At 35.5% G+C, this 72089-nt stretch overlaps 3 protein-coding genes across 3 annotated transcripts in view; all 3 read left to right on the forward strand.

Moving 5' to 3' along the window:
- The window catches only part of mmp30 (matrix metallopeptidase 30), a 25894-nt gene extending 22956 nt beyond the window's left edge, over positions 1-2938 (forward strand). Inside the window, exons 8-11 of the mRNA XM_056466470.1 lie at positions 296-423; positions 507-666; positions 1183-1286; positions 2835-2938. Of these exons, the coding sequence (XP_056322445.1) occupies positions 296-423; positions 507-666; positions 1183-1286; positions 2835-2938 (496 nt within the window). The remainder of the gene's footprint in view (positions 1-295; positions 424-506; positions 667-1182; positions 1287-2834) is intronic.
- Positions 2939-22692: 19754 nt separating this feature from the next.
- On the forward strand, positions 22693-40963 carry acat1 (acetyl-CoA acetyltransferase 1). Its single transcript, XM_056467242.1, has 12 exons — positions 22693-22835; positions 23036-23083; positions 23485-23602; positions 27083-27178; positions 30531-30631; positions 30709-30852; positions 33704-33854; positions 34233-34328; positions 34863-34976; positions 39973-40037; positions 40109-40266; positions 40368-40963. The coding sequence occupies exons 1-12, from the start codon at positions 22785-22787 to the stop codon at positions 40486-40488; spliced, it is 1263 nt and encodes a 420-aa protein (XP_056323217.1). The 5' UTR covers positions 22693-22784; the 3' UTR covers positions 40489-40963.
- Positions 40964-50607: 9644 nt separating this feature from the next.
- tmprss2 (transmembrane serine protease 2) lies at positions 50608-63230 on the forward strand. Its single transcript, XM_056467045.1, has 7 exons — positions 50608-51022; positions 51120-51196; positions 56801-57077; positions 58751-58843; positions 61101-61217; positions 61309-61435; positions 63092-63230. The coding sequence occupies exons 2-7, from the start codon at positions 51179-51181 to the stop codon at positions 63204-63206; spliced, it is 747 nt and encodes a 248-aa protein (XP_056323020.1). The 5' UTR covers positions 50608-51022; positions 51120-51178; the 3' UTR covers positions 63207-63230.
- Positions 63231-72089: the final 8859 nt, after the last annotated feature.

Below are 72089 nucleotides of genomic sequence, written 5' to 3' on the forward strand. Positions count from 1 at the left end.
TATATATATATATATATATATATATATATATATATATATTTGGGTCGGGTGTAATGATGGTTTGTTCTGTAGACTATTGAAATAAAAAATTGCTTAAGGGGGCTAATAATATTAACCTTAAAATGGTTTTGAAAAATTCTAGTGGAAATAAAACAAATAAGACTTTCTCCAGAAGAAAAAAACATTATAGGACAGAATGTGAAAATGACCTTGCTTTCTCTCTGTCTCTCTGCAGAAACATGTCCATTTGTTTACTATGTTCATATAATTAAAATTTGAATTTAACATGAATCAGGTATTACTGGAAGAAGGGCTACTACGGCAGACTTACACTACTTGAAATAAAAACCACCTGGCCATCCATTGACTCTGTTGATGCTGCCTATGAGTTACAGGACAAAGACACAAGTTTTCTCTTCAAAGGTAAAGTCGGGTTTCCTCAAGAGTCTTTAAATTCAGTTCAGCAAAGCCTCAGTAAATAGAACTGTGTGCGTTTTTACATGCAGGTAAGCAGTTCTGGGCAGTAAAAGGCACCACTATACTGTCTGGATACCCCAAACCCATATCCACATATGGGTTTCCATCAAGTGTGAATAAGATTGATGCAGCCGTACATGTGAAATCAACTGGTCGCACTTTGTTTTTTGTTGGAAGCAAATACTGGAGGTGAGAAAAATAATTAGAATAACCATTATACAATTGAAGTCAGAATTATTAGCCCTCCTGTATATTTTCCCGACATTTCAATGCATTTCTAATCATAATTGTTCTAATAACTAATTTCAAAACTTCTTTTCCAAATTTTCTAAATTTTTAAAGTGACATTTAAAGGCTTAAATAGGTTAGTTAGGCAAGTTAGGGTAATTAGGTTTGTCATTGTATAATAATGGTTTGTTCTGTAGACTATTGAAAAATATTGCTTAAGGGGATTAATAATTTTGACCTGAAAATGTTTTTAAAAAAATGAAAAACTGCTTTTATTCTAGCCGAAATAAAACAAATCAGACTTTCTCCGGAAGCAAAAATATTATAGGAAATACTGTGAAAAATTCCTTGCTCTGTTAAACATCATTTGGGAAATATTTTGAAAAAGTAAAAACAGGAAGGCAAATAATTCTGACTTTAACTGTAGATCAAAACTAAAATAGCATCAAAACTAACTTGATATCATCTGTGGTGTAGCTTCAATGACAGAACGGGTAAGATGGACCGAGAATTTCCTAAATCCATCATTGGTGATTTTCTTGGCATCGGCTCAAAGGTGGACGCGGCTTTTGAAAACTATGGTAAGATTCAACACTATAAATACAAAACACTAACCATTGTGTCATTTAAACAGATCTTATTGTGCTCTTTTACAAAAGTCTTGTTTTGTGTGTGTATGTGTGTGTGTGTGTGTGTGTATGTAGACCCCTCTCAAAAAATTATGTTTGCTGTTTGTTCATACTCATTTCAAATGAGCTCAACACAATTCTTAGATTTTTTTGGTTGAACTTAATTGTTTTATGTTCAATCCAAATTTCTAAAAACAATTAAGTTAACTTAATTAATTTTTGTTGAGACAACATGAATGAATTGTGTGGAACTCAGCATTTTTTTACAGTGCATGCTCGGTGGTTCGAAAAAAACATTGATTTTGACATAATTTACATTATTACACTGTGAAAAATGGTGGTTCATTCCACTGTGGCGACCCCAGATTAATAAAGGAACTAAGCTGAAAATGAATTTGTGAATTTGAATGTGAAAATGAATGTGAAAAGTTATTGCTGACTTAAATTTTAGTTGAATCAAATTTTTTAGTCATCTCAATTTATGCTGAGTAAAGTAATCGTGTCTCAGATGTTTTCACACTGCATGACTATCTGGGGTAGCATTCCGTTGCTGCTCTGTTTATACTAAGATGGATTGGCGTGAATTTACAATAGGAGAATCGCCGACAACTTTGTCACTGTCCACAAACTACATCTCACAACCAAACACACGCAAAAAGTGACATGGAAACAACATGAGGTCACGTAGTATATCTGGTGTTATTAACTACATAATGAGGAAGAAGCCTTTAGTGGGGTAGAAAATTGACTTATTTGCTCACCTGGGTTTTAGCAGTTTCTCCTTAACTTGTTTCCTTTTTCGACATGGTTGTGATAGTGCTCAGATAACACGTCAACAGGCATGGGTGCTACTGCTAAATTTACACTAGTTTCTCCTCCATTTCTTGGGTCCAAATAAACTGAAAATGAGCGCTTTTAACTTCTCCCCAGCCTCCCGCTGGCCTGCAGATACTCATTAGAGTAGATGCTGCTCTCTGATTGGCTGTAGGTGATCACAGATGTTATTTCAATCAGAACACATTTTCACAGAGCATGGTTTGAATCGCCGACAGCTCCAGATATTTAGCATGCCAAATATCTCACGGGTGACGACGACTCATCTGCAATTCTCTCAGATCACGTCTGTGATAGTTCTGATTGTTACTCACATGAACGAGCATCGATTTGCCGATGATTTCAGGCATTTGTCTGGGATTTCTCAAAACCACAGACTGTCTGTGAGCCAAAATCTGGGCTAAAATCATGCAGTCTGAACTCGGCATAACAACTATAAAACTGACTAAAAATATTAAGTTCAACCTTTGAGTTTATGTTTAAAAACATTTTGTTGGAACCTGTTAAGTTAATAAAATAAGTTAAAGTAACATAAAAACATTTGTTGTAATGACCTTTAATCATATCACCTTTTACAATATTGTTTCTAGTTTGGGTGAACTATTTAATTTAATGTTGTTCCATTATTAAACTGTATTTATTTTTTTATTTCTGTATTTCTTTTAGGTTATCTGTATTTCTCAGACGGTGCAAGGCAAACAGAGTATATCTTTGCCTCAAGACGAGTGAATCGTGTTTTATTGAACTACGGATGGCTGAATTGCTACTAAAATATAAAACAAAATGTTGACCTCTTGTCATGTTTTAGTATTCCTGAGTATTTTTAATACTACTTCATACCTTTTATAGACAGAGCCAAAATGTGATACTAATTATAATAGGAAAAATTGAATGCATATCTTTTTGGCAAATGGAATAATCCTTTTATACAATAGTATGTACACAAAGTGTTGTTATCAATATACCCTTTTTATACCCTGTTAATAAAACTTTTAAAATACTGTTTCATTTCAAATTTGTTTTCAGTTTTTGAGAAACACTGTGGGCTGTATATATGACAAAAGTGATCCCAGTTGTAAGAGCAACAAATAATAACTTGATTTTTAGTTGATCATTTGGAAAAGTGGCAGAAGGTCGATGTTTCCGATAAATCATCTGTTGAACTGCATCTCAATCATCACAAATACTGCAGAAGAAGCCTATTGGCACTTGCATGGTCCGAAGATTCTCACAGAAATCAGTCATGTTTGGTGAAGGAAAAATCATGGTTTGGGGTTACAGTCAGTATGGGGGTGTGCGAGAGATCTGCAGAGTGGATGGCAACATCAACAGTCTAAGATACAGTATCAAGACATTTTTGCTGCCCATTACATTACAAACCACAGGAGAAGGCCAATTCTTCAGCAAGCTAGCGCTCCTTCTCATACTTCAGCCTCCACATCAAAGTTACTGATTCAATTCAATTCAATTCAATTCACCTCTATTTGTATAGCGCTTATACAATGTAGATTGTGTCAAAGCAGCTTCACATAAAGGGTCATAGTAAATAGGAACAGTGTAGTTCAGTTTGTAGTGTTTAAGTTCAGTTGAGTTTAGCCCAGTTCAGTGTGGTTTAATAATCACTACTGAGAGTCCAAATACTGAAGAGCAAATCCAACGATGCGCAGCTCTACAGATCCCGAACCATGCAAGCCAGTAGCGACAGCGGAGAGGGGAAATAACTTCACTAATTGGCGAAAGTGAAGAAAAAAAACCTTGAGAGAAACCAGGCTCAGTTGGGCACGACCATTTTAATTTCTCCGCTGGCCAAACGTCAGTGGCGGAGGCTGGAAGCTGGCCTCAGCGAAGACTCGTCTGTCTCTGGAGCGTCACAGGAATCAGTCTCATGTTCTCCACTCCTCCATGACCACCACAGTAGCTGCTCGGGATACGGCCCGGTCCAGGATATGGAAACCTTGGGATCATCTCGTCGTTGGTCTTGGATCGAATCTGTGACTCTGCATAGTCTGAGGGCCTCGGGAAGAGTATCCCCAGGTGGAAATGGAGAATAAAGAAAATAATTAGCGTAGCTGCTGTTCACAGTGTATATCAACAAGATGCATAACCTGTGTGGAAGCCCCCTAAGTGGTGCACTAAGTGTATGCTTTACTGAACAGATAGGTCTTTAATCTAGTTTTGAATAGGGAGAGTGTGTCTGAGCCTCAGACATTATCAGGAAGGCTATTCCAGAGTTTAGGAGCTATAAATGAGAAGGCTCGACCTCCTTTACTCGACTTTGCTATTCTAGGTACTACCAGAAGCCCTAAGTTTTGAGATCTTAAAGAGCGAGTTGGATTGTAGCAAGACAGAAGGTTGGTTAGATAAACAGGAGCTAGATTATTTAAAGCTTTATATGTAAGAAGCAATATTTTAAATTCAATACGAAACTTAACAGGCAGCCAGTGTAAGGAGGATAAAATTGGGGTGATGTGATCAAATTTTCTAGACCTGGTAAGAACTCTGGCAGCTGCATTTTGTACTAATTGAAGTTTGTTAATAGAGGATGCTGGGCAGCCAGCAAACAGTGCATTACAGTAGTCCAGCCTAGAAGTCATAAAAGCATGGATTAGCTTTTCTGCATCTGAGATGGATAGCATACTTCGTAACTTAGCGATATTTCTCAGGTGAAAGAAAGCAGTTTTTGTGACATGGGATATATGATTTTTAAAAGTTAAATTACTGTCTAATATGACACCCAGATCTTTTATAGTAGAGCTAACGCTAACTTTGTATCCCTCTAATTGTAGGTCGAGTTGTGAGATCAGCTGTGTACAGGATTTAGGCCCAATAAGTAATGATTCTGTTTTGTCTGAGTTTAAGAGAAGATAATTGTGGGTCATCCAGTCTTTAACATCTTTAATACACTGAGTTAGCTTGGACAGTTTAGACATCTCGTCAGGTTTAGTTGAAATACATAATTGAGGATCATCTGCATAGCAGTGAAAGCTGACCCCATGTCTTCTAATAATGTCTCCCAGGGGTAGCATGTATATTGTAAACAGCAAAGGGCCTAAAAGTGATCCTTGAGGCACCCTGTATTTTACTGGGCTGATTTGTGAAGGCTGTCCATTAATATTCACAAACTGGTAACGGTCAGCTAAGTATGACCTAAACGATTGTAGAGCCTGTCCCTGGACACCTGTAGACTTTAAGCGATTTATGAGGATACCGTGGTCAATGGTGTCAAATGCCGCACTAAGATCGAGTAAAACTAATAGCGAGATGCACCCTTGGTCATCAGCTAAGAGTAAATCATTGGTTATTTTCACTAATGCAGTTTCTGTACTGTGATGAGCTCTGAAACCTGACTGAAACACTTCAAAAACATTGTTCGTCTGTAGAAAGGAGCATAATTGAGCAGAAACAACTTTTTCTAGTATTTTAGACATAAATGGAAGATTTGAAATAGGCCTATAATTAGCTAAGTTGCTGGGTTCCAGTTGTGGTTTCTTAATAATAGGCTTAATAACAGCTAACTTGTAAGGATTTGGAACAAGACCTAAAGATAAAGAAGAGTTGATAACGTTAAGAAGAGGTTCTCCTATAACAGGTAGCAATTCTTTCAGTAACTTTGTTGGAATTGGGTCCAATGTACACGTAGCTGGTTTAGAACTATTTATAATTTTATCTAGCTCTTCCTGTTCTATGATTTTGAAGCACTGTAGGTTATTTTGATTCGGTGGAATGACTGGATCTGAAGTATAAGGCGGTGCAGAAAGTTTAATATCTCCTATTTTCTGTCTAAAGCCTTCTATTTTATCACTGAAAAAATTCATGAAGTCATCACTACTAATTTGCGGTGGAACATTTTGTTCCAAAGATGACCGATTATTTGTTAATTTAGCAATGGTGTTAAATAAGAATCTAGGATTGTTATGATTATTTTCTATCAGTTTGCGGAGGTGCTCAGGCCTGGCAGATTTTAAAGCCCTACTATAGCTGGACATACTGTCTTTGTACACAATTCTAAAAACTTCTAAATTAGTTTTTTTCCATTTACGTTCCAGGGCACGGGTTGCTGTTTTGAGAGCGCGGGTATGACTATTATACCATGGTGTAGTTTTATTCTCTCTAGCCTTTTTTAGTTTGATGGGTGCCACAGTATTTAGAGTGCTAGTAAAGATGGCATCCATACTGCTGGTTACTACATCAAGGTCATTTGCGTTTGCTGGTGCATTTCGAAGTAGAGAAAGATCAGGTAAGTTATTTATAAATTCATCTTTGGTGGATGGAACAATAGTTCTACTAGGGCGATATATCGGAGCGGATCTGCTAATTTCAGGTAAACACAGCTTATATAGTAAGAGATAGTGGTCTGTAAAATCATCACTTTGTGGTATAATGTCTACATCAATGACCACAATTCCATAAGACAGAATTAGATCTAGTGTATGCTTTAGGCGATGGGTTGGACCAATAACGTTTTGCTTTATCCCTGGTGAATGTAGTTAATCCATAAACGTGAGCCCTAATGTGTCGTTAGCGTCATCTATGTGGATGTTAAAGTCTCCTACAATTAGTATTTTATCAGTTTTAACTAGTAAGTCAGAGATAAAATCAGAAAACTCTTTTAGAAAATTGACATAGGGTCCGGGGGGTCTATATATGGTGATTAGAGCGAGAGATAACATAGGTTTTTGCATAGTGTTTGGAAGGATAACATTAAGCGCTAATACTTCAAAGGAGCTAAACATAAGTCAGTTTCTCTGATTAACATTAAGAATATCACTAAAGATTGATGCAACTCCACCACCACGACCAGTTTGACGAGCCTCATGCTTATATAAGAATCCTGGAGGAGTTGCTTCATTTAAACTAATATAGTCATTTTATTTCAGCCAGGTTTCAGTGAGACAGAGTGCATTAAGATTGTTATCTGTTATTATTTCATTTATGATAAGTGCTTTAGATGCTAGTGACCTGATGTTTAGGAGACCAAGCTTTATGAAATTTGTATTTTCACATGATTTGATGGATGTGTTCTATTCTGTTATCTTTGACTAATGTTGAAATTTGTTTGATTACCTGAAAATTAAAAATAAAAAACACTTCAGTAATGGGCAAAACACTTTTAACACTTTTTCACACAAGAGTTCATTTTAAACAGATACTGAAAACAGATCAACAAAACAGACAGGGACAAAAGAATTTGAATGCATCTTTTATTGTTTTTCTCCACCTCCTCCATCATCCTCTCATCCTCCTCCTCTTATTCCTCCTTCTCATCATTCTCCGGCTCATCCTGCTGCTGATTTTTCTCTTTCCGTTTCTCTTCTTCACCTCCTCCTCCTTTATCTCCACTTTCAAATCCACCATCTCAATGTCCTCCTCCTCATTCTCCTCCCTTTCCTTCTCCTCCTTCATCCTGCTCATCTCCTTCTCCTCTTTCCTCCTGCACCTTCGCTCCTTTTTCTCCTCTTTCATCCTTCTCCTTCTCTTTTTCCTTCCTTCCTTCTTCTTCTCCTCCTTAATCTTGTCCACCTCCTCCTCCATCATTGTCTCATTTATTTTCTCCTCTTTTATCTGTCTCTCTTTCCCTCCGTGCTCCTCTTTAATCTTTTCCTCCTCCTCCTTCTCCATCACTGGCTCCTTCATCTTCTCCTCTTTCTTCCTTCTCTTTCTCTTTTTCTTGTCTTTCACCTCCTCCTCCATAATCCTGTCCTCCTTCTCCTCCTCATGACCGCAGCAGGATAAATCAGTGTGTGTCAGTATGATTTCTCCTTTACTGACAAGCATCTCGTCCTCCACAGAGCGTATTTCATGAATGATGACAGAATTCACATCCAGACATTTCTCATGCTTGGAGCAGCACAGAGAGTCATCTGTTAGAGTAGAAATGAAGTGGACACACATTTTACAGTCATTTTCAAGATGTCTGTGTGAAGAATACAATTGATTAATACCATTATAGACTGATATGTTTATTTACCATCAGTGCCTTTGTCTGGTGAGTTAGGGAGCTCTTTCTGCTCTTCCTCCTCTTCATCCTCCATTTTCTCTTTGTTGGATGTGAGGCAAGAGATCTTCATGTGTTTTCTGCACGCTCTGAAGAACGATGCCAGCCGGCTCTTTTTCTTCCTCTTCTCTTTCACCTCATCTGTTAAAAGAGAAACGATTGTAGCAGAAACACTTTCCCACAGTCATTTGAGAGGAAATACACTGAGAAAAATTATTCAAAGATGATTCTGTAGATTTACTACATCTTTTTAAAGTGAAGTGTTTGTAAACAATTTATTTGGGCTGAATTTAAACAAACAAATTAGGTTGAGTATTACTAAATTTGATTTGTTTGCTTAAATTCAACACACATAAATTGTTTGCAACAATTCTGCAGACATCTTTTTTTTTATGTACTACTTTATCAAGGTACTGGAGGCTAAATTCGTATCAGGAAAGCTGAAAATTATTTTAATGGTTTGTTTTATTAAGATGCATATTCCTCTATGTAGTAGTAATATAATAATGTGTAATAGTAATAGAATAATCTGTTAAGTGAATGTTCACCCTCTTCATAACAAATAATAATGTTTAACATTCAATATTTCATTATATACTGTTTATGCTGAGTTAAGCACGAGGCGGAGTGAGGCACACTGCTCCCCGCTGAACAGCAGCCTTTCACTGGCTCAGCATTCAGAGACGCACCGGTCTGAGAACCAGCACTGTTTCAGCGATATATGGATAACACAATGGATGAACACGCAAATGAAATTATAACCTTTAAATATTATCCTTATATGTGTGTATATATATATATATATATATATAGAGAGAGAGAGAGAGAGAGAGAGAGAGAGAGAGAGAGATTCAAATTAATTATGTTTTTTTTCTCCTGCTATAGTTTAAGTCAATACTATGTCAGATAGACATAAATTTGTGCCCTTTATGTTGCACAAGGCTTAATTTCTCGATTTAAAAAAATTAACCATATAAATATGAACTTTATTTATTAAATATATTTTTGAAAAATGAATTTAATGGAAAAAATAGTAATAATCATTTAAACTCTGACATCATTTGAGATAAAGAAATCAAATCAACTGTAATTATTTCTAAATGTAATTTTTATTTAAAAATGCAGAAAATTTTACAGATGACTTTATTTCTTTATCTAAAATGGTTATGTCAAATGCTAATTCCAAAAGTCTTGTGCAATAACTTTTTTTCTGAACATGGTACTGGTTTTGTTGTTTAATTTTTTATGGTTGAACTGTGTAATTCATCATCCAAAGCAAAGTATTTTACATTTTTCATGCACAATCGTGTTCTTTGAGCTTGATATGATTACAGTTGAACGACTGAAGACACATGAAACATTTTGGACAGTTTTTGGTTCTTTCTCTGGACTTTGAACCTCTCGTGACTGTCTATATGGTGATTGAGGAATTTCTCGAATTTAATCTAAGATGTATTCATTAGTGTCCAAAAGATTAAGGAAGGTCTCAGGGGGTTGGAACTACATGAGGGTGAGTAGTTAATAACAGAATTGTAATTTTTGGGTGAATTAATCCTCAAACTGGACAGAATGTGGTTTAAATAATCTCAAATCAGGGAAACCCCTTTACAATGTAGGCGTAAAAACCACTCACCATTGGAGCTGTCAGGTGTTTGACTGAACTGCACATTTTTCGGGTCAGCTCTAAGGAAAGAGGGCAGTTTGAAGAACCTCTTTTTCCTCGGCTTCTCCACCACTGGTTCCTCCATCCTTGATTTGCCGTCCTCCAGTTGGACACACGGTGTTGACGGTGTGTTACTGGGATATTTCTGGTCCGCAATCATAGTGGTGGCAATCTCGGTCTTGCACCGTGGATTGCCAAAAGACTTCGGGGTATGTAGCTTGGACATCCACAAACCACTAATAGCTTCGCTAGTTTGAAAAGCCGTGAATAGCTGGAGAATCTTCACTAGGAAAGCTGTTTAGTCAATGTCAGTACCAAACACAAACACTGCTACAACCACTACAAGCCACTACTGCAAACCCACTGAGGTTTCACAGTGCTGCACGATTCACATACAGCTCGGAACGCGTTCTAAATTGTGATTCTAAACGATCTACTGTAACTATGGTAACAGGACACTTCTCTGAAATGTTGTCTGTTGAAGAGAAATGACTGAGGATGAATTAAAAGTACATTAAAACACATCTCAGCTGGATAAACTCCTTTATAAGCAACCAAAGCTGTTTTAATTGTGAGTTTTCAAGAATAATTAATTAGAAATTGATACATTTGATGACAAAGGACTAAAAAAAAAGGTTTTGTGAAACTCAAACAACAAAACTCCCTTCCTAAATACATTTTAAATAACGTATTACAAAAAATACATCATTGCAATACTATTGTAGGCTACTACACTCTCAGAAATAAAGGTAGAAGAGCTGTCACTGGGTTGGTACCTTTATAAAGCTACACATTTGTACCTAAAGTGTCCTTATTAATACGTCATGGGTACATATTAGTACGTAAAAAGTACAAAAGTGTACCTCTTAAAATGTTTAGGTACAAATAAAAGCTTTCGAGGTATCATTATGGACCCTTTTAGTGCAAATGTGTATCTTTTGAAAAGGTACCACCCAAGTGACGGTTCCTGTACCTTTATTTCCGAGAGTGTACTACTGCATACTGCATATTATCAGGGGCGGTCTTAACCGATAAGCGAGATAAGCAGCCGCTTGGGTCCCCAGGAAATAGGAGGCCCCGGTCAAAGCCAAGGAGCCTATATCAATAATCCTAAAGCTATTTTATACATTTTCTATCATATGTTGTAAAATCTGTCTATAACCATTAAGATTTTAACATTATTACTTCTTTTCTAAACCGGTAAATATTGGAACGTTCCTTCTGTACTGGACATGCAAATAGTAAAATCTATAATCACTAATCACAAGTATTCAGCATTATATAATAGAATAGAAATTGTTGGAGAGAAATAATTGCCATAATTGTATAATATTTAATTGCAATATTATGTATATTAGTTAAACTACATCAGACAACTCTTCACTTTTTGTTAAAAGGCAACAAAAACAGCTATCTCGAAGAAACGGTTTGCTTTGGAAGCGTGTTCACTCATTAACAGCATATAAGTAAAACAACATCTAATTAATAATTATTATTAATAATATTAATAATAATTATTGTTATGAAATTTGATATCTCAAGTTTGGAAGTTGACTGTTGCGTGGACTCCACTGTGCTGACTATCTTTCTCCCATTAGGACACATCACATCTGGAGCGCCTTGCAGAACTGCTCCTGGATTTTGCTTTTCCTAAAGAATAAAAATCTGCATATAAAGACTGCATTCAATTTAATTCAATTCACCTTTATTTGTATAGCGCTTTTACAATGTAGATTGTGTCAAAGTAGCTTCACATAAAAGATCATAGAAAATAGGAACAGTGTAGTTCAGTTTTTAGTGTTTAAGTTCAGTTCAGTTTAGCTCAGTTCAGTGTGGTTTACTACTGAGAGTCCAAACACTGAAGAGCAAATCTAACGATGCACAGCTCTACAGATCCCGAACCATGCAAGCTAGTAGCGACAGCGGAGAGGGGAAATAACTTCACTAATTGGCGAAAGTGAAGAAAAAAAACCTTAAGAGAAACCAGACTCAGTTGGGCACGACCATTTTAATTTCTCCGCTGGCCAAACGTCTTGTGTAGAGCTGCAGTCTCAGTGGCAGAGGCTGGAAGCTGGCCTCAGCAAAGACACGTCTGTCCCTGGAGCGTCACAGGAATCAGTCTCATGTTCTCCACTCCTCCATGACCACCACAGTAGCTGCTCAGGATACGGCCCGGTCCAGGATATAGAAACCTTGGGATCATTTCGTCGTTGGTCTTGGATCGAATCAGTGACTCTGCATAGTCTGAGGGCCTCGGGTAGAGTATCCCCAGGTGGAAATGGAGAATCAAGAGAATAATTAGCGTAACTGCTCTTCATAGTGTACATAAACATGGTGCAGAAACCTGTGTGGAAGCCTGCTAAGTGGTGCACTGAGTGTATACTTTACTGAACAGATATGTCTTTAATCTAGTTTTGAATAGGGAGAGTGTGTCTGAGCCTCGGACGTTATCAGGAAGGCTATTCCAGAGTTTAGGAGCTATAAATGAGAAGGCTCGACCTCCTTTACTCGACTTTGCTATTCTAGGTACTACCAGAAGCCCTGAGTTTTGAGATCTTAAAGAGCGAGTTGGATTGTAGGATTGTAGAAGGTTGGTTAGATAAACAGGAGCTAGATTATTTAAAGCTTTATATGTAAGAAGCAATATTTTAAATTCGATACGAAACTGAACAGGCAGCCAGTGTAAGGAGGATAAAATTGGGGTGATGACCTGGTAAGAACTCTGGCAGCTGCATTTTGTACTAATTGAAGTTTGTTAACAGAGGATGCTGGGCAGCCAGCAAACAGTGCATTACAGTAGTCCAGCCTAGAAGTCATAAAAGCATGGACTAGCTTTTCTGCATCTGAGATGGATAGCATACTTCGTAACTTAGCAATATTTCTCAGATGAAAGAAAGCAGTTTTTGTGACATGGGATTTATGATTTTTAAAAGTTAAATTGCTGTCTAATATGACACCCAGATCTTTTATAGTAGAGCTAACGCTAACTCTGTATCCCTCTAATTGTAGGTCGAGTTGTGAGATCAGCTGTGTACAGGATTTAGGCCCAATAAGTAATAATTCTGTTTTGTCTGAGTTTAAGAGAAGATAATTGTTGGTCATCCAGTCTTTAACATCTTTAATACACTCAGTTAGCTTAGACAGTTTAGACATCTAGTCATGTTTAGTTGAAATACATAATTGAGTATCATCTGCATAGCAGTGAAAGCTGATCCCATGTCTTCTAATAATGTCTCCCAGGGGTAGCATGTATATTGTAAACAGCAAAGGGCTTAAAACTGATCCTTGAGGCACCCTGTACTTAACTGGCCTGACTTGTAAAGGTTGTCCATTAATATTCACAAACTGGTAATGGTCAGCTAAGTATGACCTAAACCATTGTAGAGCCTGTCCCTGGACACCTGTAGACTTTAAGCGTTTTATGAGGATAACGTGGTCAATGGTGTCAAATGCCGCACTAAGATTGAGTAAATATCGACTATCAACTAATAGCGAGATGCACCCTTGGTCAGCAGCTAAGAGTAAATCGTTGGTTATTTTCACTAATGCAGTTTCTGTACTGTGATGAGCCCTGAAACCTGACTGAAACACTTCAAAAACATTGTTCGTCTGCAGAAAGGAGCATAATTGAGCAGAAACAACTTTTTCTAGTATTTTAGACATAAATGGAAGGTTTGAAATAGGCCTATAATTAGCTAAGTTGCTGGGGTCCAGTTGTGGTTTCTTAAAAATAGGTTTAATAACAGCTAACTTGTAAGGATTTGGAACATGGCCTAAAGATAAAGAAGAGTTGATAACGTTAAGAAGAGGTTCTCCTATAACAGGTAGCAATTCTTTCAGTAACATTGTTGGAATTGGGTCCAATACACACGTAGCTGGTTTAGAGCTATTTATAATTTTGTCTAGCTCTTCCTGTTCTATGATATTAAAGCACTGTAGGTTATTTAGATTCAGTGGAATGTTTACTGGATCTGTAGTATAAGGCGGTGCAGAAAGTTTAATATCTCCTATTTTCTGTCTAAAGCCTTCTATTTTATCACTGAAAAAATTCATGAAGTCATCACTACTAATTTGCGGTGGAACATTTTGTTCCAAAGATGACCGATTATTTGTTAATTTAGCAATGGTGTTAAATAAGAATCTAGGATTGTTATGATTATTTTCTATCGGTTTGCGGAGGTGCTCAGCCCTGGCAGATTTTAAAGCCCTCCTATAGCTGGACATACTGTCTTTGTATGCAATTCTAAAAACTTCTAAATTAGTTTTTTTCCATTTACGTTCCAGGGCACGGGTTGCTGTTTTGAGAGCGCGGGTATGACTATTATACCATGGTGTAGTTTTATTCTCTCTAGCCTTTTTTAGTTTGATGGGTGCCACAGTATTTAGAGTGCTAGTAAAGATGGCATCCATACTGCTGGTTACTACATCAAGGTCATTTGCGTTTGCTGGTGCATTTCGAAGTAGAGAAAGATCAGGTAAGTTATTTATAAATTCATCTTTGGTGGATGGAACAATAGTTCTACTAGGGCGATATATCGGAGCGGATCTGCTAATTTCAGGTAAACACAGCTTATATAGTAAGAGATAGTGGTCTGTAATATCATCACTTTGTGGTATAATGTCTACATCAATGACCTCAATTCCATAAGACAGAATTAGATCTAGTGTATGCTTTAAGCGATGGGTTGGACCAATAACATTTTGCTTTATCCCTAGTGAATGTAGTAAGTCCATAAACGCAAGCCCTAATGTGTCGTTAGCGTCATCTATGTGAATGTTAAAGTCTCCTACAATTAGTATTTTATCAGTTTTAACTAGTCAGAGATAAAATCAGAAAACTCTTTTAGAAAATTGACATAAGGTTTGGAAGGATAACATTAAGCGCTAATACTTTAAAGGAGCTAAACATAAGACCGTTTCTCTGATTAACATTAAGAATATCACTAAAGATTGACGCAACTCCACCACCACGACCAGTTTGACGAGCCTCATGTTTATATAAGAATCCTGGAGGAGTCGCTTCATTTAAACTAATATAGTCATTTTGTTTCAGCCAGGTTTCAGTGAGACAGAGTGCATTAAGATTGTTATCTGTTATTGTTTCATTTATGATAAGTGCTTTAGGTGCTAGTGACCTGATGTTTAGGAGACCAAGCTTTATGAAATTTGTATTTTCTATTCTGTTATCTTTGACTAATGTTTAAATTTGTTTGATTACCTGAAAATTATTTGAAAAAAAAACTATTCAGTAATGGGCAAAACACTTTTAACACTTTTTCACACAAGAGTTCATTTTAAACCGATATTGAAAACAGATCAACAAAACAGACAGGGACAAAAGAATTTGAATGCATCTTTTATTGTTTTTCTCCACCTCCTCCATCATCCTCTCATCCTCCTCCTCTTATTCCTCCTTCTCATCATTCTCCGGCTCATCCTGCTGCTGATTTTTCTCTTTCCGTTTCTCTTCTTCACCTCCTCCTCCTTTATCTCCACTTTCAAATCCACCATCTCAATGTCCTCCTCTTCATTCTCCTCCCTTTCCTTCTCCTCCTTCATCCTGCTCATCTCCTTCTCCTCTTTCCTCCTGCACCTTCGCTCCTTTTTCTCCTCTTTCATCCTTCTCCTTCTCTTTTTCCTTCCTTCCTTCTTCTTCTCCTCCTTAATCTTGTCCACCACCTCCTCCATCATTGTCTCATTTATTTTCTCCTCTTTTCTCTGTCTCTCTTTCCCTCCGTCCTCCTCTTTAATCTTTTCCTTCTCCTCCTTCTCCATCACTGGCTCCTTCATCTTCTCCTCTTTCTTCCTTCTCTTTCTCTTTTTCTTGTCTTTCACCTCCTCCTCCATAATCCTGTCCTCCTTCTCCTCCTCATGACCGCAGCAGGATAAATCAATGTGTGTCAGTATGATTTCTCCTTTACTGACAAGCATCTCGTCCTCCACAGAGCGTATTTCATGAATGATGACAGAATTCACATCCAGACATTTCTCATGCTTGGAGCAGCACAGAGAGTCATCTGTTAGGTGAGAAATGAAGTGGACACACATTTTACAGTCATTTTCAAGATGTCTGTGTGAAGAATACAATTGATTAATTCCATTATAGACTGATATGTTTATTTACCATCAGTGCCTTTGTCTGGTGAGTTAGGGAGCTCTTTCTGCTCTTCCTCCTCTTCCTCCTCCATTTTCTCTTTGTTGGATGTGAGGCAAGAGATCTTCATGTGTTTTCTGCACGCTCTGAAGAACGATGCCAGCCGGCTCTTTTTCGTCCTCTTCTCTTTCACCTCATCTGTTACAAGAGAAACGATTGTAGCAGACACACTTTCCCACAGTCATTTGAGAGGAAATAGACTGAGAAAAATTATTCAAAGATGATTCCTTGGATTTACTACATCTTTTTAAAGTTAAGTGTTTGTAAACAATTTATTTGGGCTGAATTTAAACAAACAAATTAGGTTGAGTATTACTAAATTTGATTTGTTTGCTTAAATTCAACACACATAAATTGTTTGCAACAATTCTGCAGACATCTTTTTTTTTAATGTACTACTTTATCAAGGTACTGGAGGCTAAATCCATATCAGGAAAGCTGAAAATTATTTTAATGGTTTGTTTTATTAAGATGCATATTCCTCTATGTAGTAGTAATATAATAATGTGTAATAGTAATAGAATAATCTGTTAAGTGAATGTTCACCCTCTTCATAACAAATAATAATGTTTAACATTCAATATTTCATTATATACTGTTTATGCTGAGTTAAGCGCGAGGCGGAGTGAGGCACACAGCTCCCCGCTGAAAAGCAGCCTTTCACTGGCTCAGCATTCAGAGACGCACCGGTCTGAGAACCAGCACTGTTTCAGCGATATATGGATAACACAATGGATGAACACGCAAATAAAATTATAACTTTTAAATATTATCCTTATATGTGTGTATATATATATATATATATATATATAGAGAGAGAGAGAGAGAGAGAGAGAGAGAGAGAGAGAGAGAGAGAGAGATTCAAATTAATTAAGTTTTTTTTCTCCTGCTATAGTTTAAGTCAATACTATGTCAGATAGACATAAATTTGTGCCCTTTATGTTGCACAAGGCTTAATTTCTTGATTTAAAAAAAATTAACCATATAAATATGAACTTTATTTATTTTAGATATTTTTGAAAAATGAATTTAATGGAAAAAATAGTAATAATCATTTAAACTCTGACATCATTTGAGATAAAGAAATCAAATCAACTGTAATTATTTCTAAATTAAATTTTTATTTAAAAATGTAGAAAATGTTACAGATGACTTTATTTCTTTATCTAAAATGGTTATGTCAAATGCTAATTCCAAAAACAATAACTTGTGCAATAACTTTTTTTCTGAACATGGTACTGGTTTTGTTGTTTAATTTCATATGGTTGAACTGTGTAATTCGTTCATATTGTTATTATTTTAAATCAAGAAATTAAGCCTTGTGCAACATTAAGGGCACATATTTGACATCTGACATAACAGGAGCAGAGAATTTCATTGGTTTGAAACCAAGTGTCTAATGAATGTCAAACTAACTTTACTGCGATGTATGACCTTTATTCATCCAAAGCAAAGTATTTTACATTTTTCATGCACAATCGTGTTCTTTGAGCTTGATATGATTACAGTTGAACGACTGAAGACACATGAAACATTTTGGACAGTTTTTGGTTCTTTCTCTGGACTTTGAACCTCTCGTGACTGTCTATATGGTGAATGAGGAATTTCTCGAATTTAATCTAAGATGTATTCATTAGTGTCCAGAAGATTAAGGAAGGTCTCAGGGGGTTGGAACTACGTGAGGGTGAGTAATTAATTAGAGAATTGTAATTTTTGGGTGAATTAATTCTCAAACTGGACAGAATGTGGTTTAAATAATCTCAAATCAGGGAAACCCCTTTACAATGTAGGCCTAAAAACCACTCACCATTGGAGCTGTCAGGTGTTTGACTGAACTGCACATTTTTCGGGTCAGCTCTAAGAAAAGAGGGCAGTTTGAAGAACCTCTTTTTCCTCGGCTTCTCCACCACTGGTTCCTCCATCCTCGATTTGCCGTCCTCCAGTTGGACACACGGTGTTGACGGTGTGTTACTCGGATATTTCTGGTCTGCAATCATAGTGGTGGCAATCTCGGTCTTGCACCGTGGATTGCCAAAAGACTTCGGGGTATGTAGCTCGGACATCCACAAACCACTAACAGCTTCGCTAGTTTGAAAAGCCGTGAATAGCTGGAGAATCTTCACTAGGAAAGCTGTTTAGTCGATGTCAGTACCAAACACAAACACTGCTACAACCACTACAAGCCACTACTGCAAACCCACTGAGGTTTCACAGTGCTGCACGGATTCACATACAGCTCGGAACGCGTTCTAAATTGTGATTCTAAACGATCTACTGTAACTATGGTAACAGGACACTTCTCTGAAATGTTTTCTGTTGAAGAGAAATGACTGAGGATGAATTAAAAGTACATTAAAACACATCTCAGCTGGATAAACTCCTTTATAAGCAACCAAAGCTGTTTTAATTGTGAGTTTTCAATAATAATTAATTAGAAATTGATACATTTGATGACAAAGGACTAAAAAAAGGCTTTGTGAAACTCAAACAACAAAACTCCCTTCATAAATACATTTTAAATAACGTATTACAAAAAATACATCATTGCAATACTATTGTAGGCTACTACACTCTCAGAAATAAAGGTAGGAGAGCTGTCACTGGGGTGGTACCTTTATAAAGCTACACATTTGTACCTAAAGTGTCCTTATTAATACGTCATGGGTACATATTAGTACAAAAGTGTACCTCCTAAAATGTTTAGGTACAAATAAAAGCTTTCGAGGTATCATTATGGACCCTTTTAGTGCAAATGTATATCTTTTGAAAACGTACCACCCCAGTGACGGTTCCTGTACCTTTATTTCCGAGAGTGTACTACTGCATACTGCATATTATCAGGGGCGGACTTAACCAATAAGCGAGGTAAGCAGCCGCTTGGGTCCCCAGGAAATAGGAGGCCCCGGTCAAAGCCAAGGAGCCTATATTAATAATCCTAAAGCTATTTTATAAATTTTCTATTATATGTTGTAAAATCTGTCTATAACCATTAAGATTTTAACATTATTACTTCTTTTCTAAACCGGGGGCACCCATAAATAGTGGAACGTTCCTTCTGTACTGGACATGCAAATATTAAAATCTAATCACAAATCACAAGTATTCAGCATTATATAATAGAATAGAAATTGTTGGAGAGAAATAATTGCCATAATTGTATAATATTTAATTGCAATATGTATATTAGTTAAACTACATCAGACAACTCTTCACTTTTTGTTCAAAGGCAACAAAAACAGCTGTCTTTGTACGCAATTCTAAAAACTTCTAAATTAGTTTTTTTCCATTTACGTTCCAGGGCACGGGTTGCTGTTTGAGAGCGCGGGTACGACTATTATACCATGGTGTAGTTTTATTCTCTCTAGCCTTTTTAGTTTGATGGGTGCCACAGTATTTAGAGTGCTAGTAAAGATGGCATCCATACTGCTGGTTACTACATCAAGGTCATTTGCATTTGCGGGTGCATTTCGAAGTAGAGAAAGATCAGGTAGGTTATTTATAAATTCATTTTTGGTGGATGGAACAATAGTTCTACTAGGGCAATATATCGGAGCGGATATGCTAATTTCAGGTAAACACAGCTTATATAGTAAGAGATAGTGGTCTGTAATATCATCACTTTGTGGTATAATGTCTACATCAATGACCTCAATTCCATAAGACAGAATTAGATCTAGTGTATGCTTTAAGCGATGGGTTGGACCAATAACATTTTGCTTTATCCCTAGTGAATGTAATAAGTCCATAAACGCGAGCCCTAATGTGTCGTTAGCGTCATCTATGTGGATGTTAAAGTCTCCTACAATTAGTATTTTATCCGTTTTAACTAAGCAGTCAGAGATAAAATCAGAAAACTCTTTTAGAAAATTGACATAGGGTCCTGGGGGTCTATATATGGTGATTAGAGCGAGAGATAACATAGGTTTTTGCATAGTGTTTGGAAGGATAACATTAAGCGCTAATACTTTAAAGGAGCTAAACATAAGTCCGTTTCTCTGATTAACATTAAGAATATCACTAAAGATTGATGCAACTCCACCACCACGGCCAGTTTGACGAGCCTCATGTTTATATAAGAATCCTGGAGGAGTCGCTTCATTTAAACTAATATAGTCATTTTGTTTCAGCCAGGTTTCAGTGAGACAGACTGCATTAAGATTGTTATCTGTTATTATTTCATTTATGATAAGTGCTTTAGGTGCTAGTGACCTGATGTTTAGGAGACCAAGCTTTATGAAATTTGTATTTGACTTTTTAGTGTTTTTTCTGGTTTAATTCTTAATAGATTATTTCTGGAGCACACAGTACGTTTGTTTCTTGATCTAATAATGCGAGAAACAGACACAGTCTCTATGGGGTTAGCTAGGTATGCATTACTGTTATTTATGTGGGACGAATAGGAGTCTGTATGGCTAAATTATGAATTATGTGAATTTTTACTTACTAGTCAGATAGAGCGAAGTATTCTGGAGATGTTGTCCGACAGGAGTTCAGCTCCAGCTCGACTGGGGTGCAGCCCATCAGCGCGGAAAAGCCTAGGACGCTCCCAGAAAAGATTCCAGTCTTGGCAAAGAGCAATTTCTGTTCTTCACACCATGTTAATAGCCATTCATTCAGAGCAAAAAGTCTACTGAACCTTTCATTTCCTCGGCGGTAGGTAGGAAGCGGTCCAGAAACGATGATCTGCGTGGCGGGCGAGGTGCGTCGATCCGTCTCGATCAGGTTCCTGAAGTCCTTCTTCAGGATCTCCGTCTGCCGGAGCCCGATGTCGTTCGTCCCCACGTGGAGGCTCCACGTGGAGGCTCTCGGCAGCGCTCAGGATAGTAGGTTTCTGTGCAGAAATATTCTTAACTCGGGCACCAGGGAAGCAGAAAGTGCGTACTTTGTTACCTTTGGAGGAAGCAGAGCGGACGTGGCGCACGATTGAGTCGCCAATGATGGCCACATCGCGACCCGTCTCGCGGAGAGGGGCGAAGTGGTTCTCCGTGGGGATCTCGAACACTGGAGGAGGAGACGTTCTGCCCCGGGACCCGGTAAGCACCTTACGCGGCTGCACCCAGGGGCCGTGGTAGCCGGGTGTCGGCGTGAGCGATGCCTGGGCGAACCGCGTCCTCGGTGCGCTGGGCCTGGACACAGAAGCACACGGGGTTGAGGAAGAAGGAGAATTGTCGTTGTATTGAACATTTACCTCAGACAAGCGAGTACAGGTTAAGAGCTTAGCCCTGAGCCCCGCTCGCTTCGTCTCGAGGGAGCGAATCTGGGACTCCACTGCTTCCAGCTCCAGCTCCAGCGCCTCCATCGATGCTTCTCCTGCACTCAAGGACAGACACGCAAGCGACATTGTACAAGGTGAAGAGCAAAGCCAGTAAGTCAGAAAATAGACTAGCTTTAGCTGACCAGCGGTGCTAGCAGGCTAAAGCTACAAACACCAGGCGGATACTCGAGAGACAGAACGTTTAAAAGTAGATTTGTTTGTATGAGTGTGTTAAGGGATTATTCACCCTAAGTAGGAGAGATAAATATTTAGTGAATGAGGAGGTATTTTGTGATAAAAATGTAAATTGCGAATCTAAACTCCAAACACACGCAGCGAAGCTACCGTCCGGTGACAGCGACAGTGACGTCACTCGAGCATTACTGAAAGAAGGTCAAGTTGCTCCAGATTGGCTAGCCCAGTCACCAGACATGAACATCATTGAGCATGTCAAGGGTAAGATGGAGGAGGCATTGAAGATGAATCCAAGGAATCTTTCTTTGCCATTCCAGATGACTTTATTTTCTATACTGTACATTATTTCTGTTAAGTGACTTTTGTCTATGCTAAGGCACACCCTACTGTTCTATTTAAATAATTAAAAATAAGGGCATGATCATTTTATTGGTAAAATAAGCGTAATCAAGAGGCTTTGCCTTTCATATAAGCCACTTTTGATACCAAATGATCAACTAGAAGTCAAGTAAATATAAAATAAGCATTGAAGCAATTTAAATTTATATCAGATTTGTTTTGTATGCTAAATCAAAGTTAGAGGACACTATGTCATTTGCCATAAATAAAAAATAGTCACGAAGGTAGTATAGCCTAATGCTGTAAACAACGTTCACTTTAATTTTTTCACACTCAAAGTGTAAGTAGCCTAGTTGTCGACTTTCTATGAATTTTATGGCATTGAATAAATGACCAAGTACCATGTTTAAAAATAAAAACCTTCTTTAAAATATACCAAAGAAAAAAGGATGGCCTTGTTCGAGCAATGAACAACTCGTTTTAATTCGCAAGTGATTAGAGTAAATTCAAGAAAATTTGGAAAATGGTATGAAGATTAGTCATAATAGCAACATTCTGGCAAAAAAATCAAACAAATAAACACAACGATTTTACATTTCCTACACGAACTTCAATTTTAAATCAGTTAACGTTAGCTTGCTGTTGCTTAGCACCATAGACAGCACTGTTGTTAAATGGTTACATCTTGAACAACAGCGAAATCTACATGAAATCTACATAAATCTACATACAAATCTACATCTACAAAACTCCATTCACACGTATTAATTTGCATATGAACGCTAAATGGCACAAATCAACATGCAAGATATGTAGATTTAAATATCCTTTTCATTTACGTTTTCCAACAATCATTTCACAAACTACACTACCCACAAGGCTTCAGCGCGTCACGATGTGACGCAGCCACACCTCCCACTCTGATTGGCTGCTCACTCCTCCAAGCGTTTACTTCGGATGGTTCAAGGTGAAATTAGGGAACTGCGCTTCATTAAGTACAGTATTTCATCGCGAAAATGACATCTCGCGCACTTTACAGTACACGCTCACAACTGTGCAGACATCTGGTGAGTTTTGAGCTGAATAACATCTATATTCATATCTGAACTTGGTCACTATAGGCGACGGCACATGCAGCAGTTTGGCTGCAGGCCTGATTCATTATTTACCTTTTTAAAACAGCGCGTTTCTCATTACATTATTTGATATACATGTTACAATAACCCATCAGTTGGTCTTCAATCTTGTCTCCTATGTGTATTTGCAGGCACATAAATATCTGGGCAGGTCCTACAGCACACGACCATCTCTAAATGTGAGTAACGTTAAACTTTAAAGCAATTCTATATTGAGGTAAAGTTGGTTTTATTATCGCACAGTTGTTTATTTTTGAACCGTGACAACTTGTGACACATTCCCTGTAATGTTTACCACGCTACTTTTAATTTTTGGTCTGAAATTGCATATAAATATGACTTCAAAACAACATTAGCTCTGTTTAAATGACTGTAAACACTGTTATACTTTGATGGTCATTGTCTGCTAATATGATTTACATATTTAGGATTTCAAACAATACTTTTCTGAACTCATATTGTCAAGGAGCAAGTCCGAATGTTCAACTATAAAACCAACTTTACCTCAATCTTTTATGTATTCAGTGTTGTTTCTATCGGCTTTATATTGTGTGTATATTTTCTACTTTTCTCTGGACAGGAAGTCGTCATCGTCAGTGCTGTCAGAACTCCTATTGGGTCATTCAAAGGAAGCCTCTCCACATTACCAGCCACCAAACTGGGCTCCATTGCTATTAAAGGGGCTATTGAGAAAGCAGGTTAGAGATCTGATAATCTTGAGTGGATTTCAGGATTTATTTATTCATTCATTCATTTTCTTTTTGGCTTGGTCCCTTTATTAATCTGGGGTCGCCACAGCGAAATGAACCGCTATGTTTAAGCTGCAACCCATCACTGGGAAACATCCATACACACTCATTCACTCACACCTATAGCGCATGTCTTTGGACTTGTTGGGGAAACCGGAGAAAACCCATGCGAACACAGGAAGAACATGCAAACTCCACACAAAAACGCCAACTAACCCAGCCGGGGCTCGAACGTGCAACCTCCTTGCTGTGAGGTGATTGTGCTAACCACTGCACCACCGTGCTGCTGATTTATTATTTATGGGAAATAAATGTACACCTTGAAGGCCACTTGGAAATTCTCAATTTCTCTGGATTTATGATTTATATTTGTTTATCCGAGTAAACTACTGATTATATTTATCCACCTGGTCATCCAGATTTAAAATACAAATGTTGTCAATTGGAGAAATTTTGCTTAAAATGAACAGTTGAGGTAAAAGTTTGTTTTATATTTGCACATTCATTCATTTTTGAACAGTGACAACAGTGACATGGTCTCTTATGTATTGTTTATTATGCTACATTGAATATTCGGTCTGATATTGCTTGTCAATATGACTTCAAAATAGGGCTGTGCTATTATTCACAATTGAATCATTACGATTAGCTAATCACAAGAGGCTACGATATGGATTATATATGTATTATTTAATCTACTCTGCCCAGAACAAATGCATGACTGCCGTCTGTGTGTGATAGTCCTACTAGCCAATTGAGTGAGCACACTTTCGTTTTGCCCAATCAGAACTTTTCAATTTGCCTCTTATTAATCTTGTTAGTTTGCTGAGTGTTCTGTATTTTTATAATAATTATTTTTTTGTTTGTATAATAAGCTACACTATCTCCCTAATTTGAATATAACTTGTTAACAGAAAAAGGTCATTTTATTTGTGTTATTATTAAATTAGGGTTTAATTTCTGAATATTTAAAAACAAATGTGATTAAATGTTAAAGTTAATACCTTTTCAGTTCCTTTTTTAAACTAACAAGAAGCTACAATACAGATTATTGAGCTGAAGCTTGACTACAAAATTTCAAATCGCAATTAGATATTTTCCCAAAATCGCACAGCCCTACTTCAAAACAACACTAGGTCTATTTAATTGACTGTGAACAATGTTGTACTTTGACAGTCAATGGCTGTTGAAATGATTTCCCTGTTTAGAATTTGCAAACAATGTATTCTGAAATTATATTATTAAGGAGAAAGTCCAACTGTGCGACAATAAAACCAGAAACAAATGAACACTAGTCATAATATTTTTAGTTTTTATTGATTTTAATTATATTACAAAACCCAGCAAACAATGCAGAATAATAATGTATATAATATTTCAGAACGTACTTTCCCACCCCAACATTTGTTAAAAAGAAATAACAATTAAAATAAATTATAAAAAAATATATAATACTATATAAAATAAAAATAAATAAATGAATACATTTAAATTCACCCGTATGCATTTGCATACATAATAATAATAATAATAATAATAATAATAATAATAATAATTAAAAAACATTATTACATTGAATTTTAAATTACTTTCCAAAGACTTCCAATTTTTATCTTTCCCTTTATAAAGTGACTGAAAGGGGACGTCTCTGATTTACCTCTGATTACATATGTTAATTTTTCAAGAGCAAGATTATCAGACAGTCATAATGTTTATTATTAATGTTAATTAATATTATTTCTTAGACAACACAGTACCATTTATTTACCTTTATAAGTTTTAAGAAACCAGTATTTGATTGAATAGCCCTGATTATAACAATTTACTATATTAGTTTTGTTTTAAAAAAGATTCAATTTTGACCAACTGTGAAACTCAGACCTTTATAGAATAAAACAAATATTGACATTTTTCTTAAGCCCATACCTAATCAATGCAGTGAACAAAGTGCAAAGTTTTTCTATTTCAAATAAACATGTTTTTTAACCTTCATGTTTAACAAAGAGTCCTGAAATATATTACTTCTAAGGGAACAAAATGAAGCACGGTTGTGTTTGGAATTGGTAATATGAAATGAATCTTGAGCAGAAAATGTACAATTTAGTTTGATCATGTAACACCGATATTATGATTTTGAAAATGCAGCTTCTTTTCATCACAGAAGTTATTTGCCTGTTAACATATATATATTAAAATAGAAAGCTAGTAACTATTTAAATTGTCATAATATTTCCAAATAGTTCTGCTCCTCGTCAATAAATTCACAATAGAAGACTTAAAAAGCAAAACACCTCTTAAGTGACCCATATACAGAAGTGTTTGGTAACACTTTAGTTTAGGTCACAACTCGTACTGTTATCTACTGGCTTATTACCTGCCTATTATTAAGATATTAAATGTTCGTTAGTAGTTCTAAATAGGGCTGCACGATATTGGAAAAACCTGACATTACAATATTTTGTTATTCTGCGATATATATTGCGATATGAATATAATTTCACCATATGACCTAAATATCTCTGTTTGGAAAGAAGGAGTAGTTTTAGATGGATTGGGATGATTCTGCAAAAATTGAAAATGCTGAAAAACAATTTCATTATTTCTTTTCTGACTCAAAGTCTTGTCTACAAGCATTGAATTCTTTTTAACTGGAGCTTTCCATTATTATTGACATGTTTATCAAAATGTATGAATTACAGAGACAGTTTTCTAATTTAGTTTTCTGCGGGATCCCATGACATGTTTTACTCTTTGGAAATGAACAAGCCGACAAAGCTGTCAAAACAGCCCTAATAGGAAAGATAACACCTTCAGATTTTAAAGCACTAATTAAAGGCTTTGTTTTGAACAAATGGCAAGCAGAATGGGAAACACCCATACAGACACTTTCACACACATACACTACAGCCAATTTAGCCTACCCAGCCTACTTTTGGACTGTGGGGGAAACCGGAGCACCTAGCGGAAACCCACGCCAACACGGGGAGAACATGCAAACTCCACACAGAAATGCCAACTGACCCAGCTGAGGCTCGAACCAGTGACCTTCTTGCTGTGAGGGGATCTTGCTATCCACTGCGCCACCGTGATCCCCTGCTTTATATGTCGTATTCAACAATTTTTTAATGATGTACTACTCACACGAGGCGATTTGAACCATGCCAGAGCTCATTTAAAGTGTAATTCATTTGACAAGTGTGATCTCACCTTATATAATTAGCTTCTCACCTTATTGATGAGCAGTAATTATAGTTTTCCTGTAAAGCTGTTGAATTAAGTGCTAAATCTATTAAATAGTCTGTTAGCGAAAGGGATTTTCTTCCTGTAAAAAGTTGAAACAAGTGTGCCTTAAAGCTATAAAGTGCAGTCTTAATTATGACAGTCTACATGTAAGTCTTGTAGTATAATAAAAAGTTTTTTTTTCTACAGGAATCCCTGTTGAGGAGGTGAAGGAGGTTTACATGGGCAATGTGTTGCAAGCAGGAGAAGGACAAGCACCAACCAGACAAGCTCTTCTGGGTGCAGGTAAGTGGGTCATATATCACACAGAATATCATTACAAATAATATGTTGTTACATCCTTTTAGATGTTAATATTAAACTAAGGGTATTTGACATAACATATAATAGTTGAGTGTGTGTGTAACAAATGTAGAGAGAAAGAAACGACTGAAGAACCAAATATCACTGCAATTGTTTATTGCCCATACTTGCAGTGAAACCAGTGAAAATATATTATACAGTGAAAGAAAAACATTTACAATAAATAAATAAGGATTTACCTGAGTGGAGAGGAAGTAGTTAGATGTGCTTAACAAAGAAATAAATATAACAAAACTCAGTAACTGTTTTCAACAAACGAAACTAAATATGAAAAGAAACGTCTTCAACGTACCAAACGTCTTAACTAAACTACTCTAACTAGAAACAAAACACACACAAAGCAGCACATTCTCCTGAATCTAATGAACTAATACAAAAGCTGAATCTCTGTGTTGTATATGTATATCGCGCGACTTACTCACTCCTACACCCTCTCCGAGGTATCACTCAAATACATCAGTTAACTGGACAAGTTCACAAGCAAACACATTGCACTTTCAGATCTCAAAACTTTAGACAAGAGAATTAAACACAAGCAAAACACATTCTCTCAGACTAGCCCTCGCAAGAGAGACTGTCCTCACAGAGACCCACAGAAAGAGTAAGAGCGAGAGATAGAGAGAGAGATCGCCATTGCAGTTTGGGCTCGGCTTTTAAACGCTACGCCGACCAGCGATTGGTTGCGCAAACCCAGCGTCAGCGGCCAACGTCATCAGCACGAAATGCGGATCCTCCAATGCCGTTCGTACCTGTAACACACGCATGAAACGACACACCAACATACCAACAAACGCACACACATATCCAAAATACGTTCCGCAAGCGAACATTACATATGTGTTGAGGTTTTTTTTGTCTGTGTGTTTGTCTATCTCTATACAGTCAATCCTGAAATTATGCAAACTCCTGGCGAATTCTGACTTGTTTTTGTTCTAATGTAAATAAAAGCTGATTATTTTACCTCTTGCACATTGTGAAGAATCTAACTAAGGGTCTGAGAATCCTTGTAGCAAACTTATGTGTGTTGTTTAAAAAAAAAACATTCATTTGTGTTTTATTTTTATTCATTCATATTCATTTATTCTTCATTTATTTATTTAATCTAATCTTAAAATCATTCGTCATTTATATAATTATCGTTATATCATTTTATTGATTATTAGTTATTGATTTGATTATTAATATTGATTATTATTTGTAATTTGATATGTTTTTATTTATATTTTATCATTAATATTTTCCTTTAATTATTGCTTTTATTAATATTTCATTTTTCCATATTGTTATAATCGTATGACTGTGGATTTAAAGGGGTGGTCCACAGTGTATTTTAAGGCTTGGTTGTGTTTATAAGATGCAAAGCAATGTGTGCTCATGCTTCACTTGTAGAAAATCACGTTATTTTTTCATATATCTTACTTTGATTATATTCAGTTACTCAGCTAACATGAAAACGACTGTCATACTTCCTAGTTCCACTGAAAGGCACTCAAGAGGCTCTGATTGGTCCGCTAACATAATGTGCTGTGATTCGTGTATTGGCTTCACGTCATGCCCCTATAAGTGTGCACTTTTGCGCTGTGTAAACCGTCTAGGCAGAGCAGCATTAGCTGCCTGAATCAGACAAAAATTAGGAGCACACAGCTGACACTCTCTAAAATAAAATCTGACAAGTGTCTTCCACATATATTCGGAATTAGCATGTGTAAGTAAAATGAAACGTTCTCATATCTTTTTGAATTATTTGATATGTAGAACGGACAGAAAGCCGCTGCATAGAGAGACACTGAAAGCGTCCGTATAGAGACACACTGCAGCGCTGCTAAAGATTGTGGCTGTTTACAGCAGTTTGACTGATAAATATGAATTTGTAGCTAAATTGTTAGCAGTTCCAAACAGCATTTCCCATTGTTTACGTCCTTGTTTACATCCTTGCCACAAAATAACATTAATGCTAGAAACTGTGCATGTAATTGATCAATTTTAACAAATAAAAACACTTACCATTTGTGGCTCACAATCCACAGCTTCGTCTGTTGAGGGAGTTTTATCCGAATCCAGCGCTCAATTGAGAGAGATTCTGGAAGTTCTTCTTTGTCAAATTCTAGCTTAATTTTTTATTATAATTCTCTGGAACATAATTCAAATTAGGGCGAGGCAGTGGTGCAAGAAGGTCGCTGGTTCGAGCCTCTGCTGGGTCAGTTGGCATATCTGTGTGGAGTTTGCATGTTCTCCCTGTTCTTCCTCCGGGTGCTCTAGTTTCCCCCACAGTCCAAAGACATGTGGCACAGGTGAATTGGGAAGACCAAATTGTCCCTAGTGAGTGAGTGTGTATGGATGTTTCCCAGAGATGGGTTGTGGCTGGAAGGGCATCCGCTGCGTAAAACATGTGCTGGATAAGTTGGCGGTTCATTCCGCTGTGGCGATCGCAGATTAATAAAGGGACTAAACCGAAAAGAAATGAATGAATGAATAATTCAAATTAAACCGTAAGCACTTCTCTCTTTGTCTCGTGTCCTTTGGAATCCCAAATACAAAAACAGAAGAAGCTCCTTGGAAATAGCAGCGTTTGGACGGCATTTTAGCTTTCACTGCTTTAACATTACAGCGCCTCTGGCCACGCCCCTTCAATGCGCAGCATGTGTGCGTGTGGTGAATGCGCGTAACCGGAAGCCCTTGTGATCTCACTAGCCCGGATGGTTTTTTTTTTTTGTAGTTCCCAAATTCGTTCGCTGTAGGCTTTGCTAAGCTAACTTTTGTAAAAGCCAATGTCTCCCTTTGCGTTGAACTTTGAGTGTATCAAATTCAGAGATGTTGTTTATGTTCACACAGCAACATTACACATCAACTAAAGTTTAAAATAAAATATCGTAGTGGACCACCCCTTTAAGCAAGACTTGTATTATGGTTTCTGATTGTTAATTCAGTTGAATGCAGGTTAACAAGTTTGAGTTTTGGAAACTCTGCTGACTTGTTGTCCAGATTCCTGGAGAAACTGACATTTCCTGACAGGATCTGGCATCCGGGGCCAGATCTTATTTATCTGGAGTGGAGAGTGTGATCTAACAATTGTCTCAGTATCTTTTGTGTAAAGCCTGTCATTTTTGTGTCCACTTTTGCAAGGTGTATGTAGAATTCTGACTTCAATTGTATTAATTATTAATAAAAACATATTCTCAGCTTTATTTTTTTAATGTTTGTGCTTTAAATTTAAGGAATTTACAAAGGCAATTTCTCAATTTACAGTAATGATGTTTGTGTTTTCCTCATGCAGGTCTTCCTCTGTCCACGCCGGCAACCACCATTAATAAAGTCTGTGCCTCTGGGATGAAGTCCATCATGCTGGCCTCTCAGAGTCTCATGTGTGGCCATCAGGTATATAAATAATAAAGCAATATAATAAAAGCAATGCTGAAAAAGTAGAGTTCGTAAATCTCTTTGTTGTCCTCCAGGATGTGATGGTTGCTGGTGGGATGGAGAGCATGTCTCAGGTTCCTTACATCATGGCCAGAGAAGCACCTCCTTATGGCGGAGTGAAGATGGAGGATCTGATTGTTAAGGACGGCTTGACGGACGTCTACAACAAATTCCACATGGTACCTACCTTTTGTTGCTGTCAGGCTGAAACCTTTCATTAATGACAACGTTTACATGGACATCAGTAATCGAAATATTGGCCTTAATCTGAATAATATGATTAAGGTGTTTACATGAGCTGCTTTTTGAATGTTCCTTTTTTTGAACCCGTTTTATATGTTGTAGCACAATTTGATTAACGTCATCGCGTTACTGTCCTATCCATGTTTCCTCCGCAGTTTCATGTCATTTTGGGTGTTTCAGTTTTAATTTGTCGACTTTAACTGCAGTTTGGCACTTTCAGGAACATTTAATTCATGGCCGACGAGTTATTGGATGCGAGTATGAACAGCTGGATGACTGTTGTTTGAACGGAATTTCATTCTGCACGCCGTATGGTGTTTTGTGATGCAGGTGTCTGTGGTCCTTCACTGACTCTGTACTGTAGGTGCAGAGAATAGTGTCAAACAGCCATGGGTGTATAGACAATCCTGTCGTAAAATTTGACGAAAGTCCTACATGACGATAATAGTTTGATTGCGGTGTTTACATGTCTGTACTGCACTTCAGTAATGCCACTAAAATCAGCATACTACTCGTGTCTTAATTTAATTTCTGTTTAGTTTGATTATGACCTTAGTCGGATTAAATTAATCAAAAATCGCTGTTTACATGGTAGACTCTTAATCAGAGTATTGTCTTAATCGTATTATTGGTGTCCATGTAAACGTACTCCATGCTACTTATCAATAAAATTGGTTATATTTTCCATTTCAGTTAATTTTTTAAGCTCTATATAATTTAAATGGATTTTTACTTTAGTTTTAATGTGTAAAAGTTAATTGTTTGTTGTAATTGAGTTAATTGTTTTTAAAAAATATTTTGTTTTTTAATATTTTGTTTAAAAAAGGTTTGTCTGTGCATTTAAGCAATAAGAAGTTGCTGTGTATTTTTAGATTTTCTTTTATTTTTGTTAGAATATTTTTTTTATTTTGCGTTATTTTGATATTGTATTTTTTTTATTACTATAAATAATGTAGAAATGTATTTTATAAAGAAATGTTTATTTCTTTTATAATAATAATAATAATAATAATAATAACAATACAATAATAACCCTTAAAGGTTCAAGAAACCCTTGAGTACTTTTTTTTTTTTTTTTTTAGATTTTAACAGATTTGTGTGTTGAGCATCAGTTAAGACAACGTTAGCATCTGTCAGCTTTAATTGTGGATAAAACAGGATAATTTTGAGCTTTTGTCAGCAAATTTCATCTTCTGGGTTTAAAATCATTATTGAGGCGGGGTCAAAATTGGTGACTTATTCATCTGCCTGTCCAGTTTCTCATTATTATTCATAGATTTCTTATCCTATGAGAAGAGCCTGCTTCTTAATTATTCATGGCAGTACGTGGTTTTTGATGCCAAGCTTTGAGACTGCGGCTGTGCACGACACGCAGTATTTATGTGGTTGTGAAGAGGCGTATGTGTTTGTTTCCATGATCTACGGGGTGGTTGCATGGCTTTCCCTGCAATGCTGTCAGGACCATTTGCATGTAGCAAGCATTTTTGTCGGGAGAGCTGTACGAGATTTGGAGAATGGCAGACTTTGGGCTCTATTTTGACAATCCATGTGAAAAGTGCACAGCGCAGGGCACAAACACGTTAAGGGCATGTCAGAATCCACTTTTGCTAATAAAAGGACGGAAAAAGGGTTGAGCTTATTTTCTTAATGAGTTATAGGTGTGTTTTGAGAATAAACCAATCAGAGTCTCATCTCCCATTCCCTTTAAGAGTCAGTTGCGTCGCGCCATAGCGCATTTGCTATTTACATGACGTAAAGTGGAAGTGGAAAAACTGAGCATTTCACTAGCTAGAAAACAGTTAAACAGAGCATCTACAGCGTGAGAATGAGAGATAAGCCTCCTCATTATTAACTTTCACTTTTGCTCTCGCGGATAGGGAAACCTTGTGTGTATATAGACATATACATACAATACACACACACACACACACACACACACATTCTACCGATCAAAAGTTTGTGGATTTGTTTTTTCCTTTTTGTTTTTTTTTTTTTTTTTTTTTTTTTTTTTTTTTTTTGGAAGAAGAAAATTATCCTGTTTTATTATTATTTATTATCCAGTTTTATTATTATTCCTGTTTATTCATATTTAAATATATATATTTATATATTTATTTATTTATTTATTTATTTATTTATTTATTTATTTATTAAAATTTTTAATAACTGCTTATTGTATGTAGTTTCAAATGGAATTATTACTCGTTATTTTTACTTTTATTACTGTTACATTAATAATAATAATAATACTAATAATAATCATAATCATAATCATAACAATAATCCTAATAATAATAATTAATATTAGAGTTATTTCTGAAGCATCCTGTGACTGGAGTAATGAAGCTGAATAATCATCTTTAAAATCATTGAAATAAATAATTAAATTAAATGATAAACTATTTTTGAACAGTTATTTTGTAGTTTAATAACATTTCACGCTTTTACAATGTGTACTGTATTTTTGATATAATAAATGCAGCCTTGGTGAGCAGGAGTAGCTTATTTTAAAACATTTAAAAATCATACTGACCCCAAACTTTTGACCGGTAGTGTATTAAAAGTATCAGTTTTGGACACAAGATTTCTGCCCAACAGCAACAATTGTGGTATAATACCATAAAGACAGATTGCGTTGTATTTGCATAGTAACTTAGCCTAATAACATCATCAGCGAATAAAGGAGGAAATTAAGTTGTGTGGAAACATTGGACAGCAAATGTAATGTGCAAATACTGTAGAGAAACTGTAATTATGTAAAACGCCTCCATATGTTCTCGTATTTAGGGCAACTGTGCTGAGAACACGGCTAAGAACAGCAGCATCTCCAGGGAGGAGCAGGACGCTTTTGCTATCAAATCCTACAGCCTCAGCAAAGCAGCGTGGGAGTCCGGCATCCTGGCCAAAGAGGTGGTTCCTGTAAGCATCCCGCAGAGAGGTCGGTTTCACTGCAGGATCTATTCATTTACACACCATATCCCAAAAACACCTATACGATAGGTGATACTATAACGTCTGTTTGTTTTTATTCTCAAATTTTTAATTCATTTTTCTTTATTGAATACTTTTAACTGTAAAGGATTTAATGTGGAGTGAGAGGAGATGAATGCTTTTGTTGTTTGTAAACATTTAATTTTAATGCTATCGAAAGCCTATATATAATAATATATATATATATTATTTCTAAATCTAATTATAAGCTGTTACACTTATCTGTGTGTTTTTGTTTTCCCTTAATGATGCCGTTTTGATCCAGTGTGACCTGTTTTCCAGAAAGTATAGTAATGACTTTAAAATATGCTCTCTCAATTCTCAGGAAAACCAGATGTTGTTGTGAAGGAAGATGAAGAGTATAGGAAGGTCGACTTCAGCAAAGTCCCCAAACTGAAGGCTGTCTTCCTAAAAGAAAACGGTACAATATTCATGCATTAAAAAAAAGTGTATTTAATTATACTTAGTTATAATTAGCTGCATTCAATTAAATGATCTAAAACTAAAAAACCTCTGGTTTTATGACCATGATGTTTTATTAAAGAGATAGTTCACCCTAAAATGATAATTTACTCACTATTTACTTGCCCTCAAGTGTTTTCTGACTTTTCTGAGTTTCTTTTTTTCCTGTTAAAAAATAAAGAAGATATTTTGAAGAATGCTTAAAACCTGTAACCATTGACTGCTGTAGCAGGAAAAATTAATAATATGGAAGTCAATGGTTACAGGTTTTCAGCATGCTTCAAAATATCTTCTTTTCTGTTTAACTGAAGAAAGAAACTCATAAACGTTTGAAACAAGTAAAGGGTGAGTCAATACGTTTTTGGGTGAACCAGCCCTTTAAAAGCACATTTTAATAATCATAATTTATATGTTAGTTATTTTTAATATGCATGTTTTAATTTTTTGTTTTGATATAAAGAGCATAATAAAAAGTGAATCCTCTGTGTTACAGGCACTGTGACGGCAGCTAATGCTAGTACACTAAACGATGGCGCAGCAGCTCTTGTGCTCATGACGGCAGATGCAGCGCAGAGACTCAACGTCACACCACTTGCAAAGATCGTTGGTGAGGCCATTTACTCATCAAGAGCAAAATATTCATTTAGCAAACATATGGAGAGCAGGTTTTCTAATTAAATCCACACTTAGATTTCAGCCACAGTTTTATCATCTGATACAAATTTAAGAAATCCTAAAAGATTCCTGAAATCCAAGGCTAAAATCAGTGATCTTTGATCGTTGGACATGTTCACAGACAGCCACTTAATGCCCATTTTTCCTCCAATGAAGTTCTAGCAGTGTCAGAAGATTTCAGACACTCTCTTGCATTGTGACAACAGTTGCAATGAGCGTCAATCCAAAAACCAATTTGAGCGCCGAATCTGATGACGCAATCCATGCGACAATTCAAATGCCCGCAGGGAAATTCTTTCTTCCTGGTTTTATTATTGAGACATGCTGTGTGCAAAATTGCTGCTACAGATTGTTTACGTTTGTTGTGAGTTATCGTTTCAGAACGCAGGGTAGTGGAAGTGCCACGGGTGGATGACGTCAAACTCCGGGGGAGTTTTCCTTCTGTGTTTTGCGCATTTTCATTGTTGTTCAGTCTGACATTATGGCAGCTGAGATCTTACAGTGTGACATGGGAGCCATGTTTATGCAGTCTGGCATGCTACAATTGTGCAGGATTATAAAAAAAAGCAGCGTGAGCCGGCCTTTAGATGTACTTTTAATGGAACGTTCTCCCAAAAATGTGATTTCTGTCATTTAGTCACTCTTCACTTGTGTCTAACCTGTATGAGTTTCTTCTGTTGTACACTGAAGAAGATCTTTTGAAAAATTTTGGAAACCTGTCACCATTGACTTCCAAAGTATTCTCTTTGCCTTCTATGCAAGTCAGAATCTTTTTTCTGGACATACTTTAAATGAAATATTTTTTAAATGTGAATCCATCTAAAATAGTATTTTTTATTATTATTTTATTATTGTAAATATTATTATTATTTTTTTAATTTTTATTAAAAGGAAACCTTAAAAAGATTTAGATTTGGATATTTAGCGTATATATTATCATTATTATTATGTATGTATTTTACCTTGTATATTATTTATTGCTGTTGATGACTTTTAATTGTTAGAATATTTTCATAATTATATAAAATTATATTTATAAAATGTGGTAAACTTGATCTATTTTTTTTTTGCCATGACATAGCCATAGAAGCTGAAATGGCAGTAAAATTAAAACTCTCTCTCTCTATGCAAGTCAGTGGATGAAATAGCTATGAGTTGCTAATGTGGCAATAAATAAACAAACTCAAACTCATGTAAGTCAGTGGCTACCATTTTCCAAAACTCTTTAAACTATCTTCTTTTTGTGGAAGTAGAAGAAGAAACTCGTAAAGGTTTGAAACCACTTGAGGTAGAATAAATGATGAGTAAGTATTCATTTGTGGATGAACTATCAAGCCATACAAAGTCTCCAGAATGTGTCTGTAAAGTTTCTACGTGCCTTTCTGCGTGCCTTAATCTCCTACCTCGGCTGCGTCAGACAACAGACAGACTTAAAGTAAATGATGAGTAAATATTAATTTGTGGATGAACTATCACTTTAACTTAAAAAAAATGTAAATAAGTTGTTGCAGAATATAAATATGAATAAGTAAGTTTTGAAAAAAAATATTGCAAGGTGATAAAATAATTAAAGCCATACAAAGATAGTAGTTGCTTTCTCTTTAAGTATTTTTAATAGCCTACCCATTATTTTTGCATAGCAATACTCTCAAACTGACCTCAAAAGTTCTAGACTCCATAGCAGCTTTTTCATTTGCCAAGGAATGCAGGAAAGCTGAATGAGTAACATGTAAAACAACTAATCACAATTTGCTTTGTTAAACACCATATTTAGGGGTGTGAAAACTTACAACCAATAAGATTAAAACTTTCCAAGTGTTTCCCATTATGTGCACCTTAATCATCAAACATTTAGCCAACTGTCTGTGTGGATCATGAAAAGAAGATTATTAGCCCTCCTGTGAAATGTTTATTATTTTTTTAAATATTTCCCAAGTGAGGATTCACTGTATTTCCTATATTTTTCTAGTGGAGAAAGTAACATTTTAGGTTGAAATAATGGTTCATTAGTTAATGTTTGAGAATATATTTACTAACTTTTATCGAACAATTAGTAATTAATTAACAATTAGTAATGAATTTACTGTGTTATTTATTTATCTTTGTTAATGTTACATAACTATAAATAACATTAGTTTACGTTCATGTTAACTCACGGTGCATCAACTAATGTTAACAAGCTTTGGATTTTAATAATGCATTAGTAAGTGTTGAACTGTGATTAATTAACGCTGTAAAAGATACTTAGTTAATGTTAGTAGTGAATACCTTTCATTTTCTGCATGATAATGATGTGCTAATTGCAGCGAAATCCTATTTGGAGAAAGAAAACAGCTGATGAAACACAGACAGTCATGAAATGGCCTCCTCAGGGTCCAGACCTGAATATTATTGAGGCTGTATGAGATCACCTGTACAGAAAAAGAAAGATTAGACACTAAACTTAAAGAAGCCTGATATTGCAGCGCTTCCCACACATAGGCTTTACTTGGGTGGGCCGCCCAGGTATATTAACGGCCGCCCAAGTACAGTATATTTAGTGACACACTTTATTTTTTTCTGATTATTATCGTCCTTTTACACTTTTTTTGTGTATCCGCCTAAAATAAACAAACATCCGCGAGCGATTAAGTGGCGGAAAATCTTCTCTCCTTTCCCATTTCATACTGCTCGTTCTGTATGCACGAGACCTGTCATACCTCCCACAGTCAGTGACGTGCTCTGCAGACCCACAGAGACCTGCACCTTTTGCGTCTTGCCGGGGTTTCTAAATCTACTAAAATGTCTGGGATTTGGTTTTGCTTTTGTTTTCTAAGCTATCGTTAATTTTATGCACACAGCCGCATTAGCAAGAGAGCTATTAACTAACTCATTATTCAATCTAAACGATTCTTTACTAAAAAAAGCTTTACTTGACTAAAAGTACAGGAAACTTTACTAAACACTCAGAGAGGATGAACCTTTAGAAACACCTTTTGAAATGGGTAATCTACTCATTTGCCTTATTTAAATAATCTACTCATTTTATTCTTGTAATCATCATAATTACTGTCTCTCATTTGCTGTATATTTTTTCTGTTCTCATTTGCTGTATATTTTATTAATTTGATGGTCAATATATTTCATATTTTATACATCTAAAATGCTTTGCCAATACTGTACAAACTGGCATGCCAATAAAGCAACCTGAACTTGAACGAGAGATGGAGAGGAGCAGATTTGACCTGTCAGTGGGTGCACATGTCTCCTGAATAGCATAAAAGTAAGAGAAACGGTGGATTTTTTTTGTTATTTCAACAGTCTTTTCTTTTTTACTTTTAACCCATTGAAAAGAAAAGGTTTAAAGGGCACCTAGGTCAGCCCTTTTTTCAGATTTAATATAAGTGTTTTGCGTCTCCAGAATGTTTCTGTAAAGTTTCAGCTCAAAACACCCATCAGATTTTTTTATTCTACTTTTTATTAAATTCCTATTTATACATTTTTTCACTGGGTGGTGGTTTTGGTGTACTGCGCCTTTAAGGCTAGTCTTCCCCGCCCACCTTTTCTACATGCCTTTCTGCGTGCCTTAATCTCCTCCCTCGGCTGCGTCAGACAACAGACAGACTTAAAGGAAGCAGATCTCACGTAGCGTTTGTGAGAAATACTACAGTAAGAACTTTACTAATGAGTATTTATTTTGCAGTTGCATCGCAGAGTCACACACGCAGAGTTCACGCGCACACACACAGATACACGCGCACACACCGCAGTAGACACACACACACAGACAGACAAACAGAGCACCCGTTTAGCTTTGCACTCTTTTTGCACGCAAATGTGACAGGCTACAGGTTAATCTCCACTGCTGTATGAATATCTGTTATGTTAATGTACAAAATAAACCTGATTTAACGTCTACAAACCGGGATTAAAGCATCTTCCTTTATAATTGTTCTGAGACGCGGCTTTGCTGATGAAGTAAAGCTAAGCTAAATCGCTGTAATTCATTAAACACATGCTCTGTTTTAAAACATTTTAAACTTGTGAAACTCACTCTTGATCACATTTGATGATGACTGATGATCCTAGCAAACTGAACAGATCTTTTATTCCTGGTTGCTTTGCGCACATCTGGTCTTGTTGTTATGATTATACACATGACTACCGGGACATGTTAATACGTGCAGCTGTCAATCAATTCAGTGGGCGGGGGGACCACACTCCTACGTAAAGTTGCGGTCGTTCTGAAAACCGCTCCAATTGGTCCACCGTTTTTATGTTGCTAAATTAAAAAAAAAAGACTGGGTGTGTTTATATCACCCCAATATGACGGTCTATACACAATACATGCACATATGTCTATCCAAACAGCTTGAAAAGTAGATTTTTCACCATAGGTGCCCTTTAAAACAGATCCTTAATAAATAAAAATAGTGTTAAAAATCAAATTATGTTTTGTTTGTCGCATATAGTTAACTATTTATGTGCTGTGGGTAAAAGGTGTGTTTCAATCCGACTACCACCACAAGTATATGTCAAACCTGTGGGAAGCACTGTATTACACACCAGAATATTTCAGAAAATGTCTGGACAATTACAAAAAAACTGTTCAAGCTGTGCTTGGTGCCAAGGGACGCCACATTAACATAGACTTTTGTTTGTTTTTTGTACATATTTCCTGTTTATTTTGTTTGTTTTTAATACAGTTTTTATTTTTTTTTGAGTTATTTAAAAACTGCTAAGTTTTTAACAGTTCAACCCTCTCAAGGCAAAGTCAAACGAAACTAGTTATTACAACTCTTAGGTTTAAAAATAAAATCTCTGTTAAACAGCACTTGTAGTGTATTTGTACAAGCTAACTATTTTATCTTCAACTGTATATGGCTCCTTTTGTCGTGTTTTCTATCCTCTCCTACACATCCGAATCACAATTTAATTTTAATTCCCAGCTTTTGCTGATGCTGCCGTCGCCCCCATCGACTTCCCAATCGCTCCAGCCTTCGCCGTGCCCAAGGTCAGCTCATATTATTGCTTGGCTAAAGAGTTTTTAAAGTCCTTTGCTGTAATAACATCAGGTTTGCGCAGGTCCTGAAGGCGGCCGGCATTAAGAAGGAAGACATCGCCATGTGGGAGATCAATGAAGCCTTCAGTGTCGTGGTTCTGGCCAACATCAAGATGCTGGACATCGACCCGGACAGAGTCAATATCAACGGAGGAGCCGTTTCCCTCGGACATCCAATTGGGTAAATATATGCACCGTCCCATGCATCACTACATTGACTTCCTGTAATTAGATTTGCGCAGTAATTAATATGTTGCCTTTTTTGTGGGGGGGGGTTTCTAGAATGTCAGGGGCGAGAATCGTAGGACACATGGTGCACAATCTGAAATCGGGACAGTTCGGCTTGGCAGGAATCTGCAATGGAGGGGGCGGGGCTTCCTCCATTCTGATCCAGAAATTTTAGATTGCTCTTGAAGGTATAGTTCACGCAAAAAATTATGATTTTCTCACTATCCACTCACCCTCAGGTGGTTTCAAACCTTTGTTATACACAAAAGGAGATGTTTTGAAGAATGCTGAAAACCTGTAATCATTGACTTCCATAGTAGGAGTAGGGCTGGGTATTGAGTTCAATACTTTTTAAGACTTTGGGATGGATATTCATCATGCCGACACGGTCCAAAAGTGAGCGCTCTCTCTTTCTTTCTGTCTACAAAAAAGGTCGTTCATGTTTTTCACTTAGAAAAAAAATAGGCAAACGCATTCATTTTAATAATGTATGTTCAATATCTCAGAAGGTAGTATTTATTGTGCGAACTTGTTGTATCTACACTGCTCATTGTAAATGAGTACAAATGAGTATTTAATGTTGTTGTCAAAGTAATGATTTGATTACAGGGATATATCGGTTACTGCAATAAAAGAGACTGTTGATTGTTTTTGTTGGTGCTGTATGTGATTTCTGTTTAATTGTGTAGCGAAATGCTTTGAAATGTGCAGTTTATATTCAAAGTTTGCCGTAATCTCAACTGAAACAGGCATAGAGTAGCTCCTCCCCTTTAAAAAAATAGCCAATAGCATTTTGTTTTATCACAGCTGTGCCAGTGAGAGTGGTTGAGCTCAAGTGCATCAAATGAAAAGGTTGTTAACGAGATTTTTTTTACATTATTTAATAAATTTATTCATTGTATTTTATTAACTTTAATCACCCAACCCTATACCTAACCATCACAATAATGTAAAAAAAAAACAGTAATCATACAGAGTATTATTCATATTATTTATAAAATTACCCATTAAATTATATTTTATTAATGTCTACTTTTACCCCAACCTTAAACCTACCCCTCACAGTAATGTAAAAATATTAATGTTGTAGAGTGTCACAAGATGGTGCTATATTGATGTATCCATAGCTGTATACCCATCTTGACTTTACCAAATGAAAAGCAAATGTGAAGCGTCTTGAAGGGGGCGGGGCACGTCAGATACTAGAGGGTTTGATTGGTTAAGATTTGATGAGAAACTGGAGTATGAGTTGATGTAAAAAAACTAAACAAAACGTTGATCTATTTAGGCAGATGTGACTAACTGCCAGCATTGGATGTTTATTAGGTTTATTTCTTCACAATGCGAATTTTGTCTCTTGTTTTTAGCAAAATAGCTTACAACTAGCATATTGATACGAACATCTGATAAACTGGATTTTGATATCACCTTTAATAAGACACCGCAGTTCTTCTGAATGAACACCAGATGGCGCTCGTGCTTTGAAATTCAGAGATTCCAACTTTTATTTTGTGTTTGTTATTATTTTTGTGTCATCTGAACGCATTACAAATTATTTTCAGGTAATATCTCAATAATTCGTGGCTCTCCGATGTCATTTAATGGTCACATGATATGCAGGTAAGTGGATAGAGTTTTTCTTATGTGTTTAGTTTTGCTTTGTTTTATTTTAGAATGATTTAGATGTAGGGCTGCATGACTTTTTATTTTATTTATTTATTTATTTTTATATGCAGGTTTTTTTTTTTTTTTTTTTTTATTAAATCAAATAATTGTTATTGTTTAGTCTACTGTTGGACTGGTCAGGGGAAAAACTGGTAACCAGGCCCAACATTGCACGCACCTCAAGCTTTACCTTTGAAATTATATGGAATTTGGGTGTGGAAAAAAGGAGAGGAAAAACGAAATAAACAAAAATAATAAAAAAATTAACAAATAAATTTGATAGAAACAGAAAAGGAGAATGAACAGAACTAAAGGGGAATAAAGAAGTATGTAAATAACGATTTATAATGTGGAGAAGTATTAATAAGATTAATATGACATACTTTGTTTTGTTTTTTTCCATTTAATTTATTTATTTTTAATTAGATTTGATATTAAAGACATTTTTTTTTCTTTTTTTACCTCTACCTGACCCCCTCTCCCCCCTCCCCTCTTGTTTATGTACTGATGAAGGTGTTGTTGGGGAATGGCTTCAGGCAAAGAGAATCTTCAATGGAGATGAATTCTGTTAATACATTTTTCCAGGATGAGATGTGAATGGTATTTCTTGATTTCCAGTTCATGAGGATAGTTTTCTTGGCAATAGTTAGCGCCACCAGTAGTGATTGACCATTTGTATTATTTATATCTATTGTGGATATGTCACCTAATATGCAGAGGGAAGGAGACAGTGGGATGTGATATCCCATTAAGTTGGAGAGTGAGGCAGTTACCTTTTCCCAAAATGTTTTAATTGAATTGCAATGCCATAAGGCGTGAAGATACGTGTCTGGGGTGTTTTGTGTGCAATGTGAACATATTTCTGACGTGAAACCCATTTTGAATAATTTCTGCCCAGTTAGATGTGATCTGTGAAGTACTTTATACTGTATAAGTTAGCATTTTTAGTCATGGAAAATGTGTTTTTGCAAATTTGAGTCCAGAGTGCAGCATTGGGAGTGATGGATAAGTCTTTTCCCATTTAGCAGTTGGTAGAACTAATGCATTGTCTGGTTTTGATATCATTTTGTATATGTGGGAGGGCAATTTTTTGTAGTAAGATATATTAATAATAGCCAAACGACTTGAATATATTGTGAATATTTTTCAACATAATATTAAATATATTGAAATATATTGAAATTTGAGAAGCTATGTGATGATCATTTCATTTTGTAGCATAAAGTTAAACAAAATTACAAATTAGAGTTAAAGTTATTATTATCTTTATACGTAAAGATTAGTACACTGAAAAAAATACTGGTTGCCTTTATTTTTAAGCTGAATCAAATTAACCTTATGAGTCCATAGAACTAATATTATGTTAAACTGACTTAAAACTGCTTGTGTAACTTATTAAATTAAGTTAGAACATGATTAACTTAGTTTAATAAGTTACAATTAACTAAAGATATGCTGTCATGACGGACGACGCAGTGGCGCAGTAGGTAGTGCTGTCGCCTCACAGCAAGAAGGTCGCTGGTTCAAGCCATGGCTGGGTCAGTTGGCGTTTCTGTGTGGAGTTTGCATGTTGTCCCTGTGTTCGCGGGGGTTTCCTCTGGATGCTCCGGTTTCCCTCACAGTCCAAAGACCTGTGGTACAGGTGAATTGGGTATATAGTGTATGAGTGTGTATGGATGTTTCCCAGAGATATTTTGCAGCTGGAAGGGCATCCGCTGCGTGAAACATATGCTGGATAAGTTTAAGTTCATTCCGCTGTGGCGATCCCGGATTAATAAAGGGACTGAGCCAAAAAGAAAATGAATAAACAAATGTTGTCATGACTAATTGTTCATATATATTTTTATAGTGTATAAAGTCTAAGTTATTTTATAGTTATTATTTTCTCATGTTTATTCAGTTTTTAGGAAGCCATTTAATTGAAGTATTAAAAATAATGCAGCTTGTAATAATTATAGATATTGTTTAGAATAATTATTGCACCATCATTGTCTTATATCAATTAATTAAGAATGAGAAAAGAAATGGGCTGAATAGTTGTCAAATACAGCATATTGTAAAAAGTATATTGAATTATAATAATTTCTTTTTAGAAAAGACTGCTTTAGAAAACTCACAGTTTCAAACATTTGGAAAAAAAACATGAACAAATTATTAATAATAATTTTAATTATTAAAATCGTATTAATAAAATAAAGAGACAACTGTATAAAAACAACAAATAAGTTTAAAAATAGTTGTAAATAATCTTTATTATTATGTGTAAAATGTATTGAATATTAAAATGATATTTAATAAATTCTTAAAGGTTTGGTTAACATAGAAATAACTAATTTTAATTTACATTTCTATAATCCTTTAATTGCAAAATGTAAGCTAATAGAAGCTAAATAATTTCAAAAATAGAACCTATTTTAGAACCATTTATAATATTGCTTTTTCTTACCATAAATTTGGTATTTATACAAGAAACTTTGTACATGACTTAAATTTTTGCACTTGACAAATTGGATAACATTGTAAACTTCACTCAAACTCAACTCAAATTGATATTTTAACAGTGCCTATAACCAGTACATGAAATTATTATAATCATAATCTGTATGCTAATAATAATAATAACAATTAATTTTTATCTATCGCCTTTAAAACTTAATTCTCAAAGCGCTTTACACAAAAAAAATACAGATATAAAAACAATTATAGAGCAACATTCATTCATTAATTTTCTTTCATTTATTAATCTGGGGTCACCACAGCGGAATGAATCGCCAATTTATCCAGCATATGTTTTACGCAGCAGATGCCCTTCCAGCTGCAACCCATCACTGGGAAACATCCATACACTCTCATTCACACACATACACTACGGCCAATTTAGCTTACCCAATTCACCTATAGCATATGTGTTTGGGCTTGTGGAGGAAACCCACACGAACACGGGGAGAACATGCAAACTCCACACAGAAATGCCAACTGGCCCAACCGAGGCTCGAAGCAGCGACCTTCTTGCTGTGAGGCGACAGCGCTACCCACTGCGCCACCGCGCTGCCCTAAAATTGGATCATATAAAACAGATAAAACATTAAAATATCTAGAAACATAAAACAAACCAAGAATGCACACCTCACGAATAGGCGAGTGTAAAGTATAGTGTGTTTTCCTGCTGCAATAAAATGCTCATTGCGTATTGCTGATGCAGCCGGTTAATGTGTATCGCGACATCACGTCACAACCGGTTAGGAAATACTGTGATAGTTAACATTTAGATCTTTCCATTGAATATAGTTCAGGTCCAAACTGCACTGAAGTCTGTTAACTTTCCCTGCATGGACAAGAAAACCAGATGTTTCTCAATGTGTCTTATTTCATGCAGAGGAAAGATAGTCACACAGCTTTGACATGAGGTTGAATAAATAATAACAGAATTTTTAGGTATTATCACATTAAAGCAACAGTAAAATCAGCCATCAGTATAATTTAATAATCAGTAATCTTCATATTGTAAGTGTCAATTTAATATGAGCATACCTTTATAAAAATATAACAGGAAAAACCACAGTGCACACGTACTGTATCTTTAAATAAATACATTCATGTTATTACTGCACATGATTTATGGTGTTTTGACTAATGAACTCGTGTTGCTTAATTTTTCAGGTTGCGTACAGTTATGATATTAATAATAATTATGATTATTTAGCATATTTTGGTCTAAGATGTTATTGTGTCGGCAGTGTAATTGAATATAGATACAGTGGGGGAAGTAAGTATTGAACACATCACCATTTGTTTTCAGAAAACATATTTCTAAAGGTGACTTGAAATTTTCCCTGGATGTTAATAACAACCAAAGAAATCCATATTTGCAAAGAAAACAAAACTAACTTTACAAATGAAGTTATGTGTAATAAAATGAAGTGACACAGAAAAAAAGGATTGAACACATGAAGAAAGGGAGGTGCAGAAAGGCAGTGAAAGCCCAGACAGCAGCTGAAATCTCTCAGTAATTCCTCAGCAACTCTCTGCCCTTTGCCATTGTAAATGAATATCAGCTGCTTCAGTCCAACATCTATTTCATTTTTTTTTTCACAGACGTCAACAGAGTGTACAAATCTTGATGGTTCTGTGGGTCTCTATCAAATCTGAGCTTTATTTTGTATTTTATAATGGGTTCAATATTGTTAATTGTTTTAATAGTTGTTTTCTCTGACAGTATTTAAGGGAACTGTTAAGATTTTTTTCTAGTTTATTCATTGTTTTGGGTAATTTCAGCCCTCTATAGCCTTCAAAGAGCACAAAAAGAAGAAGATGTTTAGCAGAATGTTGAGTTCTCATTTGCCATAAATGAGAGATTGTGTTCAGTTTATTGTTTAAATATGACAGTATTTAAAGGAGCAGCTAATATATTTCTAGTTTATTAATTGTTTTCGGTAATTTCAGACCTCTATAAGGTTCATAGAGAACAAACAGAAGATGTTTAGCAGAATGTTGAGTTCTTATTTGCCATAAATGAGAGATTGTGTGCAGTATTTAAAGGAGCAGCTAATATATTTCTAATTAATTTTTTGAGGGGGGGGGGGGGTATTTCAGACCTGTTTAACCTTTATATAGCACAAAAAGATGATGTTTAGCAGAATGTTCACTTCTTATTTTCCATCAATGGAGGATTGTGTTCAGTTTATTGTTTGTTATGACCGCATTTAAAGGAACAGCTAATATTTTTCTAATTTATTAAATTTTGTGGGGTAATTTCAGCCCTCCATAACCTTCATAGAGCACAAAAAGATGTTTAGCAGAATGTTGAATTCTCATATGTCATAAATGAGGAATTGTCTTCAGTTTATTATGATGGTAATGTAAACATTATTACAGGATTTCAGGGAAAAAGGAAGGAGCAGAGATACTGAATGTACAGGTTTATTTCACAGTCTCAATAAATATCCTACCTGCAGTTTTGTATAGAAAGATAAACATTACAAGCCAAATATTACAACATTAACCCATATGCTGGCTTTGCTAAGTACACAGAAAGTTTCTACCTCATCTTTTGTAATTGAGAGTAATTGTGTTTCAATCTAAGCGATAGACGAGCGGGTCAAATATTAACTCTGTTTTGAGAGCACTTGAAGTTACTCAATAACAGCAGAGTTCAGAAAGACTCACCCTCTTTTTGACAACGCCAATGATCTTTACAGCTTGCTCTTAAACAGGAAATCTGGTAACATAATTATTGATATGTTTTATTTTTAAGAATACATTATAAAGTAAACAAGAGCACGTGAAAGCAACAACAAAACACACTTAAATATGTAGCAGTGAACACTATTGATAACATATTGAAAAATAATAATAATTGGTAACAGATTTATAGTGGTTATATAGCTTTTAATTGTTAGGGTGATTCTCAGAAATGTGTGAAATGATTTCCTGTACTTGACTGGTCATTTCCTTTATGATGTATACATGTAGCTGCCCTCGTAAATGTTCATTTCCTGTTTATATATTACTTTTAAATATGTACATGGCATTGTAGCTCGTTCAAATGAATGGTGAGCTCCTCCTGATGCTCCTCCTGACGTAAGATTGTTTGTTTTCTCTGATAGACTAAGTTAAAAGCTCTGCGAAGAGGTCATGACTGTTGACACAAATGGGGGATTGTGTTCGTTTCTGTGATTTTTAAAGTAGTATTTAAAGGGACACCGCACCTAATATTTAAACACCTGTGATTTTTCTGTTTTTACCTCTGTAGAGCACAAAAAGAAGACGTTTAGCAGAATGTTAAATTCTCACATGCCAGTAATGGAGGATTGTGTTCAGTTTATTATTTTCTAGGGCATTATTTAAAGGAATAGTTTATTAATTTTCTTTGGGTAATTTCAGACATTTATAACATTCATAGAGCACAAAAAGAAGATATTTAGCAGAATGTTGAATTCTCATTTGGTACAAATGGAGGATTGTGTTCAGTTTATTGTTTTCTATGTCAGTATTTAAAGGAACCGCTAATGTTTTTCTAATTTATTCATTATTTTGGGTAATTTAAGACCTCAATAAGCTTCATAGAGCACAAAAAGAAGATGTTTAGCAGAATGTTGAATTATCATTTTCCAATAATGGAAGATTATGTTCAATTTATTGCTTTCTATGACAGTATTTAAAGGAACCGCTAATATTTTTCTAATTTATTAATTGTTTTGGGTCATTTCAGACCTCAATAAGCTTCACAGAGCACAAAAAGATGTTTAGCAGAATGTTCAGTTCTCATTTTCCATTAATGGAGGATTGTGTTCAGTTTATTGTTTTCTATAACAGTATTTAAAGGAACAGCTCATATTTTTATAGTTTATTAATTTTCTTTGGGTAATTTAGACCTTTTTAACTTTCATGGAGCACAAATAGAAGATGTTTAGCAGAATGTTGAATTCTCATATGCCACTAATGAGATTGTGTTCAGTTTATTATTTTCTGACAGTGTTTAAAGGAACAGCTAATATTTCTTCTAATTTATTAATTTTTTGGGTAAATTTCAGACTTCTTTAACCATCATAGGGCACAAAAAGAAGATGTTTAGCAGAATGTTAAATTCTCATTTTCCACTAATAGAGGATTATGTACAGTTTATTGCTTTCTATGACAGTATTTAAAGGAACAGCTAATATTTTTGTAGTTTATTTATTTTCTGTGGTTAATTTAAACGTTTATAACTTTTATAGAGCACAAAAAGATGTTTAGCAGAATGTTGAGTTCTCATAAATGAGGAATTATGTTCAGTTTATTAATTTATATTACAATATTTAAAGGAACAGCTAATATTTCTTCTAATTTATTCATTTTTTAATATTATATTTATATTAAGTAGTAGTAGTAGTGATATCAACAACAGCTTATATTGTTCCTAATAATAATAATAATAATAATAATAATAATAATAATAATAATAATAATTATTATTATTATTATTATTATTATTATTATTATTATTATTATTATTATTATTATTATTATTTCTTTTAATTACTACAGTGTTTTTTGTTAGACCTTTAACAGTATATTACCGTGTATTAGTTATAGTATGTTTACATTACCATCATTATAATAGTTATAATAATAATGCTTAATGTATATTTAAAATGTAATAGTTATTAATGTTTGGAAATAAATGTAACTTATTTAGCATTGTTGTTATTATTATTATTATTATTATTTTGCATTATTATTCTTACTGTTATTATTATTATTTTGCATTATTATCATTATTATTATTATTATTATTATTATTTTGCATTTTTTTATTATTATTATTATTACTTTGGATTATTATTATTATTATTGCTGCTACTTCTATTAAAACTGTTGTTATTATTATTCTGGAATTTTATATTTAAAATAATAGCAGTTAAATATATAAAAAATATTAGCAGTTGAAATTGTTAATATTTTAAATAGAATGGATATTTAATAGTTACTTCCGTTTTTGTCGTCATACTCGTAGTCGTCGTCATCGACGTATCAGAAGCAGAAACATGGATTGCGTTTGAACAATGTCACTGGGGGCCCCCTAAATGTATGGGCCCTTAGAATCGTCCTAACTTAAGCGCCCCTGGTCGTCGTAGCAGATGTAGTAGTAGTAACAGTGGTGGTAGTAGTAGTAGTCGTCATTGCAGTAGTACAAGTTGTCGTAGTAGTAGTCGTCATAGCAGAAAAAGATGCAGTAGTAGTCGTCGTCGTCGTAGTAGTAGTCGTCATAGCAGAAAAAAATGCAGTAGTAGTCGTTGTCGTCGTCTTAGTAGTAGTCGTCATAGCAGAAAACGATGCAGTAGTAGTCGTTGTCATCGTCGTAGTAGTAGTCGTCATAGCAGAAAAAGATGTAGTAGTAGTCGTCATAGCAGAAAAAGATGCAGTAGTAGTCGTTGTCGTCGTCGTAGTAGTAGTCGTCATAGCAGAAAAAGATGTAGTAGTCGTTGTCGTAGTAGTAGTCGTCATAGCAGAAAAAGATGCTGTAGTAGTCGTTGTCGTAGTAGTAGTCGTCATAGCAGAAAAAGATGCAGTAGTTGTAGTAGTCGTCGTCGTAGTAGTAGTCGTCATAGCAGAAAAAGATGCTGTAGTAGTCGTTGTCGTAGTAGTAGTCGTCATAGCAGAAAAAGATGCAGTAGTAGTCGTTGTCGTCGTCGTAGTAGTAGTCGTCATAGCAGAAAAAGATGCAGTAGTAGTCGTTGTCGTAGCAGAAGCAGATGCAGCAGTAGTAGTTATAGCAGCCGGGGGTGTGTCATCCTAGCAAAGCAGTAGAAGTAGTAGTCGTTTCGTAGTTGTAGCAGTAGGTCGTTGTCGTATTGATATTAATAACAGTTTGTATTGTTTTTAATGTTATTATTATTATTATTATTATATTCAACATTTAACAATAAAATAAAATAAAGTTTTACATGCATAAAAACTAAATTTTAAAATGATACGTTTTCATTTTATGCCAAACGTCTTCCAAATATCAAGCAAAGATCATTTGTACATTCCCTACTGTAAACATATATAATTTGATTAATAATATCATTACTAAAAACTTAATGTGTTCAATTTAAAAGGTTTTTATTTGAATCCTCAGTTTTCTTATTCTTTTTAAGCAAATAGTCATATCTCAGCTAAATATTGTCCAATCCCAACAAACCAATCATCAATTTAGAGCTAAATTATTTTATTCTTATGATCTTGAAAACTCATTTAAACTCCAGTGACCAAGTGTAGGAAGTCTATAGGAAGTATATTTTCCATATTTTCCTATTTCTGTGTCACCTTTGTTTTGTCATTTGCAATGCAAAGCGGCGTCATTCGGGTTTTTGCAAGAGACAGATTACCATTGTAAAAAAAAAAGAGGCTGGACTTGTGTGTAATGAAGTAATATTCAGTCTATTTGCATTCAGCTGAGTGTTTCAGCTGGTTTACCAAGCAAAGGTGTGGCGTTGGCTGTTCATTACACACATGCACACACACACATACACAGAAAGAGTGACAGAGAGACGCAAACACAACCAGAAACCTTCTGTCCGGTAAGTTTAAGGCTTTATTATTGAAATCAATCATACATTTTAGCCTGTAAGAGTGATTTCAAAGTACTAATCAATGTTTGTTCTGCTGTGTGTTCAGTCAGCAGGTCATAGTTGAGTTTCGACTGACAAAACTTCACACGAAACCAAAGGATAAAGATGAACAGAACGGAAAAGGTAGTGCATAATTTAGTTGTTTTCTTCAGTTTTCAATTTCAGTCTAACATGTTTGTCGTCGTCCTCTGGCACATGTTTTAGTCACCAGAGTCATATGACTGAGGTTGGTTTTGTTTTATGTCAGCCAACTCATATTTGTAAAGCATTAACTTTACTGCGAACGACAAACTGAGGATTTAATGAATGATTCATGTGGAAGGATGTTTGATCTTTAAAAGAAGGCGACTCATTTTGAGGGCCATGAAAATAAGTGCTGTAATTAAATGTATTTTAAATGTTCCTTTAAAATGCATTCATCAATTCAATTCAAGTTCATTTGTATAGCGCTTTTCACAATAATTATTATTTTAAAGCAGCATTACAAAAGGTGCAGATTAGTGCATTACAATCAAGTTTGGAAAAGTTAAGGTTATTGGTTATCATATAGTTTTATTAGTTACAAATAACTTTAAATAGCTTTTAACAGTTAAAGTTATTGTATATAGGTTAACATGCAGTTTCTGTGCATCAAGAAAGTATTCATAGCGCTTCACTTTTACCACATCTTTTTATGTTACAGCTTTATTCCAAAATGGATTAAATTCATTTATTTCCTCGAAATTCTACACACAATACCCCATAATGACAATGTGAAAAAAGAGTTTCTGAAATTGTAAATTTCAAAAAAAAAAAAAATAATTTAGCTCAATAATTTGTTGATGCACCTTTGGTAGCAATTACAGCCTCAAGTATTTTTGAATATGATGCCACAAGCTTGGCACACCTGTTTTTGGGAATTTTTGCCCATTCTTCTTTGCAGTACCTCTCAAGCTCTGTCAGGTTGGATGGGAAGTGACGGTGCACAGCCATTTTCAGATCTCTCCAGAGATGTTCAATAGGATTTAGGTCTGGGCTTTGGCTGGGCCACTCAAGGACTTTCACAGAGTTGTTGTGAAGCCACTCCACTGATATTTTGGTGGTGTGTCTTGGGTCATTGTCCTGCTATAAGATGAACCGTCTCTGTACATTGCTTCATTCATCTTTCCCTCTATCCTGACTAGTCTTCCAGTTCCTGCTGCTAAAAAACATCCCCACAGCATGATGCTGCTACCACCATGCCTCAATGTAGGGATGGTATTAGCCTAGTGATGAGCGGTGCCTGGTTTTCTCCAAACGTAAGCCTGGCATTCACTCCAAAGAGTTCAATTTTAGTCTCATCAGACCAGAGAATTTAGTTTCTTATGGTCTGAGAGTCCTTCAGATGCCTTTTGGCAAATTCCAGGCAGGGAGTGGCTTCTGTCCGGCCTCTCTACCATACAGGCCTGATTGGTGGATTGCTGCACAGATGGTTGTCCTTCTGTAAGGTTCTCCTCTCTCCACAGAAGAACACTGGAGCTCAGACAGAGTGACCATCGGGTTATTAATTACCTCACTGACTAAAGCCCTTCTTCCCTGCTCACTCAGCTTAGATGGCCGGCCAGCTCTAGGATGAGTCCTTGTGGTTTCAAACATCTTCCACTTATGGATGATGGAGGCCACTGTGCTCATTGGAACTTTCAGAGCAGCAGAAATTTTTCTGTAACCTTCCCCAGCCTTGTGCCTCAAGACAATTATGTCTCGGAGATCTACAGACAATTCCTTTGTCTTCATGCTTGGTTTGTGCTTTGACATGCACTATCAACCCTGGGACCTTATATAGACAGGTGTATGCCTTTTCAAATCATGTCCAATCAACTGAATTGACCACAGGTGAACTCCAATTAAGCTGCTGAAACATCTCAAGAATGATCAGTGGAAACAGAATGTACCTGAGCTCAATTTAGAGCTTCACAGTAAAGGCTGTCAATACTGATGTACATGTGATTTTTTTAGGTTTTTTATTTTTAATAAATTTGCAACAATTTCAAAAATATATTTTTTCACATTGTCATTATGGGGTATTGTGTGTAGAATTTTGAGGAAATACATGAATTTAATCCATTTTTAGAATAAGGCTGTAACAGAAAAATGTGGGAAAAGACTTTACGAATATACTGTATATAGTGTTGGGGAAAGTTACTTTAGAAAGTAATGCATTACAATATTGATTTACTCCTCAAAAAAGTAACTAATTGCATTACTCAGTTACTTTTTATGGAAAGTAATGTGTTATGTTACTTTTGAATTATTTTTTGCGTTACTTTTTCTGACCTGGCTGAGGCTTGATCTGTTTCGGAACTTGCAGGGTATTATTCTTTTTTAAATAGAGGATTCTTCCATGTGTTTAAAATAATGAGAATAATGAAAATACTTCCATCACAGAAATGTGAGGCTCTGTCGTCTTGGTTTTTGTCTGTCCCTGCACGGAGCTCATTGTCTCATTGATTGTGATTCAACGTGATCACACTAATTGTAATTCACCAAACTATTTTTAAATGTACATATTAATCTAAAAAGTTACTCGTGTTACATTTTCAAAAAAGTAACTCCAATATTATTACTTATTTTTTAAAGTAATTACTTTACTTGTTACTTAGAAAAGTAATGTTAGTACGTAACTCGCTTTACTTGTGATGTGTTACCCCAACATTGGTTATATATTGAGGTGATGTCTATGTGTCTGCATTAGCAACACAATAAACCGTAGTCTGACTTTTGGATGAGAGTTTACTGGGGTAGTATTGATGTACATTTAAATAAAAAAGATTTTTCATGAGGAAGTATTATCTGAAAAGGTAGTTCTGGGCGAATAAATTTTGTTCCTGAATTCATGCTTGGCATTAAAAAAAAGAAAGAAAATAGGCTGTTTAACAACTTCACAACAAAACAACTTTAACAACAAAAGTTCTAAAAGAGGAACTTTGTAAATGAACAATATTGATTACTAAATATTAAAGATGATCACATATAATATTAGGTAATAATAACATCGTACAGTAAAATAATTGTCAAAATATTAATATTTCATGGTGGGAAATGATGTACACTGTAAAAAAAACTTAAATTGAGTCAAGTGCAGTATTGGGTTGAAAGTGGAGTCAACTCAAAAAAGCTCTGCAGCAAGCTTCCTTACAATTTTGAGTTGAGTCAACTTTTTTACAATGAATTTGTACTATAATTAGTACAATAAAAATAAATAAAAAAATAAAAACTGTTGTGATTTGTGGTTTTTATCCACAATAATTCTTTGCTAATATAATATTAACTGGATAGTATTTAGTTCCTGCCATACACTGTAAAGAATGCAGGGTTCCACACAATTTCTTCCTGTTGTCCTAACTGAAATCGATTAAGTTAACATATTTTTTTTTTACAAATTTAAGTGAACTGAACATAAAACAATTAAGTTGTAAAAAAAAAAAACCCATCAAGAATTGTGTTTTCAACTCATTTTAAATAAGTAGATTGAACAAGCAGCAAAAGTCATTTTTGAGTGTATTATGAATAATACAAATTATATATAACAGTATATATATTAATTATTAATCAATTCTCTATACATAATTTATAATTTTAATAATAATAATACCAATTATTATCATTCATTCATTCATTTTCTTTTTAGCTAAGTCCCTTTATTAATCCGGGGTCGCCACAGCGGAATGAACTGATAACTTATCCAGCATATGTTTTATGCAGCGGATCCCCTTCCAGCCGCAACCCATCACTGGGAAACACTCATCCACTCCCATTCATACAGAAACACCCATACACTCCCATTCATACACTACGAACAATTTAGCTTACCCAATTCAACTGTACCACATGTCTTTGGACTGTGGGGGAAACCGGAGCACCGGGAGGAGAGCATGCAAACTCCACACAAAAATGCCAACTGACCCAGCCAAGGCTCGATCCAACGACCTTCTTGCTGTGAGGCAATCGTGCTAGCCACTGTGACGCCCCCTATTATCATTCTCAATCTTCTTCTTTTTCTTCTTCTTCTTCTTCTTCTTCTTCTTCTTCTTCTTCTTCTTCTTCTTCTTCTTCTTCTTCTTCTTCTTCTTCTTCTTCTTCTTCTTCTTCTTCTTCTTCTTCTTCTTCTTCTTCTTCTTCTTCTTCTTCTTCTTCTTCTTCTTCTTCTTCTTCTTATTATTATTCTTATTATTATTATTATTTTAGTATTACATTGTACATTTACATCATCATCATTATCATTATGCAATGGATATTTCTAATTTATAATAATGTTATTATGTTAATAATAAGAAAATATTGTATATTATAATTATGCAGCAACGCGGTGGCGCAGTGGATAGCACGTTCGCCTCAGAACAAGAAGGTTACTATTTAGAGCCTTGGCTGGGCCAGTTGGCATTTCTGTGTGGAGTTTGCATATTCTCCCCGTGTTCGGGGTGCTCTGGTTTCCCCCACAAGTCCAAACTCATGCGCTATAGGTGAATTGGGCATGCTAAAATTGACCGTAGTGTAAGAGTGTGTGTGTGTGAATGAGTGTGTATGGATATTTCCAAGGGATGGGTTGCGGCTGGAAGGGCATCCACTGCATAAAACGTGCTGGATAAGTTGGCGGTTCATTCCACTGTGGTGACCCCAGATTAATAAAGAGACTAAGCCGAAAAGAAAATGAATGAATGAATTATTATTATGCATTGGTATTGTTGTAAAATGTTATATTCCGCAGTTAAATTTGTTAATAATATTTTTATATTGCATATAGTTACTGCCATCATCATCATCATCATCATCATAATAATAGTAGTAATACCAACAATATATTGTATTGTTACTGTTCTTATTACATTATATTCAGCATTTAACACAAACACACTATTCAGTATTCATTGCCAAGTGGACATTTGGGCTGTTGGGAAAAACTAATATATTATTCAGACGATATCATTAATTATATTTACAGTTGGGGTGAGTCTTGTGATTGGAAATTGGAAAGTTATTTACTATGCAATCATTTCCTGGAACAGTTTGTACATTGTTATCATTAGTCATACTGTAAAACAATGTAGTAAGATGGTCTTTTCACAGTTAAGTTACTGTATATACAGTTGAAGTCAGAATTATTAGCCCCCCCTTTGAATTTTTTTTTCTTTTTTTAAATATTTCCCAAACTATGTTTAACAGAGCAAGGAAATGTTCACAGTATGTCTGATAATACTTTTTCTTCTGGAGAAAGTCTTTCTTGTTTTATTTCAGCTAGAATAAATAAAAGCAGTTATAAGTTTTTAAACCCAATTTTAAGGTCAATATTATTAGCCCCTTTAAGCTATATATTTTTGACTGTCTACAGAACAAACCATCGTTATACAATAACTTGCCATAATTACCCTAACCTGCCTAGTTACCCTAATTAGCCTACTTAAGCCTTTAAATGTAACTTTAAGCTGTATAGAAGTGTCTTGAAAAACATCTAGTCAAATATTATTTCCTGTCATCATGGCAAAGATAAAATAAATCAGTTATTAGAAATGAGTTATTAAAACTATTATGTTTAGAAATGTGTTGAGAAATCTTCTCTCCGTTAAACAGAAATTGGGGAAAAAATAAACAGGGGGATAATAATTTTCACTTCAACTGTATGTTTTATTTTTCCGAATCAAATTCTTGTTATATTATGGAAGCAAAATAGGTTTTAAATGACTTTTTGATCAATTTTGAATAAAATGTTTCCAGATCTACGACAATGTCTCTCATGTCAACTATGGTTTCCATGATGAGGAGCAGCGGCCACCTCCATTTGCACCGTCTTCCAGAGTATACCCGGCTTTATCTCAGTACCCCGGTCCTCCAAACCCTCGGTATCAACCTCAAAATCCCCATGTGCTTTCACCTTCAGAGAGATTCTCACCTGCGCACAGCCTGCCTCACTACACACCTCAACCAGCACCCATTAACACTCACCATACAGTCACACCCACAGTCTACCTGGACACCAATCCAGTCCACAAAGGTATGTCATGCTGCTTTATTCATTTATTCAGTTGTGGGCTGAATTAGATACTGTATAGACGAACTCATTAACTCTGGAAAGTCATTAACTTTGGATTTGTTCTGAACAGATTGTTTGAATCAGTGAGTCATTTACTTTAGATTTATTCTGAATAGATCATTTGAATAAGTGAGTCATTAACTTCGGACTTGTTCTGAATAGATTGTTTGAATCAGTGAGTCATTTACTTTAGATTTATTCTGAATGGATGATTTGAATCATTGAGTCATTAACTTTGGATTTATCCAGAACAGATCATTTGAATCAGTGAATTTGCTTTCTGTAGATTCACCCTGAATTAGCCATTTGAATCAGTGAGTCGTTTACTGTAGACTTGCTCTGAATGGATCATTTGAATAAGTAACTCATTGACTGTAGACTTAATCTGAATGGATCATTCGAACAATTGAGTCATTGACTTTAGACTTGTTCTGAACAGATTGTTTGAATCAGTGTGTTATTGACTGTAGACATGCTCTGATGGGATCATTGAATCAGAGAGTCACTGAATGTAGAATTGCCCTGAATGGATGGTTTGAATCAGTAAGTCATTAACTTTGGATTTATCCAGAACAGCTCAGTTGAATCAGTGAATTTGTTTTCTGTAGATTCACCCTGAATTAATCATTTGAATCAGTGAGTCGTTTACTGTAGACTTGCTCTGCATGGATCATTTGAAATAAGTGAGTCATTAACTTTGGACTTGTTCTGAACAGATTGTTTGAATCAGTGAGTAGTTGACGGTAGACATGCTCTGAATGAATCATTTGAATCAGCAAGTCACTGACTGTAGACTTGCCCTGAATGGTTCATTTGAATCAATGCATCATAAGCATTGGACTTGTTCTGAACATGTTATTTGAATCCGTGATTCCTTACCTTTAGACTCACGGTGGTTGGATCATTTAAATAAGTGAGTCAGTAACTTTAGACTTGTTCTAAACAGATTGTTTTAATCAGTGAGTCATTAACTGTAGACTTGCTCTGACCGGAACAATTTGAATCAATCAATAATTTGATAGCAGGTGATTCACTCCAGATCATTTGAATCTGTGAATCACTCACTGTAGGCTTAGTCCAAACATATCATTTGAATCAGTGAGTCACTCACTGTAGTCTTACTCCAACTAGATCATTTGAATCTGTGAATCATTAACTGGAAATTTACTCAAAATATATTGTTTGAATCATTGAGTCTTTGACTGTAGACTTGCTTTAAATGAGTCATTTGAATCAGTGAATCATTAACTGTAGACTTGCTCTGACCAGAACAATTTGAATCAATTATTATTTTGTTAACTGGAGATTCACTTCAGACGGATCATTTGAATAAGCGAGTCACTTACTATAGGCTCACTTCAAATAGATCATTTGAATCATTGACTGTGAACTTGCTTTGAATGGATCATTTGAGTCAGCAAATCATTAACTGTAGACTTGCACTGACCTCTGGCTTGCTCCAAATGGTTTGTGTTTTGTTGTATAAAGCTACCTGTATATTTTCACAACAAACACCCATATGATGTCCACACTTCCGAGAGTGATGTTCAGATGTAAATATTCTATATTGTGCACCTTTTAAGATATTTACACATTCAGATTTTTGATTGAATCATCATTTGACTCTCCAACAGTTTCCAGGAGAAAAAAATGGCCGTATATCGTGGGCACAGTCATCACCCTGCTGGTCATTGCTGGAGTCGTAGTTGCAGTGCTTTGGTTTTATGGTAAGAAAATCATTCTTTGTATGTCCTAAACACAAATCCACCCAGTTTTATCTTTGTTCTCGTGTTCTCAATGTAAATGGAATGGGATGAATCTGGAAAGAACAAATTGTATGAGGTGAATCCATTTGTAAATAAATGAAATAATTACCATTTAGAAAACAAACATGGTGGCACAGTGGCTCAGTGGTAAGCACTGTCGCCGCCAGTAAGAAGGTGTGTGAATGTGAGAGTGTATGGGTTTTTCCCAGTACTGGGTTGCGGCTATAAGGGCATCCGCTGTGTAAAAAATAGGCTGGAATAGTTGGTGGTTCATAGAGAGAGAGGGAGAGAGAGAGAGACAATGAATTAATAAATACTAACAAACATGTTCTCTATGTGTATTAAAGGTGTGTTGTAAAGTTTTTGAGATGAATATAGCCAAATGCTCCTGATATGACATTAACAATGAATGAATGAATGATTAAACAAATAAATAAATAAACAAACAAACAAACAATGTTCTCAATATGTATTATAGGTGGGTTTGTCTAGGTTTTGCCATGAATATAGCCAATGCATGAATATAGTTAATGTTACTGATATGGCATTAAAAATGAATGAATGAATGAACGAACAAGCAAACAAACATGTTCTCTATTTGTATTAAAGATGTGTTTGTATAGGTTTTGCCACAAATACAGCCAATGCTGATGATATGTCATTAAAAAAATGATTGAATGAATGAGTGAATGTATAAATAAATAAATAAATAAATACATTTTAAAAAGTTCTCTGTGTGTATTATAGTTGTGTTTGTATAGGTTTTGCCACAAATACAGCCAATGCTGATGATATGTCATTAAAAAAATGATTGAATGAATGAATGAGTGAATGAATAAATAAATAAATAAATAAATAAATACATTTTAAAAAGTTCTCTGTGTGTATTATAGTTGTGTTTGTATAGGTTTTGCCACAAATACAGCCAATGCTGATGATATGTCATTAAAAAAATGATTGAATGAATGAGTGAATGAATAAATAAATAAATAAATAAATAAATAAATACATTTTAAAAAGTTCTCTGTGTGTATTATAGTTGTGTTTGTATAGGTTTTGCCACGAATATAGCCAATGCTGATGATATGGCATTTGAAAAAAATGAATGAATGAATGAGTGAATGAATGAATGAATAAATAAATAAATAAATAAATAAATAAACATGTTCTCTATGAGTTTTATAGGTGTGTTTGAATAGATTTTGCCATGAATGTAGCCAATGCTGACGATAAGGGATTAAAAAATGAATGAATGAAGGAATGAATGAATGAATGAATGAATAAACAAACATGTTCTCTATGTGTATTATAGGTGTGTTTGTATAGGTTTTGCCATGAATATAGCAAATGCTGCTGATAAGGCATTAAAAATGAATGAATAAATAAATAAATAAACATATTCTCTGTGTATTGCAGGTGTGTTTGTATAAGTTTTGCTGTGAATATAGCCAATGCTGCAGATATGTCGTTAAAAATGAATGAATGGATGAATGAATGAATAAATAAATAAATAAATAAATAAATGTTCTCTATGTGTATTAAAATTGTGTTTGTATAGGTTTTGCCATAAATATATAGCTGCTGATTAGGCATTAAAATGAATGAATAAATAAACATTTTCTCTATGTGTATTATAGGTGTGTTTGTATAGGTTTTGTCATGAATATAGCCAATGTTGCTGATAAGGCAATAAAAATGAACGAATGAATGAATAAACATGTTCTCCACGTGTATTATAGGTGTGTTTATATTGGTTTTGCCGTGTATATAGCCAATGCTGCTGATATGGCATTAAAAATGAATGAATGAATGAGTGAACAAATAAATAAATAAACAAATAAATAAATGTTCTCTGTGTATTATAGGTGTGTTTGTATAGGTTTTGCCATTAATATAGCCAATGCTGCTGCTAAGCATTAAAATGAATGAATGAATGAATAAATAAATAAATAAATAAATAAATAAATAAATAAATAAATAAATAAATAAACATGTTCTCCATGTGTATTATAGGTGTGTTTGTAAAGGGTTTGCCATGAATATAGCCAATGCTGATGATATGACATTAAAAACGAATGAAAAATTGAATAAATAAATAAACAAACATGTTCTCTATGTGTATTATAGGCGTGATTGTATAAGTTTTGCCATTAATTTACTGCTGCTGATATGGCATAAAAAAATAAACAAATAAACATGTTCATTATCTGTATTATAGGTGTGTTTGCATGTTTGCAAGGACGGATGTGTGAAGCAGATAAGAAGTGTGTCAGTGTGTCGCTGTGGTGTGACGGTACGGTGGACTGTCCGTCAGGAGAAGATGAAGCTCAATGCTGTGAGATCATGTCCTGTCATCATATGTAATGATGTGTTCTTTCCTAAACTCAACTGTACAGTATCTGAACTGTGGTGTCTTGTTTTTGTAGATCGTCTGTACGGACCTAATTTCCTCCTTCAGAAGTACTCAAATGTGAGCGCTAATTGGAAAAATGTGTGTTCAGATGGATTTAATAACAACCTGGCCAAGCAAGCCTGTGAGGAGATCGGATACAAGTTAGTAGATTTGATCAAATAAATATGGTCACACTTTACAATAAGATTTCATTAGTTTATTCATTTACTGACGTGAGCTAATAATTAACCAAACATCATAGTTCAACATTTACTAATGCATTATTAAATGCTAATTCATGCTTGTTAACATTAATTAATGCACTGTGAGTTAACATGAAAAGACAATGAATGACTTTAACCAGTGGCGTTGCTAGACATAAACGCACCCCCTTCCCCATCTCCCCCACACACACTATATATATATATATATATATATATATATATATATATATATATATATATATATATATATATATATATATATATATATATAGTGTGTGTGGGGGAGATGGGGAAGGGGGTGCGTTTATGTCTAGCAACGCCACTGGTTAAAGTCATTCATTGTCTTTTCATGTTAACTCACAGTGCATTAATTAATGTTAACAAGCATATATATATAGATATATATAAATATATATAAATAAATAGATATATAGATATATATAAATAGATATATAGATATACTGTAGATAAATATCTATCTATCTATCTATCTATCTATATATATATATATATATATATATATATATATAGATATAGATATATAGATATATATTGATATATATTGATATATCTATATAGATATATATATATATATTTATATATCTATATAGATGTATATAGAATCAGTGTATGATTATATAGACAATTCAATAAAATACAAAAAAAGATGTGTTATAGAATTATCTGTTGTCTTAGACTTGACACATGGCAGAGAATTAGGTTACCTCCCTGACTCGTCATCCCTCCTTTCTATTAGTCTATCAGGAGGCATGCTTAGTAAGATCACCATCATATTGTTTAAGCTTTAGTTTTGACGACTTGCAAAACAAAAAAGGCTGTTACGCCGGTTTTACAACGCATGAGCGGCGCGTTACAAGCAAGTAGCCTGCTTTTTTGGCGCGCATGTTAACTACCGGGACTCACACCGGCAGAAGAGCAGCGTGTGCGAGAGGCGCGCGGGTTCTCTGCGCACACGTCAGTTTGCTTTTTGATTACATTGCTTTCACCAGCGTTGGTTCGATTGCACTTAGAGAATAACATCTTTATTTCGGAATTACCACTCTTAATAAATACACTTGCAAATGAAGTAAATCATATCTCAATGCATTTACTGAGGCACTGGAAATTTTTACTGGGGCACATGCCCCAGTAAATTGGGTTTAGCAATGCCCCTGACTTTAACTATCCATTAACTAACATTAACAAACATGAACAAATACTGTAATAAATGTATTGTTCATTGTTTATTCATGTTAATAAACACATTAATACAACATTTAATTAATACAACATTATTGTAAAGTGTTACCGTAAAAATCTTAGCCACCGCCTGCTTTTAAATAGTTACACATAGTCCAAACTCAGTCCTGGAGGGTTGGTGTCCTGCAAAATTTTGTTACAACCCCAATCAGACACACCTGGCTAGCTAATTAAGCTTTTTCTAGGCTTTCTATAAATATCTTGCTGGTGTATTAAGGCAGGTTGGAGCTAAAATCTGCAGCACACCGGCCCTACAGGTGTTTGGGCACCCCTAGTCTAATGCATTTGGGTGTGATTGTTTTGTAAAATGTGCAACATTTGTCTGTTTCGCAGGGACACATATTCGAGTTATCTGGGGATTTACTCACCATCGCTTGACTACATGTTGGTGAACATTCTTTCTTTTCTTTCCAATCTGAACATGAGCACATGTTTTGTTTGCATTTGATTTCTTTTTACCATTAGATTTTCTCCTAGGTTTGATTTTCCAGCTATTTATGGTTTTTCTCAGTGGCTTTGGTGCATTTCTCACAACACTGTTTACATTTGCACAACAGTGCATGCATTTCTTAAAACAATTAGTTTTTTGTGCACATCATAGTAGCAGTCTCTCATTCCTTCCAACAAATTGCGAATGCTTTTGAACATGCATCAATTGCTTTCATACAACTCTCTGCTGTTTATAACATTATCATTTGCTTATGTCATGTCAGTCAAAATTAACTTGTGAATGCTGAATAGTCATTTCATATAAAACTAATAGCCCTCATTTCATTACTTGAGTCATTACATACTAAAATGTTAAACTCGTCAAAGTCTGTCAAGCAAGTTTTATAAAAAATTTCAAATAGTTTTTTCAGAAAATCTCTTCTAAATTGAACAGTTTCATGAATGATTTATAGACCTGTGTATGTTGTATGTTCAGTTCCAATATGTACTGTGGTATTGTTTACAATTGTGCACAGCTCTACCCAAAGGAAGTGTATGTTTGTTGTAAATAATGGTGCGTTTATTCTTTTGCACAATGCTGTGAATAAATTAGGATTGCAAAGAGCAAATGCAGTAAAATGTGAAACACATATTCAGTGTCTTGTACTCAGATACCTCACTAAACTCAGTGATGTCTAACTTTACTGTAGTGTTCAAATGGCTGTGCAAATAGTATATAGTGCTGTCTTGAGCATTTTCAGGACGTGTCACCAAAATCTGAAATTTTTTTACAGAGTAAACGGTCAAATTAAAACCATGACAAATTCATTTGACTATCTAGTTCATAAACTATGGTGTCAGGACTTTTCATCATGATGACACTGACACTTTCATTGACATCAATACTTGCTTTTGAGGAATGAGCTCTCCATTTTGAGCAAGTGACACGCTTTTGCAGGTTATCAACTAGGTCAGGGGTCGGGAACCTTTTTTAAGCAAAGAGCCATTTCAAATTTTTTTGGCAAATGCATTTTTTTAAAGAGCCATTGAGTGTCGCGATACAAGTTGAAATGTCCTTTTATTCTTATTTATTTGCTGTAAAAAAAATACAGTAAAAAGGTAATTGTATTTTCAATAGGAACTTTTTAAACTTTAAAATATTATTGAAGATTTGTAATTTGTAATTTATTAATTTAACAGGGACAATGCTCATTAATAAACAGTGAGACTGTAAATAAGCCAGAGTTAGCCATGGGGGCTAATTTTCATCTGTTGCCCCCTGCCAGATTTTAAAAGGCAACCTAAAATCAAAAAACACATCATCACACATACAGAAACAGTAAAGTTACAAATGACAACAGGATAAAGCATGTAATAAGAATTTCTTAAAATGTTAGACAGAAGAATTACACATGATTACAAACTTGATTTGCTTTTAGCATTTTAGCCAAGGGAGACAGCTGGAGAGCCACATATCGTATATGTCAAAGAGCCACATGTGGCTCCCGAGCCATAGGTTTTCTACCCCTGAACTAGGTTTTACATTTTGTACTAACTGTTTTGAGAAATGCATTACCTGTTGTGCAAATGTAAATAGTGTTGAGATAGTGTTGAGAGAAATGCACTAAAGCGACTGAGAAAAACTGTAAAAGGGTATTAAAAGTATTACAGGGTGGCACGGTGGCTCAGTGGTTAGCACTGTTGCCTCACAGCAAGAAGGTTACTGGTTCGAGTCCCGGCTGGACCAGTTGGCTTTTCTGTGCGGAGTTGCATGTTCTCCTCATGTTGGCATGGGTTTCCTGCGCTATACACATGGGCTAAAGGTGAATTGGATGAACTAAGTTGATAGTGTATGAGTGTGTGTGTGTAAATGTGAAAGTGTATGGGTGTTTCCCAGTACTGGGTTGCGGCTGGAAGGGCATCCGCTGCGTAAATCATATGCCGGAATAGTTGGTGGTTCATTCCGCCGTGGTGACTTCTGATAAATAAGGGACTAATCCGAAGGACAAATGAATCAATGAAAAATATTACAAAAAGTTTATTAACAGTATTACAAATATGGTTAGTTTTAAAAGTCTAATAGCTGGATCTGAAGCAGAATAGTATGTTGATGGATTTTACACAATGTTTTAATGTTTTTTTGTGTGATTGTATTTATATTTATTCTTATAATGCAGTGTCTCAGTGTAGATGTGACCGGGGGTAGAATAATCTGTACTTCACATTAAGGACCACAATGGAAATAGGTTTCTTTATTGTGTATATCCTTGACGAATTAAGAGTATTCACTTATTTTTTGTCAAATAAAAGAAAAAGAAAAGAAAGAGGAAAGAAAGATTGCTTTAAAGAGGTTATAATATGTTTATGCACTGAAATGAAAATTCTGATCCGAAACGGAAAATTCTGGATGCACTTAGCCTGCGTAACCTGCTTTGTAATGATTATTTAATATTTTATTTTATATATTTGGTTGAATAATATAAAGTAAGTCTGTAAGAGTTTTTAAATTTAACTCAATAACTTGGATTATACTGTTTAAAATAAATAATAACATCCCCACTTTATTAACACTGAACAAATGGGCTATATGCATACAGACTTTTAATTTTTAGCCAGGCAGCCTCTGTGCTTCCGGTGACCACGTTAAAAGTCTGATTTCTTTAAAAATCAGCTTCACTGTCTGTTAGATCTACAATATGAAGTGGGTCTCAGATCGGACAAGAAGCACTGCGTTAAATTACATTTCTCCCCACCATGTCTTTAAAATATGAACTTTATTTTATAATGAAGATAAATTTACCACAGTGTTTTCAATGGAATTTCTGCTCTAGCCTGCTTGATGGCGCTAGTGGTTACAACAGTCTTTCATCTCGTTTTACGCTTGAACAACTAAATGAATGCTTAAAGGTGCAATAAGTGATCTACCAGAATGCTAGCATTAGCATAATAGCTTACAAATTTTATGACCCTCCACCATAGATATATACATTAGATGTCGCCTACCCTGTTGTTGTCTATTAGAAGGAATGCGTCAATAGAGCCGCCATTTTAGTACAGGGTAGCGCTCCTTTGAAAGGAATGTGGGACCAAGCTGCAGTGGAGGACTGTGGCCATCCAGAGCTAGAGAAATACACACACACACATGTACTATCCACCCTCCCTGTTAAATTTGATCTAATCCGTGTCCTGAAACATAGCCCCTCTCCTGCTTTCACTTCTCGGAGGGAATGATTCATTTGTGAATGAATCTTCGTTATGAACGACTCCTTCACTTAGCCGACAATAATACAAGTTTCTTGCACTGCATCATCTCGTTATCATATTTCTTTTGCATTGTTTGCTGATTTTATTCAACAAAACTAGCATAAGCCGAGTATTTACTGCGAGTTGGTGCTACTTTGTCTTACAGTGAATGCAGTAAGTGACTGTATTATCATCAATAACTTTACCTGTTTAGCACAAAAGTTCATAACATATAAAAACGTAAAAACTAAATCTTACCTATAAAATGTTCTGCCTTTGTGCTTTGTTTTCCTTGTTTGCTCATTACTACACCTGTAGACAGTGCGTGTTTGACTAGTGCGGTTGAATGACACTTGTCTTGGGAGCACTGTACAAATATGGCAGCGCTACTGACGCATACTCATGTATGCGATATCTAGTGTATATATCTATGACCCTCCCCTGCTGTCCAAAGCCACACCTCCTTAAGTCATGAACGCGCGGACGCGCACTGATTAGATATAACACTAGATCATGTCATTCCAATAATATCCAGCTTAAGTTAGAAAACTCTATGGAGACACGCACTTTATCAAGCTTAGTTGTTGACAGGCCAGTAGGTGCAGGAATTATATTTCCCCAATTATGTATCACAGGCTGTCAGTGTTCAAAAATGAACGAATTGTGGAATATAAATCAAACTTCACCTCAGTAAAGCTGCAATGCAGTAATGCCGGATCAATTAAAATAAATACCGGAACGCAAAACACGAATATCTGACATTTCCCGGAGCAAGATCCGCCTCAAATTAAGCACTGCCGCAAACAGTTCAGTTACGTACTTAACATACACGACTTATTCGCCATCTGTGAAAGGTTTCCTTTGCCTCGCAATCTCCAATGGGGCAAGCAGAGCTCACAGCATTCAAACTCCAAGATGCCCCTGTCCAAACTCCTGTCCTGCCTCTGCTGTTTTTGTCCGGTTTGCACTTTATGCTGGAGCTCCTCAAACGCCTTCTTTCGTCTTTCGCTAGGCTGGTACTTTGCCGCAAAAGCTGCATGGTGGGTTTCAAAATGTCTCCTAACATTAGATTTTTTTTTACAAGAGGAAATGCGTTTTCTTCAAATCAGACAGAGCAGAGCACCAGAGCTGTCAATAAAAGCAAATGTTTCTGCCCACTCATTTGGAAACTTGATGTTTCTCAGGATTATTTTCTTTTTGCCATCATCACGACTCATGAATGTTGTTTGAATTTACATGCGCGCGTGGTTACCATAGAAACATACGTTTATTCACAGCGCCGCACACACATGGTTCGAAACGTTTTTATGATTTTTCCTCCAAAAAATTACAATAACGAGGGAACTGTAATTGTATTTTCAATAGGAAACTGATTTCTAGTTATCTGACGTTATCATTTTTTTTAACTGAAAAATATTATTTAAGGGAGACAACAGGAGAGCCATGTATTTTGGTTGCGAGCCGTAGTTTCCCTACCACTGAACTAAATCAAAATCAGATCAGAAAAAAAAGATTTGATCTAATCCGTGTCCTGAAACATAGCCCCTCTCCTGCTTTCACTTCTCGGAGGGAATGATTCATTTGTGAATGAATCTTCGTTATGAACGACTCCTTCACTTAGCCGACAATAATACAAGTTTCTTGCACCGCATCATCTCGTTATCATATTTCTTTTGCATTGTTTGCTGATTTTATTCAACAAAACTAGCATAAGCCGAGTATTTACTGCGAGTTGGTGCTACTTTGTCTTACAGTGAATGCAGTAAGTGACTGTATTATCATCAATAACTTTACCTGTTTAGCACAAAAGTTCATAACATATAAAAACGTAAAAAAACTAATCTTACCTATAAAAATGTTCTGCCTTTGTGCTTTGTTTTCCTTGTTTGCTCATTACTACACCTGTAGACAGTGCGGTTTTGACTAGTGCGGTTGAATGACACTTGTCTTGGGAGCACTGTACAAATATGGCAGCGCTACTGACGCATACTCATGTATGCGATATCTAGTGTATATATCTATGACCCTCCCCTGCTGTCCAAAGCCACACCTCCTTAAGTCATGAACGTGCGGACGCGCACTGATTAGATATAACACTAGATCATGTCATTCCAATAATATCCAGCTTAAGTTAGAAAACTCTATGGAGACACGCACTTTATCAAGCTTAGTTGTTGACAGGCCAGTAGGTGCAGGAATTATATTTCCCCAATTATGTATCACAGGCTGTCAGTGTTCAAAAATGAACGAATGTGTGAATATAAATCAAACTTCACCTCAGTAAAGCTGCAATGCAGTAATGCCGGATCAATTAAAATAAATACCGGAACGCAAAACACGAATATCTGACATTTCCCGGAGCAAGATCCTCCTCAAATTAAGCACTGCCGCAAACAGTTCAGTTACGTACTTAACATACACGACTTATTCGCCATCTGTGAAAGGTTTCCTTTGCCTCGCAATCTCCAATGAGGCAAGCAGAGCTCACAGCATTCAAACTCCAAGATGCCCCTGTCCAAACTCCTGTCCTGCCTCTGCTGTTTTTGTCCGGTTTGCACTTTATGCTGGAGCTCCTCAAACGCCTTCTTTCGTCTTTCGCTAGGCTGGTACTTTGCGGCAAAAAGCTGCATGGTGGGTTTCAAAATGTCTCCTGACATTTGATTTTTTTTTACAAGAAGAAATGCGTTTTTCTTCAAATCAGACAGAGCACCAGAGCTGTCAATAAAAGCAAATGTTTCTGCCCACTCATTTGGAAACTTGATGTTTCTCAGGATTATTTTCTTTTTGCCATCATCACCACTCATGAATGTTGTTTGAATTTACGTGCGCGCGTGGTTACCATAGAAACATACGTTTATTCACAGCGCCGCACACACACATGGTTCGAAACGTTTTTATGATTTTTCCTCCAAAAAATTACAATAACGAGGGAACTGTAATTGTATTTTCAATAGGAAACTGATTTCTAGTTATCTGACGTTATCATTTTTTTTACTGAAAAATATTATTTAAGGGAGACAACAGGAGAGCCATGTATTTTGGTTGCGAGCCGTAGTTTCCCTACCACTGAACTAAATCAAAATCAGATCAGAAAAAAAAGATTTGATCTAATCCGTGTCCTGAAACATAGCCCCTCTCCTGCTTTCACTTCTCGGAGGGAATGATTCATTTGTGAATGAATCTTCGTTATGAACGACTCCTTCACTTAGCCGACAATAATACAAGTTTCTTGCACCGCATCATCTCGTTATCATATTTCTTTTGCATTGTTTGCTGATTTTATTCAACAAAACTAGCATAAGCCGAGTATTTACTGCGAGTTGGTGCTACTTTGTCTTACAGTGAATGCAGTAAGTGACTGTATTATCATCAATAACTTTACCTGTTTAGCACAAAAGTTCATAACATATAAAAACGTAAAAAACTAAATCTTACCTATAAAAATGTTCTGCCTTTGTGCTTTGTTTTCCTTGTTTGCTCATTACTACACCTGTAGACAGTGCGGTTTTGACTAGTGCGGTTGAATGACACTTGTCTTGGGAGCACTGTACAAATATGGCAGCGCTACTGACGCATACTCATGTATGCGATATCTAGTGTATATATCTATGACCCTCCCCTGCTGTCCAAAGCCACACCTCCTTAAGTCATGAACGTGCGGACGCGCACTGATTAGATATAACACTAGATCATGTCATTCCAATAATATCCAGCTTAAGTTAGAAAACTCTATGGAGACACGCACTTTATCAAGCTTAGTTGTTGACAGGCCAGTAGGTGCAGGAATTATATTTCCCCAATTATGTATCACAGGCTGTCAGTGTTCAAAAATGAACGAATGTGTGAATATAAATCAAACTTCACCTCAGTAAAGCTGCAATGCAGTAATGCCGGATCAATTAAAATAAATACCGGAACGCAAAACACGAATATCTGACATTTCCCGGAGCAAGATCCTCCTCAAATTAAGCACTGCCGCAAACAGTTCAGTTACGTACTTAACATACACGACTTATTCGCCATCTGTGAAAGGTTTCCTTTGCCTCGCAATCTCCAATGAGGCAAGCAGAGCTCACAGCATTCAAACTCCAAGATGCCCCTGTCCAAACTCCTGTCCTGCCTCTGCTGTTTTTGTCCGGTTTGCACTTTATGCTGGAGCTCCTCAAACGCCTTCTTTCGTCTTTCGCTAGGCTGGTACTTTGCGGCAAAAGCTGCATGGTGGGTTTCAAAATGTCTCCTGACATTTGATTTTTTTTTACAAGAAGAAATGCGTTTTCTTCAAATCAGACAGAGCACCAGAGCTGTCAATAAAAGCAAATGTTTCTGCCCACTCATTTGGAAACTTGATGTTTCTCAGGATTATTTTCTTTTTGCCATCATCACCACTCATGAATGTTGTTTGAATTTACGTGCGCGCGTGGTTACCATAGAAACATACGTTTATTCACAGCGCCGCACACACACATGGTTCGAAACGTTTTTATGATTTTCCTCCAAAAAATTACAATAACGAGGGAACTGTAATTGTATTTCAATAGGAAACTGATTTCTAGTTATCTGACGTTATCATTTTTTTTACTGAAAAATATTATTTAAGGGAGACAACAGGAGAGCCATGTATTTTGGTTGCGAGCTATAGGTTCCCTGCCACTGAAAAGGAGTGCTAAAAACAGAAATATCTTATCATCTTTTTACATTACACTTACGTTTACGTTACCAAGACAATGAGGGACTTTTCAATTTCAATTGTGCTCGCTAATCCTTGTACATCGTTTGTTTTCATCTCCTTTTACACTTGAACAACTAAACGAATGCTCAGGTCTATTTAACCGATTATATTATCGATGCTGTACAAGGTACTCCATGAACTTGAAAATAGCCAATCTTCTGCTGGACGTTTTTTCAGTGGCTGAACAACACTTCTGTGCATATAAACCCATTCATAAACAAGAACACAATCTACATAAGCTTTGAGTGGCTGAAATAGTTTTAAAACATATCTGTCCAAATGTAATACTTATCCGTGGTGTCACCCTTCTGATCTTTATTATGAACAGCATAACGCCATTGCCCTCCAGCGTGCAAAAGTAAATTTTAAAGATTTATTTTTGGCCTTTTTGCCTTTATTTGATAAGACAGTATTTAGACAGGAAGCGAAGTTGGAGAGAGAGAGAGAGAGAGAGGAGGGTAAGGTAGGGTAGGAAAATGTCCTCGAGCTGGGATTCGAAGTCGGGACGCCCTAACGTGCTACTGCACCATATGTCGACGTGCTAACTACTAGGCTATTGCGCCAACAGGTGAGCAGAAGTAATATTGGTTCAGGGTTTAGAAAAGTTTAAATTCTAAAGTGCCAGTTTTAAGCCAATAATATTCAGCGGCCAAAATTCAGTGCATTCACGGGGCATTTAGTTACTATTTTAATAATAGCATGGTGCATACAGTAGTGTGACAGTCTGCATATTTCTGTGCTTAGAAAACCATACAGTATGTCAAGAGTTTAAAATTGAGTATTAAATGCATGCCGATGCTCTATTTGTTTGTTGACTGAGTATTTGAGGCATGAACTGTAAAGGCTCCACCCTCTTCTAGCTCACTTGCATTTAAAGATGCCCAATAGCGATGTTTTTATTGTTGTTGTTTGTACTCAACAATTTGCATT

Source organism: Danio aesculapii, chromosome 10 (genome assembly GCF_903798145.1).
Source record: "Danio aesculapii chromosome 10, fDanAes4.1, whole genome shotgun sequence".
Classification (NCBI taxonomy): domain Eukaryota; kingdom Metazoa; phylum Chordata; class Actinopteri; order Cypriniformes; family Danionidae; genus Danio; species Danio aesculapii.

Bases quoted from the DNA above. Each gene is read 5' to 3' on its own strand.
- acat1 (XM_056467242.1), top strand. From the start codon at position 22,785: ATGACATCTCGCGCACTTTACAGTACACGCTCACAACTGTGCAGACAT. The intron at 30,853-33,703 runs GTACCTACCTTT...TCTCGTATTTAG, and splicing joins TCTACAACAAATTCCACATG to GGCAACTGTGCTGAGAACAC. The intron at 34,329-34,862 runs GTACAATATTCA...TCTGTGTTACAG, and splicing joins TGTCTTCCTAAAAGAAAACG to GCACTGTGACGGCAGCTAAT.
- tmprss2 (XM_056467045.1), top strand. The intron at 61,218-61,308 runs GTGAGATCATGT...TTGTTTTTGTAG, and splicing joins AGAAGATGAAGCTCAATGCT to ATCGTCTGTACGGACCTAAT. The intron at 61,436-63,091 runs GTTAGTAGATTT...TCTGTTTCGCAG, and splicing joins TGTGAGGAGATCGGATACAA to GGACACATATTCGAGTTATC.